At 40.8% G+C, this 60,189-nt stretch overlaps 2 protein-coding genes and 1 long non-coding RNA gene across 4 annotated transcripts; 1 reads left to right on the forward strand and 2 right to left on the reverse strand.

Moving 5' to 3' along the window:
- Nucleotides 1–14,636: 14,636 nt before the first annotated feature.
- Nucleotides 14,637–22,733, reverse strand: LOC144455589 (uncharacterized). The gene is made up of 2 exons (XR_013484302.1): nucleotides 22,651–22,733; nucleotides 14,637–14,811 (listed from the first exon to the last, which is right to left on the reverse strand). It is a non-coding gene; the product is annotated as an uncharacterized LOC144455589 (long non-coding RNA).
- Nucleotides 22,734–28,724: 5,991 nt separating this feature from the next.
- On the reverse strand, nucleotides 28,725–37,042 carry COX4I1 (cytochrome c oxidase subunit 4I1). Of its 2 annotated transcripts, none has more exons than XM_020989235.1 (5): nucleotides 36,935–37,042; nucleotides 35,131–35,204; nucleotides 32,482–32,646; nucleotides 30,203–30,334; nucleotides 28,725–28,993 (listed from the first exon to the last, which is right to left on the reverse strand). In XM_020989235.1, exons 2-5 carry the CDS (start codon nucleotides 35,201–35,203, stop codon nucleotides 28,857–28,859), a joined length of 507 nt encoding a protein of 168 aa, XP_020844894.1. In that variant the 5' UTR covers nucleotide 35,204; nucleotides 36,935–37,042; the 3' UTR covers nucleotides 28,725–28,856. The 2 variants fall into 2 exon arrangements, with proteins under 2 accessions (XP_020844894.1, XP_020844893.1); XM_020989234.1 differs by having other exon boundaries at nucleotides 32,482–32,649.
- Nucleotides 37,043–37,137: 95 nt separating this feature from the next.
- EMC8 (ER membrane protein complex subunit 8) lies at nucleotides 37,138–56,449 on the forward strand. The gene is made up of 5 exons (XM_020989232.2): nucleotides 37,138–37,669; nucleotides 48,035–48,111; nucleotides 50,288–50,357; nucleotides 51,032–51,126; nucleotides 52,434–56,449. The coding sequence occupies exons 1-5, from the start codon at nucleotides 37,439–37,441 to the stop codon at nucleotides 52,591–52,593; spliced, it is 633 nt and encodes a 210-aa protein (XP_020844891.1). The 5' UTR covers nucleotides 37,138–37,438; the 3' UTR covers nucleotides 52,594–56,449.
- The last annotated feature ends 3,740 nt before the right edge of the window (nucleotides 56,450–60,189 follow it).

Here is a 60,189-nt window from a genome sequence, read left to right on the forward strand (position 1 = left end):
GATATGACGTGGCAAATGCTTCTGCAAATGCTTCAGCCTCCTCACTGCCAGCAGCTCTGGCTGCTGAGGACCCAGAAAGTATCATTCTCACCACCGTATTCCTTAGCACCAACAAATGGTTCCATTGATCTTGTTTTTTATCAAAAGAAATGGCATTAAAGAAGATGCATTACCAACTACTCTGCCAATATACCCCAAGGCTCACTGGGCTTTTCCATCCAACTTGCAGTTGAAATGTCCCATGTGTATTGTTTCTCCCATTAAAATTTGAGCTCCAGGAGAAAAGAGGCTGTCTTGAATTTCTGTTGGCATCCACAGAGCGCCACATAGCCCTTTGTACTGTTAGGCTTTAAATAAATGCCTATCGAATGCTTTTTCATTCTTTCTTTTATTGACACTTTTGAGAACTCCTTCCAACAGAAGGCAATTAGCTAATTAACCTACAAACTGCCACATTGACTCTAAATAAATACTAACTGGAAAACATGGAGAAGTCTAGAAGACACCAAAGAGTAGTAGTAGGCAGTGCCCTGGACCAAGGAGTCAGGAGATTTATGTTAAGAGTTGTGCCGGAGCTAGCTCAAACCAGTTCATGAGCAGATTTTAAAATTTTCAGTGTAAGTATTTACAGTTCAGAAATCATCAAGTGCTACAAATCAAGACTTGGTTTATTGTTTTGTTGGTTGTCTAGACTTAAGAAAGTGATAGAAAAAATATTAATAATGCAGATTAAACTTAAAAGTATGTCCTGCATGCTTTTTTTTTCTTGGATAGCCAGTTGTTAAACATTCACCAGCACACAACTGCCTGAGCTCCAAATCCTAACTCTGCCACTAATACTGCGTGACCCTGAGTGAGTAACTTGAAGCAGCTAGGGAATTCAGTAAAAACATCACTGGACCTAGAGTTAGGAAGACCTGAGCTCAAATCTGGCCTCAGATACTACGAGTTGTGTGACCCTGGGCAAGTCACTTAATGTCTACCTCAGTTTCCTCATCAGCAAAACTGAAGCATACCAACAGTGCCCATATCACAAGGTTGTTATAAGGCTCAAATGAGATCAGACACATATACACACACACACACATACACACACACACACATATATATATATACATATATATACACACACACATATACATATATATGTGTATATATATATATATACATATATATACACACACATATACATATATATATGTGTGTGTGTATATATATATAGATATATAGATAGATATAGATATAGATATGGAGTTATTGTTGTTGTTATTGTGTGTGATGGATGTTTGATTAATGCCTGGGGAGAGCCAGATTAAACCTAGTTCTATCATTAGTTGTGTGACCTTAACCAAGTCACTTCCCTTTGCTGCAAAAATGTAGAAAGGGGAAGGGGAAGAGTTGGACCAAACAGTCTCTAGGGCCCTTTCCTGGTTCTCCTTAATGCTAATGCCTACCCTCTGTTGAGTACTTCCAATTTATCATGTACATAGCTTACTTGTATGTAAGACTGGGAGCTCCCTGAAAGCAGGACTGGCCCTTGCCTTTCTTTGTATCTGTATCCCCAGTACTTAGCACAGTGCCTGGTACATGGTAGGCACTTATTATTATGAATACTACTAACCTTCATTATTAATATTATTATTATTGACCGACTGACTGACTCTGATTCCCCAAGTCTCCTAGCAAAGGGGAAGAGACGTGGCCAAATGAACCCATGCTTCCTCAATCCACCCCCACCCCCAGCACCCCTAAATGAACTCATGAGTTAAACCATCGCCTTCATTCCACTGGGTCAAAGTGAGTGCAAACAGGACACGGGAAGCAGGCCTTACTGGCTCTTCTCCACGGTCGGGATCTGGCCAAGAAATGCACAGGTATTCCAGCCCTGGCTAATGTCTCCTTCCCCACAGACAGCCTGCCAAAGTTTCTGCTCCTTCTCAGGTCACAGCTTTGTAATGGAAAAGCCTCAGTGCAGATGGAGCTGCCACTCCTGACATATGGCTCCTTCCAGAGAACAGGTTCTGGGGAACTCGATGTCCCCTGCCCCATATGCTCTTGTGATGTGACAGGAAGAAGAGAATAGAGCCAGAGGTCTGCACACCTGAATCCTTGCGCGGCTCTACCGTGGGAATTACTATGACACAGGGGTTGGTTTCGCTACTGACACTTCCCCATGGATGAGTCCTTACTCTCCCTCTAGACCTTAGTTTTACCACATGCGAAATGATGGTTAGGGATCAGAATCTCTGAGGGGTCCCTTCTGACACCCTGTGCTTTCAGGTCCCTTTGAGCTCTGACACTCTGCTTTCTAAGAGCCCTTCCAGGCTTCACCTTCTGCATTTTAAGGTCCTGTCCAGCTCTTCAATTATGTGTTGTAAGATTCCTTCAGGCTTTAACATTCTAGGTTCCAAGTTCTCTTGCAGCTCTAACATTCTTTACTCTAAGGTCCCTTCCAGTTCTGATATTCTGTGTTCTAAGAACCTTTCAACTTGGACATTCTATGTTCCAGAGTCTCTTCTAGCTCTAACATTCTTTGCCCTAAGGTCCCTTTCAGCTCTGACATTATATGTTCTAGAGTCTCTTCCAGCTCTAATGTTCTTTGCCCTAAGGTTCCTTTCAGCTCTGACATTCTATGTTCTAGAGTCTCTTCCAGCTCTAATGTTCTTTACCCTAAGGTTCCTTCCAACTCTACTGATCTCTACTCCTAAGATCCCTTCTAGCTTCTGACATTCTGTGTTCTAGGGGGATAATAATACTTTCACTATCTGTATCATAGAGTTATTGGGAGAAAAATATTTTTTAAAAGATAAAGTCTATGTACATGTAAGATTTGAAAGCTTTCTTGGTTTAGACCTAGGTTTTCATAGGTGCAGGAAATCCCTGGTGAGCAAACTCTCTCTACCAATCCAGTCTGGCAACTTTTCTTCAATTTAGTCATTGAACTTGAGGTCATCAGGTGGCCTAGAGTACAGAGCACTCATCTTGGAGTCAGGAAGACCTCAATTCACTCACTTAGCCGTGCGACTTTGGGCAAGTCATTTAAGCCCTGTGATCTCAATTTCCCCATCTTTAAAATAGGGAGAATACCTCCTACCTCACAAGCTTGTTGGGAAGACCAAAGAAGAGGACATACATAGAATGTTTAGCAAACCTTAAAGTGCCATATACACACTATAGCTATTCTTATTAGAATAAAGTCTAGGAGCACAGAGATGTTAAGTGACTTGCCTAGAGACTCTCAGCCTGTAGGCACAAGAGGTAGGACTTTGGTGTCAGGTCTTCCTGACTCCAAGGCCCACTGCCTTTCCATTATTCCATGCTGCTACTCACCATCATTATCATTTATTGGAATCCAGAGTTATTGCTTCAAATCCAGGCCTCTCCATCTACTAGCTCTGTTGCTATGGGCCAGTCCTTTCCTGGGCTACTAGACAATAGGTTCTAGAATTCTAAAGCAAAGTAGAGGTTACTTAGTCTAACCTCTACACTTTAGAGATAAGGAAGGTGAGAGTGAGAGCAGGGTGTGACAACTCAAGGTCACATAGATAGGAAGTAGCAAAATCAAGCTTTGGACTCAGGTCTTCTGAGACCACCAAACTAAGAGATCTTCATCTTTCTTAGCCTTAGTTTCACTGCAGCCCTAAAGGCAGATTCTCAGGTGCTATGACAAGCTGTCAGAGAAGACATTCGGGTGGCAGCTGGATCCTTCAGCACTCCTCAAATCCTCATCTAGTTAGTGAGATTGGCAGAGGAAAGATCACTGAATCTGGTACAGAAGTCCTAGGTTCAAATCCTTCTCTGCCACTTTCTACCTATGTGACCTTCATCAGGCCATTTCCTACTCTCTGGACCTCAGTTTCCTCCGTCGTAGAAATGAAAGTATTGGTTTATCTGATCCCTAATGTCTCTCCCAGAACTCGTTCCTTTGACTCCTCTGTTTGGATGGCTAGGTCCTGCTCCTTCCTTTCCCACAAGGCCAGCTGTCCCCCAAAGGATGGATGACTGTAGCGTCCATGAGAATGGTGCCTTGTGGTTCCCCTGGCCCCAATCTGGACTTGGTGTAAGATTGCTCAACCCACTCTGTGTTTTTCCTGTTCCTCTTTCCCTGCCAGGATGCCTGCTCTCTGTAACCCTCCTTAAGATAAATATGGCTCACCATATGTCTGAAGCCTCCGGCTGCCTGTGCAGCTGCCACTCTCAGCTTCCCTCCCTCACCCAGCCAAGGAGCTGTGTTTCCAAGACTCTGATCTTCTTCCCGCTCCAGGGTTGGTGCTAAATCAGCCTGGGAAGAAAATGCTTCCTTTCACTTTTCTGCTTTGGGAAGATTCCACCCCCTGTCTCTAAAGATTGAGTCATAAAGGTTCAAACCCAACAAGGCAAAGGCAATAGAGATAATGCTTTAAGAAACCTTAAAGCAGAGAAAGTACAAACATAAAAACAAAGATCAGAAGTAGAATTTCTTAGGGAAAGTATATGTCTATATATTATGTATGTACATACATATATGTATATCTATATATCTATATATAAATAAATCCACATTTAATTATAGCCTGGGGGAAGGTACAAAAAAGAACAAAGTAAAAAGTGCAAAGCAGAGAACAAAAGAAAACTAACAAGGAAGCAAAGAAAAGATGGACAGCTCTCAATGCATAGCATTTATTACAGAGGCTTTCTTGAAATGGAAATTTATTGCTGTATATTTTGAATCCTCTCATTCTGCTGTGCACATGACAAGCTTTTTTTTTCCTTTTCTTATCTGGTATTTAAGTTTTAGTATTTAAGTTTATAATGTTTCTTTTTCTTTTATTGTATATTTAAGTTTTAGTAATTTTTTAAAAAGCAAAAAGAATATTAAGAAAAAAAAAAAGAAAGAAAGAAACCCTAAAGCAAAGCACTTAGAGGAAGGAACTTATTTGATTTCCACAAGAACCTTCTGAAAAAGACAGGGTAAGTATGATTAGCCCCATTTCACAGAAAAAGAAGGTTGAAGCTCAGTGAAAACAGCACAACCAGTAAGCAGCAGACCCAAAATTCAATTCCAGGTTTCCATGCTGCCTTTCCAACAGACATATATTACCTTTGGGATTTTAGATCCCTTGTTTTGACAGGTGCTAACACTCTGAGCCTTCTCTTCTACCTTGGTGGTGGTGTTTTTTCAGTTGTGTCCAACTCTCTGCGACCCCATTTGAGATTTTCTTGCCAAAGATCCTGGAGGGTGTTGCCATTTCCTTCTCCAGCTCATTTTACAGATGAGGAAACTGAGGCAAACAGGGTTAAGTGTCTGAGGCCAGATTTGAACTCAAGTGTTCCAAACCCTTCGCTCTGTTCACTGTGCCACCTAGCCACCCCTTCTACCTCTGTGAAATGAAGGCTCTTAACAGCACCTACCTCAAAGGCTTGTTACAAAGCTCCAATGAGACATTTGTGAAGCGCTTAGCACAGTGTCTGGCAAACAATAGGTGCTATATAAATGCTTGTTTCCTTCCTTTGTGAAATAGGCAAAGGAAGAAAGAGAGAAGCAAAAAAACCAAAAAGTTATGTATGGGTCAAGTTTTTGTAAATTGAAACCGATTTTAAAAGGAATTTTAGGAATGGCCAACAAGGGAATTTGTTTTGCTTATCTATGCATATTTGTTACAGTTTTTTTTTCCTTTTGGGGGGTGATAGGGCAAGAGGGAGAGAAAATAAGCACTAGTTAATTACAAAAAAAAATTTAATTTCAACGAAGGAGTCTGAAAATAACTTTTTTTGTAAAGGGTGCCAGGTAGCAAGCTCTAATGAAAACAGTTAATAAGATTCAAAGAGACTGGGGTTTTAGTCCTAGCTCTGCCTATAGTTTATTGTTTGACCTTGGGGAAGTCACTTATCTTCTCTGAGTCTCAGTTTCCTCTTCTGTACAATGGAGGAGTCGGGCTAGATGACTCCCAGAGTCCTTCTAAAGATCTATAGATTTCTAGCATTTTAAATATTTCAATCACCTCCATTTCCAAGCACATCTCTTCCCATGCTCTACCCGGTAAGCCTTCCCTTTCGATAGAGTAAAAAAGAAAGAAAAAACAAAAAGGCAGATCAACAACACTAACCAACAATGGACTAAGCCTGACAGTATATTCAGTGTTCCATACCCATTGTTTCCTATCCTGGAGGAGGAGGAGGAGGAGGAGAATGGGAAGCAGAAGAAGGAGCAAAAGAAGAAAGAGGAGGAAAAGAAGAAGGAAAATGACAATAGCAACAATGATAACATTTTCTCAACGCTTCTCTGGGCCAACCTTTGTCATTATAATTACACAGCACTCAATTTCATTTTTTTTGTTCTTTCCATTTCCATTGTCATAGTCAATGTGAATACCACTTTCTTAGCTCTGTTTACTTAACTACATCAGTTCATATGAGTCCTCCGGTGCTTCTCTGAATTCTTGCTACAGACACTGCTTAAGAAGGAATAGAAGGTAGTGGAAAGAACATGATGGAATATTAGTCAGGGGACCTGAGCCAGTTCTGCTTAGATTGTATGACCTCTAAATTGTATGACCGCAGACAGATCATTTCATCACTCTGGGTTCAGATTCACCTATAAAATGAAGGAAATAACATTTTCACTGTCTACTCCACACTTATTTTGAGGAAACAACTTTATAAACAGAGGTAAGGGTGTGCCAGAGCAACTGCCTTGAAAGAATCAATTATTATATTTTCAGTGGACACACTAACATCTCAGAAATTGGCAACAGGTACAAATCAGGACTTGGTTTATTGATGGTCTAGACTTATGAAAGTGCTAATAATGAAGACTAAAAATACAAGTTTGCATGTGTATATTCTCCCACCCAAAGACTGAGCCTGGTTGTTAAACATTTACCAGCATACGCTTGTATTGTTCTATAAACACTGCTTGAGCTTAGTGGGAATTCAGTAGAAAATTCAAAGAATAAAGTCATCACCAGACCGGAGGCCTGGTGACGATGATGATAATGATGATGATGATGATGATGATGATGATGAAGAAAATAATAACAACAATAATAACTGACATAACCCTTCAAGTTTGCAAAGTGCATTACATCCATTGTTAGGTATTATTGAAGCTAGTTTTCAACATATCAAATTAACTTCCAAGTGCAGCACACCTCATAAGGAATAGCACATATAAAGAATTTAGAGAAACATGGGAAGATTGGTATGAAATGATACAAAATGGAGAAAGCAGAACCAAAAAAACCCAATATACACAGTGAGTATGATATAAATAAACTTAACATTGTGAGGCAACAGACCTACCCAATTATGACAATCCCATTTGGAATTAAAGAAAAGACAGGGAGCAGAAGATCTAGAAGCAATGTGCTGAAAAGAGATACCGATATCTCATCTTTAGGGCTCTAGATCCTCAATAGAATCATCTCTCCTTGAAACAAGACTCCAGACCAAAGGAGGGAGGTGAAGAGGAGGTGGGCGGCAGTTTTGGCAAACTTCCTAGAATAGAGCAGATGTCTGGTGCCAAGTAGACGGAGACCATTCCCCTTCACCTTCTGAATACAACTTCAAGGTGGATGAGAGAGTTTGTCAGTGTAAGGGCTTATTAATAACAAGAAAATAAATGGGAAGATGCCCCTAGTCTATTAATTAGAATGACAGAATCATGGTATCAAAGTTAAAAGACAACTCAGAAGGTATCTAATCTAAGCCGCCTGAATGGCATACAGTAGGCACTTAATAAATACTTGGGCAGCTAGGGAGTGCTGTGGATAGAGCATCAGTCTTGGAATCAGGTAAACTCATCTTCCTGAGTTCAAATCCAGCTTTGCACACTTACTAGCTGTGTGACCTTGGGTAAGTCACTTAATTTGCCTCAGTTTCTTCACATGTCAAAGGAGCTGGAGAAGGAAATGGCAAACCACTCCAGTATTTCTGCCAAGAAAACCCCAAAACGGGGTCACAAAGAGTCAGGCATGACTGAAACAACTGAACAACAATAAATACTAACTTGGCCAATGAGAAGACATGGATAGATTGCTAACCCCACTCAATTTCATTTTTTTTGTTCTTTCCATTTCCATTGTCATGGTCAATGTGAATACCACTTTCTTAGCTCTGTTTACTTAACTACATCAGTTCATAAGAGTCTGCCGGTGCTTCTCTGAATTCTTGCTACAGACACTGCTTAAGATGGAATAGAAGGTAGTGGAAAGAACATGATGGAATATTAGTACCCAGTTACAAGATCATGAGTCCTTTGAAGTATCCAGCTCTCTGCTCACATACATGTAGCATGTCTTATCAACTAGACTATGAGATCCTGAAGAGCAGAGGCCGTACATATTCATATTCTCCTTAGCTCAGTACATAGTGGTTGATGAGGAAGTATTTGTTGACTAAACATCAGAACCACAGAGCCTGCGTGACAGCCCTCTTTTGAACTGCCCTGAAGAACATGGAAAGTTTAGATACTGAGAGTTCTGAAACACCCTGGCTTATTGGGAAGAGCTCAGTGTGGGGGAAATACTGATGGTCTCAGTTTTCTTTCTCCTGAGTAGCCTTGGTCTGGAAGAGCAGTAAAGGGGCTAGTGCCCAACATTAAGCACTTTCTCCTGAAAGGCAAGGATCTGGTGCCTTTCTTCACACGTGGATGGAAGCTTAATTTACTGCTTTTCCAGAATTCAGTTATCTTGTTCTAACTTCCAGAGTGGTCTGAATAATAATAGCTAGCATTTATAGAGTACTTTACAAACATCTCACTTAATCCTCACAACAGCCCTGGGAGGTAAGTATTATTATCATAATCCTCATTTTCCACATGAATAAACTGAGGCACAGAGGCTAAGTTATTTATCTGAGCTCAGTTTCACACCACTAATAAGGGTTTGAGGACGGATTTAAATGCAGATCTTCCTGACTCCAGGTCCAGTGCTCTATGCACTGTGCCTCTTTGCTATTTGAGTAAGAAGGGAAAGATCAGGCAAAGTATGATTCCCCAAAGAGACTTTATTTTCTCCTACCTCCTTGGTATTGGCTTAGGAGGGTTGGTGGGGGAAAAGCACCATGGTGTCATGGTAACAGCGTGGAGCAGCTAGGTGGCACCATGCTAGTTAGGATGCTAAACCTGGAGTCAGGATGATTCAACTTCCTGAGTTCAAATATGGCCTCAGATATTAGCTGTGTGAGCCTGGGCAAGTCACTTCACCCTATTTTCCTCAGTATCCTCATCTATGAAATGAATTGGAGAAGGAAATGGCAAACCACTCCAGTATTTTTGCCAAGAAAATCCCAAATGGAGTCATGAAGAGTTGGAAACAACTAGAAAAAAAAATGACTGAAAAGGAGCACTACCTATAAAGTCAGGAGACCTGAGTTCAAGTCCCTGCTCTGCCACTAATTCCATGACCTTAGGGGAGATATCTCCCCTCTTAGCCAGTTTTAACTTCTCTGTGCCTCAGTTTCCTCTTCTATAAAATAGAATCAATAATGCCTTCAGTACTTCCCTTACAACAATTTACAAGAGTTACTGGGGGAACTAAATAAATTAATGCATGCACTTTGTAATCTTAAAAGAGCTACAATCATCACCCCTTATATTTGTGCACAACTTTCACTTTCCAGTTTACTAAGCATTTCCTCTTATCTCATTTAATCTGGACAATGAGGCTAAGAGAGAGGCAGGGCAGGGGTCATAATCCTATCATTGCAGTTTACAGACGCGAAGCCTGAGGCTCAGAGAGACTTACCCAAGGTCATCCAGCCAGTGAAATGTTCTTTTCGAGAAACTGTGATAAATAATGCATGAAGTCCCTCCCAGCTCTGACTCAGCTCCTGTCCTGGCTTCCTTCACATTCCACCTAAAATCCCTCCTTCTATAAGAAGGTTCTCCCAATTCTCCTTCATTCTAGTGCTGATTATCTCCAATCAATAAATGTTTGTTGGCTGGCTGGCCGGCTTCAGTCTTTGAACATATCTAAAAACAATTTATAAATAATTAAGTGATCACTGATATTATTATTCCTAGTTAATAATAGTGTAGCAGTGATTCATAACAATGAAGTTTGCACAAAAAACTACTTAATGGAGCGTTAAGCAGTAAGTAATTGTAAAGAATAGTAAGAATTTTCTATACTGATGAAATCCCTATCTCTGAAGTGAGTTCCCATTTGTAGAGGGGATAAACCTTTATCTCCCTTAGAGCTTATGCATGAGCTTGCTCTGTAGATATTCTGAAAAGGAGAGGGAAGGGAATGGAGTTGGTTCTGCCTTTACTGATCCATTTCTTCTTCCGAATCTTAGGTGAAGGTGATGACAGAGTCCCTTCATTTCTCTGCCTGGAGTTCCTGATGAGGAGGCTCCCAAGATATCTGAACATGGCATGAGGCTTTGCTGCCATCTAGTGGCCTGATGAAATACGACATGCCAGCTCTTCGCAATTGAAGCCCTGTGCCAATTTTCTCAGGCTCTCCTTTCACTAGGCAAAGGTGCTAATCAAATGTTAGCCAGCCGCTTGGGTTCATGCTGAATATTATCCAATTGTTGAATACTAACGAAAAGAAAAGAAAAGAGGGGAGGAGAGGAGGGGAGAGGAGGAGAGGGGGGGAGGGAGGAGAGGAGGGGAGGGGAGGGGAGGGGGGGGAGGGGAGGGAGGGAGGGGAGGGAGGGGGGGGAGGGAAGGGAAGGGAAGGGAAGGAAGGGAAGGGAAGGGAAGGGAAGGGAAGGAAGGAAGGGAAGGGAAGGGAAGAGAAGGGAAGAGAAGAGAAGAGAAGAGAAAGAAGAGAAGAAGAGAGAGAAGAGAAGAGAAGAGAGAGAAAGAAAGAAGAGAAGAGAAGAGAAGAGAAGAGAAGAGAAGAGAAGAGAAGAGAAGAGAAAAGAAAAGAAAAGAAAAGAAAAGAAAAGAAAAGAAAAGAAAAGAAAAGAAAAGAAAAGAAAACCTTCTCTCCTTCAGGTGCAAAACCTTTAAATTAAGTCATATAACCCGGTTCTAGCCCTAATTCTGATACAAACTACAGTGTAACAAGTCCATTCTCTTCACCTGCCCTTGGTTTCTTCCCCTATAAACTGAACTAGATGATCTCTAAATCCCCTTCCACAACGCAGCTAGGCAGCTCAGAAGATAAAGGACTGTGCCAAAGTTAGGAAGACCTGAGTTCAAATTTGACCTCAGACACTTACTAGTTGTATAACCATGGACAAATCGCTTAACCCCAATTGCCAAAAAGAAAAAAAAATAGTTTTAGCCTTAAGAAATTAGCAATTTGGGGGTAGCTAGGTGGCACAGTGGAGTACTGGCTCTAGATTCAGGAGTACCTGAGTTCAAATTCAGCCTCAGACACATAACACTTACTAGCTGTGTGACCCTAGGCAAGTCACTTAACCCCATTGCCTAGCCATAAAATAAAATAAAAAATTTAAAAAGAGAAAATAAATTAGCAATTTGGGGGAGTATGAGGAAGAGGAAGGGGAGGTGGAGAAGAGGGGCAGGGGAAAGAGCCTTCCTGGCTGATAGCTCAGAAGATAATCCTGAAGTCTTCTTAGAGTCTCAGAGCTCAGGTCTTCCTGACTCTGATGCTTTTTCCACTACAACAAGCTGCCTATAGAAGGTTCTAAATATGAATCACCTACAATTTTTGAGTTATGGGAGAAAATTCACTAAACTGTGAATACCCTTTCATGGAAGGTCATGGAAGGAAAAAGATAATTCAATAAGCATCCACCAGGTGCCAGACATTATGCTAAATGCATTAAAAATATTATCTCCTTTGATCCTCACAAAAACCCTGGGAGATAGATGCTATTATTATCCCTCTTTTACAGATGAGGAAACTGAGGCAATCAGAGGTTAAGTGACTTGCCCTGAATTACAGAGCTAGTAAACGAGGTCAAATTGGAGATCAGATCTTCCTGAATCCAGTCCCAGCACTCTATCCACTGACCCCATGTAGCTACCATAAATGTGGGGTGCACAGATCCCATGAGATAAAGCAATCCCTATCCAGGGTCATAGGTAAAGAGCTGGATGGAATCTTTGTTAACTGAGATTGTGTGTGTGTGTGTGTGTGTGTGTGTGTGTGTGTGTGTGTGTGTGTGTGTGTGTGTGTGTGTGCGTGTGTGTGTGTGTGTGTGTGTGTGTGTGTGTGTGCGTGTGTGTGTGTGTGAAAGCATTGCAGATAATCTAGTTCTGAGTGCCCTCTAGTGGCATTCCAAATGAGCGCTGTAAAACTTGAGGATTATCCTCAGTCAGGAAGGCTCTCTCTCCTGCCTCTTCTCTCCTCCCCACTGGCTAATTTCTCAAGTCTGAAACTGTAATCTTATAGATTGGAATTGTTACAACTTGAAAATAAGAATGCAACGAGAAGGGAATCTAGACAAGTGAATTCGATTCCCCCAGTCTTTGTCAGGTCGGTACATAGAACGTTAGATCAGAAAAGAACCTTATTTTCCTTATCTACGTAGTAAGATTCTTCCCTCTCTCCCTGTGGAGTATGTCCAAACGCTATCCTGGTTCCAAGCAACCACATACAAGCTTGAGGGCTCTACTGTAGGTTGTGATGATGGGAAATCCCCTGGTTGGCTGCTGATCTGAAACTCAATGGACATACAAAAAGAATGACCTGTCTGCCCCTCCACTTCTCTCTTCTTTTCTATCCTCTAAGCATCAAGGACTATTCTGACCTGCATTCAAAGAGTCTGGCAGGGTAAAGCTGGGAGCTTTATCTTCTCCCTCGCTCCATGTGGCCATGAACACATGTCCTGCCTAGGTAAACCTATGCCCGGAATAGGGCCACCTCTATTTTCTGTTAGCATTTCCTTAGGTGACTTTGTGGGTTTTGAAAGGTCTGGAAGCCTGCAGTTGCAGCAGCAGCAGCATCCCCACCAGCTGACATTAGCAGTGACATTCACCCAGGCATCACTGGCTGACAGCAGGAGAAGCATCTGCATTGGAGAAAATAACCATCAAAAAAAAATGGACTGATCTGGTTTGTCTGCTTAACTGGCAGGTTTACACCAGTGAAGTATTCAGATAGTGAAAGGGATATTTGGAAAAGGCCTTGCAAACTGATTTATGCCCCAACAAGGCTTAAATATCCCCCTCCCAGCTCATTATACTAATAGTTATAAGTCATTACAGAATTCCATTCTAATCATTCTGTTGCTGTATGCCATGATTCTTTTTATGGTTATCATTACTTTCTTTGCAGTAATAAATGACCTGTCCTCTGCCCAATTGATACTGTACCTTGAACAAATACTCTTTAACCATTCTCCCTTTGGGGAAAGTTCTAGACTAGAGTCAAAAAGTAAGCTTGTCTCTGGGATGCTTTGGTGAGGTTTTAATGTGCCAATGAATGTGAGAAAGGGGAGCCAGAACCTGCTAATTAATGGTAGACTCTCCTAACAATCCAGTCTAGGACCATATGACTACGTACAAAAATGGGACTAGTGAGGTACTCCTGACTCTGTGGGTTCCTCTAAGCTATAAAATGAAAGAGCTAATCTAGAGGGACTCTGAAGCCAAGAGAAGGGAAGTGATTTACCCAAGGTCATGCAGGTTGCCTAGAGTCAGGACAGCTGCCCCTTCCCTGTGCATTGTTAGCCCTTCCTCTCCCACCAGACTCCCCAGACATTACTTTGTGTTTCTTAGTATATATGTTGTATTCCTAACCCTAAATCTATACATCATCCCCTTTTCCCCTCCTTTTACTACCTATCTCTCCAATATAAGATCCTTGAGATTAAAGGCTGTTTTCATTTGTGTTTTTCTATCCCCAGGACCTAGCACAGTGCCTGGAACGTAACAGATACATTATAAAATGAGACAGTTTTTTAAAGTTCTGGACTTAGAGTCAGAAAGTCTTGGATTCAAATTCTATTTCTGACACTTATTAGTTGTGTGACCCTAAGCAAGTCATTTAACTACTCTGAGTCTGTTTTCTCATCTGTAAAATGAAGGGACTGGAGTACGTGGCCCCTAAGGTCCCTTCTACTCCTAAATCTATGATTTCCTAATTAGAATGTAATTCATCATTGTTTAGACATTTCCATTAGTCAAATGCATTCTAGGTTCATCTTGATTCTTATATGTGCAATTCAAAATTTCTACTCAGTTGGGGTCTTTTTTTATCTAGAATGCTTGAAAGTATTCCATTTTATTAAATACCCATTTTTCCCTCTGCAGAATTATATTGTCTCCTATGGGGTGTTATTCTGGTTCTGCGCCTTTATCTTTTGCCTTTTTGAATATCATAGGATTTTCTCTATATTAGTCACTTCAAGGTTTTGTTCTAACTGTATACAGTATTTTTTTTTCCCCTTTGATCTAGAAGCTCTGGATTTTGGCTATGACATTCCTGGAAATTTTTATTTTTTTCTTTTGATTGGTATATTCTTTCTGTTTTTACTTTGCCCTCTCATTCTAATAGATTCAGATATTTTATTTATTATTTCTAGAAATGTGGTATCCATATTTTTGTTTGTTCATGATTTTCAGGGAGTCTTATGATTATTAAACTATCTCTCTTTTACCTGTTTTCCAGCATCTTACATTTTCTTCTATTATTACTATAACCATAGTTAGCATTTATACAGGACTTAGAAGTTTACAAAGCACTTTATAACATTTTGATGACTATAATTTATCAATTTAATTTGCTTCATTTGCAATCCTGTAATACTTTATTTTAGACATTTAAAAGCATTATTCTGAGAAAGGGTATAGAGACTTCACCCAGACTTCCAAAGAGGTCCATGACACAAAAATGGTTAGGCACCCCTGGTCTGGATCAAAACTTCACATCATATGTCACAATAAGCTCCACATAGAGACAGGACCTAGATAAAAAAGGTCACATCATTAATTAGAGGAACTGGGAAGGGGGCATCTTTTACACATACGGACAGGGGAAAACGTATTGACCAAACAAAGGATGGAGAGAATCATAGGGCATAAAATGGACAGTGTTTATTACAAAATGTGAAAAGAAGTGGCATAAGCAAAATTGAAAAGGAAACAATTAACAGCGGGAAAAAATCTTTGCAAGTTTCTCTAATAAAGGTTTGATATAGAACTGATATAAATAAGTAAAACCAAGAGTCATTCCTCAATAGATAAATGGTCAAAGGATATGAACAGGCAGTTCTCAAAAGAAAGGCAAACTGTCAACAACCATATGAAAAAATACTCCAAATCATTAATAATAAAAGAAATGTAAATTAAACATCTCTAAAGCTCCATTTCACACCCAGATTAGCAAAGATGACAAAAAAGGAAAATGATCATTGTTGAAGGGGATGTAAGAAATCAGGTAGAGTTGTGAATTGGTACAGCAATTCTGTTGTGTTTTTTTGTTTGTTTTTGCTTTTAGGCAATTGGGGTTAAGTGACTTGCCCAGGGTCACACAGCTAGTAAGTGTCAAGTGTTTGGTCTGAGGCCAGATTTGAACTCAGGTCCCCCTGACTTCAGGGCCAGTGCTCTACCTGCTGAGCCACTTAGCTGCCCCATTAGTACAGCAATTCTGAAAGCAACTTGAAGCTATACCTATTAAGTCACCAAACAAAGCATACCTTTAGTCCAGTCAATACTAACCCTATACCCCAATGCGATGAAAGAGTTTAGAAAAGACCTATCTGCATAAAAAAATTCACTGCATTGCCTTTTGCCATAACCAAGAACTGGAAACTATAGAGGTGCCCATCGGTTGAGAAAACGGTTGAACAAATTATGGTACATAAATAACTTACAGTATTTTAAAAGAAAAATGACTTTGAAAGATTTAAGAATGCTAATCAGTGCAATGAACTGCCATATTTCTAAAGCAGTGGTGTCAGTCAGACTCAAATAGAAATGGTGGCCACTAATCTGTACATAAGGATCCCTACAGGCTTCATATTTTCTTAGCTTTCTTAGCTTTGAAATACATTATCTATGTTATATTGCATTCTTATTTATTTTGTTAAATATTTCCCAATTTAAAATTTCCCAGGTTTTTTAGGCATATCAGGGTCACATGCAGCCCACTGGCTATGTTTGACACCTCTGCTCTAGAGGAACTAAGATGAAGAATGCTTATCACCTCTTGACAGAGAAGTGATGGACTATAGGTGTAAAATAAGGCATACATTTTCAGATTTAGCCAACCTATGAATTTTGTTGCAGGTAGGTAGTATGGTGGATGGAGTGCTGTGCCTGAAATCAGGAAGACTCATCTTCCTAAGTTCAAACCTGGCCTCAGACACTTACTAACTATTTGACCCTGGTCAAGTCACTTCACCCTGTTTGCCTCAGTTTCCTCATCTGTAAAATGAGCTGAAGAAGGAAATGGCAAACCATTCCAGTATCTTTGCCAAGAAAACCCCAAGTGGGGTCACAATGAGTTGGACACAACTAAAACAGAAATGAACAACTCCGCAAAAAAATGTGACAAGTACATGGTGCTGGGAGAGAGGAGGGATAGTAATAGTGATGCAAAAAAAAAGTAAGGAACACAATGAAACATTTCTTTTTAATGCTCAGAAGAGAATAGAAGGAGGTTCAGAAGGAAACACAGATAAGAGAGACAGCTTTGGGACTAACATCTAGGATTTGGTATATACTGTTTTTACCTGTCTAAAACATAGATTTGCAGTTTTATGTATTGTCTTTTTCCATACTTCTTTGTCAGTGGAAATATTTGTGTTCGTCAAATGCAGAATAATTTTTCTTTAACAAACCAATTTTCTTTTTTTAGGCAATCAGGGCTAAGTGACTTGCCCAGGGTCACATAGCTAGTAAATGTCTGAGGCCAGATTTAAACCCAGGTCCTCCTGACTACAGGGCCGGTGCTCTATCCACTTCACCACCTAGCCACCCCTAACAATTTTTTTAAAAGAAAAACTTTGGAGACTGAGTACAGAAAAAAAAAATGAGCATGTAGATTCTTCCCTGGAAACAAAGGGCAGCTCACCTTATAAGGGTGTTCTCCCTCTGCAGCTTAACTGCTTCTCTCCTCCCACTCTTACCTCTAGCCCCTTCTCTCCAGGAATTAATCCCCTTCTCTCTAGCCCCTCCTATGCTAGAAAGAGTCAGAACTTCAGGTTAAGAGGCCTGGGTTCTAGCTCTGGCTCTGCCACTAACTTTCTGCTTTATCTTTAATCCATCTCTTCCTCTCTATATACCTCAAATATAGCATGGGAGAGCAGACTACAGACCTTGGCATCAAATCTGAATCCAGGTCCCAGCTGGAATTATCTATTTAACCCTGGGGAAGTCACACCAACCCTCTGTCCTGTTTCCTTAGCTATAAAAAAGGAGAGAATGATATTTCCATTTCCTTCATAGGCTTTTATAAGGAATGCTACTTATAAACCTTAAAATAATCTAGAAATATGGGGCAGCTAGGTGGCACAGTGGGGGCAGCACTGGCCTTGAAGTCCAGAGGACCTGAGTTCAAATCTGAACTTAGACCAAATACCAAACACTTACTAGCTGTATGACCGTGGGCAAGTCACTTAACCCCAATTGCCTAAAAAAAAAATAATAATAATCTAGAAGTATGAGTTGTTACAATTCAGTTTACCTGTTAAGTAGTTTAAAATTATTAATCACATTTTAAATAAATGTTTGTTGAGTGACTGATTGATTGATTGGGAAAGACACCGTGTATTAAAGTCTCTCAGCAGACCTGGGCTGTGCTCATCTCACCAGAATGTCAGAGAATATGTGGACCTCACACCCACACCACCATTTTGTATACAGATGAGACTAAACTTTGAAATGAGGACTATAGAAAAAGGGGGAACTCTAGATACCCCTAAATCATTGGTTATTAATAATCATTTCAGATGCCTCATGTCCCTATATCCCCTTTTGAGAATCTTCACGTCCTGTTAAAGATACACAGGATCACAGAGCCAAAAGCAACCTTAAAGATCATTAGTCCAGCCCCTTCATTTTACAGATGGAGAAATAGGCCCAGTTGGGAAATGTGATTTGCCCAAGATCACAAGGCTGTTGAGTAGCAGGGCCAGGCTTTCAACTAAGGTCCTCTTTCTATTACACCTGCCTCACCTTAACTAAAGTTCTTCTTTGCCAAAATAAATGAGTTTGTATTTGCATATTGACTCGCCACAAGAACACGTAAACTTAATTGTGTCCCAAAGAACAATAGACTTCCTTAAAAGGAAGAAATTAGAATATTAGGCCCTCCTTTTACAGATGAGGAAAAGACAGCCCAAAGATGGGCTTTTTAAAGGTCTCACAAGCAGTAAGTGAAAGAACCTAAGTTTGAACTGCTCAGCTCTTTACCATTATACCACCCTATCCTACGAGACAGCCCATTATACCTCACTGTTCTGGCTGTGGAACATTCTCTGGGAAATTCTAACCTCACTGGAAAAACACCATCATGCCAACAGCTCACTGGCACTACTGACATCGCTTAGGTTTCTAGCCAACTGATATAACATATCTGAAACCTGGTTGGTTTTAGAATCATGCCACTTTACATAAATGATCTTCCCCAAACAGAAACTGATTATGTTTTCTGAAAAGTAAATTAAACAAATATGAGGACAAAACCAATAACCTATCAAGGTCATACATAAATCATTGATTTGGAGAGGAGGGCCCTGAGAGGTTATCTAGTCCAATCCTCTTATTTTATGGAGGAGAAACTGAGGCCCACAATACTAACGAGACTTACTCCAGGTCAGAGAAGAAAATGGTTATGCAAGTGTTGAGGTTTAGGGGCGCTAGAACCCCAAAATCACAACATATGGTTCCTGTCCAAAAGAATTCAACCCAAGCCTTCTTTCAGGCAAAGATAGAACATCCTCCATGTTGGGCAGACTCTTAAGGAGTCTGAACATTAGTGAGCTATTGGCTACATCGTAAGAATTTGAGCAGTGGCTAGATTATAAAAATCTGAGTACCTTAATGGAGACAGGATGGACCTTATATACAGAAACTGGGAGGGATCTAGGAGTGGCCAAGTAATCTGAGGGGACTGTGAGGCAATAGAACTGGGACCTGGACCACATGGCCAAGGGAGAATGGAGCCTTGATAGGATTAAGGGTGGGAAGGTAAGACAATGGAGGGCTAGGCTAGGTTAAGGGTAATGGAGAATTGGGAGATTGGGCACAATGAAAGGCCAGTTGATGGGATTATAGCCTCAGGGGACTGCCAGAGATTTGGCCATGTAGGAAAGTCCAGGGTTTTTCCTTTTTGGGGTCTAGATCTCATCCTCATCACAAGGACTGGAAACCTGGTAATATGGCTCTAAATCAAGCGTTCTTTCATCAGTAGCACAGGACTTGGAGTCAGAAATTGTTGCAGACCACACCATTCCAATACTGTCCATGGGGTTTTCCTGGCAAAGACAGAGGGGTGGTTTGCCATTTCCTTCTCCAGGGTATTGAGGTAAACAGAAGTGAAGCAACTTGCCCAGGGTTACACAGATAGTGAGTGTTTGAGGCCCTATTGGAACTCCAGTCTTCCTGACCCCAGGCCCAGCATTCTATCCGCTAAGCCCTCTAACTACCCCTGGAGTCAGAAAGACCTGAGTTCAAATCTTGCCTCAGACATTTACTAGCTTGGGCAAGTCAATTAACCTTTCTCATCTTCAGGTTCCTGAGCTACAAATGAGTAGTGGGATTCAATGGCCTTTAAGGTCCCTTTATTTGGAGATTTGGAAGGCTCCTAAGCAGCCATCTATGCCAATCCATAACTATAAAGGGCCTGCTCCACTATAACTTAGCTGACAAGTGGGCATCTAGTCTCTGCTAGGTTCTAGGGAATCCACACCCCCCCCTCAAAGGAAGCCCCGTTCACTTTGGAATAGCACTTATTGTTAGGAAGGTTTTTTTTAAGTCAAATCTAAATGTGACTTCTATCCCCTCAACCTGATTTTACCCTCTAAAGCGTTTTTTTTTCTTACCCTGTAAGAAGTGGTTCCCATTTGGTGATTTATGAGCCCTTTGCAAGTTTGTGACAATAATCCAAAAGATTTGCACTAAAAATTCTTCACTGGCACCTTAAGTAGTAAATAATTACTCGATGATGTCACAATATATTTTTCCCTCTGTGACAATAAGCATATGTGTATGTAAAGTATTGTAGGTTTGTTTTTGCAGGGATTTGAAGCCATCATGCACATGCACATAATGATCTTGGTGTTCTTGTAGTGATAACATCAAACTCTGCATCTAACTAAACACAACATGTTCTTGGAGTTTCTCAATCTGTCATCAAATTGTTTCCATACTCTCATAATGGGTCTGCATTCAAGCACAAACCAGTTCCCAATGGATGGTCACATATACGTACATAACTTCATTTGAATTCTGTTCTGTTGTTCAGTTGCTTTCAGTGACATCTCGCTCTTTGTTGGGGTTTTCTTGGCATAGATACTGGAGTGGTTTGCCATTTCCTTCTTCAGCTCATTTTACAGATGAGGAAACTGGGGCAAAAAGGGTAAAGTAACTTGCCCAGGGTCACACAGATAGTAAGTGTCTGAGGCCAAATTGGAACTCAGGAAGAAGAATCTTCTATTCACTCCATTGACTATGCCACCTAGCTGCTCTGTAGGAGGGAGTTAGAGAAATTATAGAAGCAATTTAGGAAAAAAGGGAAAGAGTAATAGTAATTTTTTAAAAAGCATCAATGGAACATTTTTGAAAAAATTCACAGGAGAGCAGAAGGAAGTTCAGAAGGGGATAAGTAGGGTAGTTAAAATCACCAATTGAATTGAATTCTGTATATAATTTTATATTTTTCTTTGTTTAAATTTCACTTCCCCCTCTTAGATGCAAAGGGGGGTTAGGTCTAGAGGTTCCCAAGTTCAGCTCATACCAAGCCAGATTCCCCTTTCTCCTAGGGCCATGAGGCCCCATATAGAGCTCAGGCTATGTGAAACTGCCTACCCACTCCCTGCCAATGCCCCCTTCCTCTTTTCCTCTCCTTCCCCCTTTTGCTGGGAGGAATCCAGAACCCCTTCTCTGTTCAGACCCTTAGACCCAATGCCACCTTCCTAATGATGTTGGACTGCTCCTGTGGGGAAGATAACCCAATAAATTCTAAGAAGTCTGAGGCCTTGCCATGTGTCTCTCCTATACATGTCTTTTCAAATAAGGATGTGCACTCCTTGACAGCAGGAACTATGTTCTATTTGTATCCATACCACTCAATAAATGCTTTACCATTCATTTATAAAGAAATCCTCATGCCTGTTATTTGCTAAGTCCATAAGTTGCTATGCACTGCACCTTTCGTAATGTGCATACCCTTCCTCACCTTCCCCTTTTAGAAATCCTCAGTTTTCTCAAAAATTCAGCTCAAATATAAGACCTTTCCTTAATTTCATCCAGCTACTAGTAACCCCCGCCAAAAAAAAAAAATCATGCTGTATTTCTTCTGCATATGCTTATATCCATACATGTCGTATCCTAAGAGGTACAGTGGATAAGAGAGGTAGGCCTGGAGTCAAGAAGATGTGAGTTCAGGGGCAGCTAGATTAATAGAGCTCTGGCTTAGAGTCAGGTGGACCTGAGTTCAAATCCAGCCTCAGACATTTAACACGCAGTAGCTGTATGATCCTGGGCAAGTCACTTAACCCCAATTGCCTCACCGAAAAAAGAAAAAGAAAAGATGTGAGTTCAAATTTAGCCTCAGACACTTGCTGTGTGACCCTGGGCAAGTCATTCAACCTCTGTCTGCCTCAGTTTCCTCAATTACAAAATGGGCAATAATAGCACCTACTTTTCAGGGTTGTTTTGAAGCTCAAAAGAAGAGAATATGTGTAAAACGCTGAGCACATTAGTGCTCATAGTACATAGTAGGTGCTTAATAATTGCTTGTTTCCTTCCCTTTCTCTCTCCCTCAATACAACATAAACTCCATAACCCTAGGAACTAGCATAACACCTGGCACATGGTAGAAACTTAAGAAATGGCTGGATCCCACCTCTAAAAAATACACAGGTCATGCACAAGGCCAGAATCTTTTCCCTTTTTGTCTCAATTATTCTACGTCTAGTACTTGTGCCTTTCAATAATAGTTATTCAACAAATGTTGGTTTAAATAGACCTAGAATTTGAATCCAGACCCCCCTACTCCAGATCCCCCACCCTTTCTTTAAACCAAACTGCTTCAATAATAAGATTTGGAGTCAGAAGAGCTGAGATCAAGTCAAGAGAATTGACTCTACCCCTTATTTTAGCTACATGACTTTGGTCAGGTCACTCTCTATGCCTCGGTGTTTTCACATGTAAACTTAGAGGACTGAACTAAATCATCCCTAGGGTCCTTTCTAGTGCTGATGGTCTCTGATTCCATACCTACCATTAGATCTCTCAATCCAATTAGAAGCTTCAATTCTCTCATCTATTAAATGTGCAGATCACTTGACTATACCTTCAGAGTCTTGTCATAAGGCTCAAAACAAAGTCAAGCTCTTGCCAAACTATAGTGTCATATAAAGGTGATTATGTCTACTTTTCCTCAATTTCACTCCTGGCAGCAAATACTAATTTTCATCAGTGGACACAAGAGAACATCTCACCTTCCATACATGGCACAGAAATGTTACAAATGTCTTTAAATAATAAATGTTCAGCACACTGTATTTTAAAGCGTAGCTACTAGAATATTAATGCCTCCCCTCTACATATCTCAGCCACCCAGCACCCTTGATTACCTGGAATGGAGACAGGATTCAGGAAACAGAAAGAGAAGCCATCTGTTTGATAGCTCAAAGTCCATGTACTTTACTTCCTCTTCACATCCTAATTTACCAAAAATTCAATCAAGGTCAGTCATCTGGTTTCTTGGGCCAACGAAAATTAGGAGTAAATCAGAATGGGCTGCTATAAGCAAGCATAATACAAATACACTAAAAACACAGGGAATTGACAGCTGACAGTGAGGCATGAGCTATAAAAACTATAAAAAAGGCAAGAATTTAAAAAAAAATTGGGGAGCAGTCAATGTAGGAACAAATAGCTCTACACACCTCAACAGGCCTTCAGGGCATCACTATATTCTAATAGCACAGTCCAATAAGTTAATTTTCATAATCAGCCACTGCATGACAACAGTACAAGTCAGTAAGTTAATTTTCATAATGAGAACCTTTGGTCATTTAGTTAATTCAAAAGCACTAAATAGAACCTAAAGATAGGGAAGAATAAAACTTTCCATCTGAAAGGATTAAAATAAATTAACTGGTAGTACTCAAAGAATCATAGGGTTTAGAATTGAAAATGACTTTAAAGATGATCTAATTCAACTCCTTCCTTATATAGACAAGGAAACTGAGGCCTAGAGAAGTAATAGATGCCCAGCCTCACCAAGGGAATGAGTAGCAGAGCTGAGATTCAAAACCAAGTCTTCGAATTCCAAATCCAGGAAGTCTGGGACTCACTAACACTGTCCTCGGTTCAGAAGGAAATTCAGCAATTAAGAGTTACAAAGAGCTCATTTAAAAATACATCTTAAAGGGGCAGCTAGGTGGTGTAGTGGATTGAGCACTAGCCTTGGAGTCAGGAGGACCTGAGTTCAAATTCGGCCTCAGACATGTAACACTAGCCGTGTGACGTGTCTGAGACAGGATTTGAACTGACCCTGGGCAAGTCACTTAACCCCGTTGCCTAGACCAAAAAAAAAAAAAATCTTAAAGCCTAAAATTTCCATTAAGTAATCTGTAATGCAAACCAGGGAGTTTTATAACAGATCACTACATCAGTACCAAAGGATACAGTAATACCCTCCCCAAGCATAATGACTCAGTTTAAAAGTAGACATCAAGTCTGGTTACTGCCACAGGCAAAAATCCACAGCAGTAAAGGACTTAAGAAGAGTAACAGCCATTTTGAGTGGACAAATGGCCCCCCAGTTACAAAGGATTGGTAACACTTGTACAGGTTTCTCTTTTGCGGCCAGGCTTTCTCCAGATCCTGTCCTTCTACACACACACACACACACACACACACACACACACACACACATTTGTGTTAGTTAGAATATGGTAGTTTTCCCAAACAGTGGGGACCACCTGGTCTCTCTCTGTCCATGCATCCAGGGAGAGCTCAATGCATCAGTCACCATTTTCAAGCCCACCACCTGCATAAATCCAGCCACTTTTATTAGTGAAAATAAAGTTCAAATCAAAGTCAACTAAACAAGACAAATGCAGACTAAGACGGCAAATCAGGAATGTGCAAAGGAGGTCAAATGTGTGTGAGATGAGGCAGTGGCATCTCACATTCAATCTGCCTGGGCCAACGGCAGCAAATGGCACCAATGTCAGTCACCATGGCCTCAAGACAGAAGAATTGTGTCACTGTATTGCTTGTTGCATTTGAACACAATGTGTAAACTCAAAGTTAAACAATCTGTGTGTGGAAATCAAACATTACTGTTAATTAAAAGTTAGCCATTACAATTCTGGAGGTCATTCATTTTGGGCAAGTACAATATGCTGATTTTCAAGACATCCAAAATTGAAATAAGAAGGTGTCATTTGAAATTTGCAATAATTTAATATAAATTTATCTTAAATTTATTGCCTAACAATAGCTTGAATGTTTAATATTATCTAGTATAGTTATGGGGCAGCTAGGTGAAACAGCAGAGAGTGAGGGGACTGGAGTCAGGGAGAACTGAGTTCAAATCTGGACCCAAAAACTTACTAGCTAGCTGTGTGACCCTGGGCAAGTCACTTAACTGCCTCAGTTTCCCCATCTCCAAAATGACTTGGAAAAGAAAATCGTCAAACTACTCCAGTGTCTTTGCCAAATAGGGTCATAAAGAGTTGGACACATCTGAAACAATTGAACAACAAAGTATAGTTATAATCATTTGAAAGTTTCAACAAATTTCTCAAATATTTTATTTTCTCTACTAATTAATGAGGACTTAAGTGTTCCTTCACAATAAATATTTTATTGGTCTGAATGAAGTCTACTGCTGCAAGTAAAACTAGTATAAGCAAAGGCAAGAGATTAGCAGAAACACAAAATTTAAAAGTCCAGTCAAAAAAATATCCCCTATACTATCGGGATCCACGAACAGTACTAATGGAGAAAAACCACTGTTCACTCTATACAAATGCTTTAGCTACAGTGCATGAAATCAATCGACTGAAATATCTTGAAAGTCAACATGCAAAATACATTGCCAAGAGGATTTTTCCAGAACTAGATGCTTTTAATAAGTAAAAATAAACTTCTTCAAAAACTCTGTGACTTCAAAAAGGATCATTTGCATCATATAAGGTTACTGATGGAATTTGCTAAGCTTGATAGAAGCTCTGACATAACCCACAGCTATTGCCATGATGAAAACAATGCTTGGCAAATCGTATGCAAAGTAGCTTTCAAGGATGCCACTTGAATGTGATACTGTGGAAATGAAACCTTTGTAAATCAACCAAGAAACTGAAACCTTTCTAATTTGTTCTGCAAGTGGATGCAGAAATATGAAAGTGATCATTGGATTACAGATGCTGAAAATGATGTTAGGGAAGATTTGTGCCTCTGTAGGCCTATTTCTAATACCACATCAAATGTTCCATGCGGGTGTTCTGTTTTAATGAAAATTCCGTAATGTGTGAGAATTCAATCAGACTTTCTACTATCCAATCCAGGTCAGGGTCTAACAAGGATCTGAATACTATTTTTAAAATGTGGCCTGTTTGTCACTATCCTCACTGACCCCAAGTTTCTACAAGAAAACATCTAAAAAGGATAAGTAGTTAGGGTAATTCAAGGGATAGCCCCCTCTTTTGGGTTTCAAACCTGTGAAACCAAGGTCACATTCATATGCCCCATCAGGATGATACCTACATTGCACATACGAAACATCTCATTTTTATTTGAAAGCTTGTCCATAACTGGAATTGACTTGAGTAAATGAGCTTGCATCTGCATTCTTCACTGTTTATTTCTAAATTTTCCTCCTCCCAATCCAAACCTCTGTCTCATCCCAGGGGTAACTACTGTTTTCACGGTAATTATCATAGAAATGAAATCAGGTCGGAAGAGACCTCAGAGGTTAGAGTGCAACTCCTTCATTTTATGGATGGGAAAATGGAAGGCCAGAGAATTGATGTCATTGGGTTCTCTGACCTCCGATCCAGGGCTCTCCTCACTGCACCACACAGCCTCTTCACTATAACATCAACTTTCTCAAAGAGTCCAGGTACGTTGTAAAAATACAGGAAGATGTTGAGGAGGAAAAAGGAGCCCCCTCTGTGGTTCTGACATATTACTTGTTTCACAATCACATCTATCAAAAAATACAAGCGGAGATAGTGTTTCAACTTGGTACATGTCCAGCAATGCTATTACTATATTATAAAATTTAATGTACATTTTTCTCAAACAAGTATACTATGTAACTGAAGTTAAGCTTCTTACACAATTCTTTCCTATTTTTTCTATATTGAAATGTTTGTTGGTGACTGTTAGGTTCACAATAAAAAAAGAACTGATTTTAAAAAGAAGCAATCAACTTCATTTATTTTGAAAAGTTCATTTAAAGAAAACTACTGCAAAATTGTGAGAGGTTACAGCATAGGTCTCTCATATCATAGCAAAATATGATGCCTTTCTCATAGCAAAGTACTTCAAACAATAAGCTGAAAAAAGAAATTGCCCAATTTTTTAGTAATAATAAAGATGAAAAATTCACTTTGTAACAATTTTCTACTGAAATTTGCTTCCTTAGGGGAGATTTTTAAGAGAGCAAGCTGCTTAAATTCATACTCTTGATCCAGAAAGGTGACATTTTCTAAGTTAAAGCTTTGGATGACAAATTTACAAAGTAATATTTGTATGTTTCTCAATTAGCTGCCCTGCAAACATCGAATTTGGAGACTATTGCATTAAAAGCGGAGAACTGAATTAAGAAACAATTTTCTTTCCACTTCATGTTCATGATCCCACCTCAAACAGCAACAAACTAACCAAAACTCTCAAAACCCTTTGCCCCAATGCAACCAAGATTAGAAGGAAAGTAGAAAATTGGGAAAGAATTTTTACAACCAATGTCTCTGATAAGGGCCTCATTTCTAAAATAGAGAATTAAGTCAAATTTATAATACAAGGTATTTCGCAATTGATAAATGGCCAAAGGATATAAACAAGTTCTCAGATGAAATTAAAGCCATCTATAGTCATATGAAAAAATGCTCTAAATCACTATTGATTAGAGCAATGCAAATCAAAACAACTGTGAGGTATCACATCACACCTATCAGACTGGCCAAGATGACAAAACAGGAAAATGATAAATGTCGGGGAAGATGTGGGAAAATTGGAACACTAATGCATTGTTGGTGGAGTTGTGAAATGATCCAACCACTTTGCAGAGCAATTTGGAACTATGTCCAAAAGGCTACAAAAATGTGCATAGCCTTTGATTCAGCAATAGCACTTCTAGGGCTGTATCCCAGAGATTATACAAATGGGAAAAGGACCCACCCACACAAAAATTTTCATAGCAGCTCTTTTTGTGGTGGTGAAGAATTGGAAATTGAGAGGATGCTCATCAATTGGGGAATGGCTGAACAAGTTGTGGTAAATGAATGTAATGGAATACTATTGTGCTATAAGAAATGAATAGGCAGACTTCAGAAAAACCTGGAAAGACTTGTATGGTCTGATGCTGTGAAGTGAGCAGAACCAGGAGAACGTTGTACACAGTTAACAGCCACGTTGTGTGATGACTAATATTGATAAACTTAACCCTTCTCAGCAATATAAGGATCTAAGTCATCTCCAAAGGCCTCATGATGGAAAATGCTATTCACATCCAAACGAAGAACTATGGACTTTGAATGCAGGTCGAAGCATACCATTTGGCTTCTTTCTTCTACTGTTGTGTTTTGTTCCCTCTTTCTGGTGGTTCCTCCTATTGGTTCTAATTCTTCCTTACAACATGACTAATGTGAAAATATGTTTAATAGGAATGTATATGCATAGCCTATATCAGCTTGTGTACCACCTTGGGGAGGGAGGCACGGAGGGAGAGAAAAATTTAAAACTCAAAAGTTTATGGAAGTGGTTGTTGATAAAAGAAAACCTTTGCCAATTTTTTAAATGACGAGAGCTTACTATTGAGGTAAGATGGTAAGAGTTCAATTGGGTAGGGCTGTTTGCTACTATTCAATACTGACTTCCCTTATTCATTCAAATCTCACACACAAAAAAAAGGTTGGGGAAAAGGAGAATTTGTTTTGGGTTGCCATAATCGAACTGCAAGGAGTAAATCCAGAGATTCAGTGAAGTTAGCCTGACGCATCAAACTAGGCCTCAAACATAATTCTAGATTTGACCTCACCATTAATAAATCATACGACCCAAGGCGCCTTAAGCCACTTGCCCTCTTTTGGGACTTCTTCCTCATTTATTTTTGCAGTTAGACTGGATGACTTCAAAGAACCTTTCTAACTCTGACAGTTTATGTTCTATCACTTTAAATGAATTATTTTCTGCAAAAAAAAAAAATAGGTATCTTCTAATAAATTGGATATGCATACAAAATGAAGTTATTTTTGAGGTTTTGGTTCCAGATTAAAACATTTCATTTAAAAAAAAAGTCTATTGTTAAAAATACTTCAAATTAACATTTAATTATATAAACATTTACTATTTATTTAGCTTAGCAAGCTTTAAAGTTTTTGCATTTGATTTTTCTATTTACTAAAGATACATACACGGTGTTTAAATGGACAGGGTATCAGCTATTTTCAAATGATCAAACCACATCTTCAAGTAAGTCAGCTGTTTATTTTCACTGTTAATGTTTTACACAGAACGTTCCAGTAAATATGCTGAGGGTTGCACATACATGAAGCAACAAGAGGCTCAAATAAACAGGAGGCATGATCCCCAATTTCTTCTATTTCTTCCACTCTTTCTTGTCATAGTCCCACTTAGCAGAGAACCCCTGGACGGGATTAACCTTCATGTCCAGCATTCTCTGGGTCTGCATGGACACCCACTCTTCAGAAAAGGTTTGTGGGAGAGGACCATAAACTGTAAATTAAAGAGAATTTTTATCAGAAAAGTCTGACTTCGCTTTTCCATTCTGACAATAGAAACAGGGTTTGAGACAGAATCTTTTGATAATGAATTTAAATTACTATTCCCACAGGGCAATATGCAGCCAGTACTCAGAGTATCCTGTCACTTAAGTGGCATTTCACTCACCCACACTGGCTTTGTCTACTAAAGACATGGACAGATAGGTTGGGTTTACTTTTACTTTTGATTCTCATTTCCATTAAAAACTTTGCAATGAGAGAGCTGCAGAGTGGGAAAAAAAAAAAGAAGAAATTAAAGAGCATCGATCTCTCCAGAGGCTCAAAGGAGTGATACACTAATATAGAAAAGTAAATCACATATAACTAACTATTAGAAATTGTATCAGACTTGTAGTAACTCAAGCCCAGCCATGAAAGAGCAAAGTTAGCACTGGCAGTAACACATACAGCCTACTCAGCATAGTGCAGAGAGAAAGGAATTTGTTAGGAGAGTTCCAATTTGGTCCAAAAAGAGGGTCTCACTCTTTAGGGAACCCAGTATTCAACTGCACAGAGGACACTCTCTAGAAGACAGTGAGAATTTACACAGCGCACTTTGCAAATACTTAAAAGTACTTTATAAATGTCACCTAGATTTCAGGAGTATTTATCCTATCCTAGGCAAAAGGATCATTTACCACCTCAGATTCCCTATCAACAAAGTAACTTCTTAAGCAGAAACAGCAACAGCAGCAGCAGCAGCACCAGCACAGTAAAATGGAAAAAATAGTCAATCTGAATTCAGGAGACCGAAATTCAAGTCCCAGCTCTGCCACTTACTTATATAAAGCTCAGATTCCTCTTCCATAAAATGGGTATGATACCTGGTCTATCTACCAGGAGAGGTTGTGAAGAAAAAAATGTGATAAAGTATATGCAAGTGCTTTATATAACTGCAAAGTGCCACATACATGGAAGCTATTAGATTTTCCTGCAGCTAAGAATTAGTTTCCATCTCTAAGAATATTCTAGGGCCTTGGTGTCAACCTTGAGGGAGGACCCCTCTGGCCACATATTGACTTAGAAAACCACAAACTAATATTACCCATGTCGTATGTCTGTTTTTTTTAAACACCTCCTGATTACAATTTAGGCAGCGAGTGTGACACCTCTGCTCTACACCAGCGCTGCCCAGAAGAGAGCTTCTCCTCTCCTTACTCACCATAGTGCTTGTTCCAGATGACAATTAAACCGCTAAAGCCAATGAAGAACATTGCGGCCCCAATCACAGTCTTCCATTCATTTGAGGACTGGTTCATTTTAGCAAAGGTCTCATTGAATTTGATATGATACACTAAAGAGAAAGAAAAGTAGTTTTTTAAAGACTCTAGGACTCCATTAAAAAACAAGTGGATTTATTTTTAAATTATAGACGTAGGCCCAGAATCAAATACAAGAACAGGCTGCACTACATTTTGGCAACAGTGAGCCGCATCCAATGCCTCCAGCCCTGCTCTGCCGCCAAAGCTCATCTCTTAAACACCAAATTCCCGCAGGTCCTGCATGTGATGCTTGTGCATCCTCCTAGACACCACAATCAATGACAAATCACAAGTGCTTGTACAGCCCACGAGTCCATCCCATGTTCTTCGGGCACATGTTTTTTCCCGGCGTGCTCACTTATTCTTTATGTCCCCTCCGCGAACAGCAGGGCCAGAGTCCGAATACACAGTAGTGGCAGCCGAATCCCTGTACCCAGAAGGGACCAGGGCTCGATCTATATGACTGGGGGACATGACACACATGAAGGTCTGTCTGTGAGTTCCAGCTCTCATATTTATCTGTTTTATGACCCAAGGCTCAGATTCTTCATTTGTCAAATGGTATATTACTTATATAACAGATCTCACAAGGTTTCTGAAGCTAGCACTCTATCTACTAAAGCACTATCAAAAGGGGGCTGCTACAATCATTCTCCACCAAGTCCAACTTCAATATCGCTTTCTGGTAAAGAAGTGAGTCAGGGTTTTCAAAGGTTATGCCAACAGAGTATAACCTGTCATAGCTCATTTCAAGCTGAGGACCAGCTCAGCTTAACTTAAGAGAGACTCATCACCAGGCTACCTACAGAGTGAATTTTTCAGCAATAAGAACTCAAATACACCTTCTACCAAGTCTTAGAAGGGTTTTGATATGCTTTATGAAGGGTATACTCTCACCAATGAAAAAAATGCATCCTCAAAGTCTAATATTTGCAAAATTTTGCTTGTATAATGAGAATAGGTGACCAATTAATTCTCAGGCCTATAAAATTAGTAACAAACAGGGGCGGGGAGAGGGGTAGAAGACAGAGTCCCTCATTCTGGGAAAAAAATGGTAGAACACATCAAACTAGCAGCTATGGCTAAAATGATTTATACTTCCTTACAATACTTAAACTAAAAAAGTGTGCCCTCCAGCATAGAAAAGGTGAAAGGGCAGCAAGTTTCCACATTAAGAAATTATGGAGAAAGGTTCACTTAAAGCTAATCCATCCAGGCCACAAGGCTTTAAGAACTTTAAAAAAAGCATTAAATCATCTCAACTACTTCTCCCTCATCCCTTTATAATCAATCTTTAATTATCCATACTGAGGAGAATGGTGATATATTTTGGAGGTCTCTGAAATGCACTTCTGCATTACCACATGGGTTAGCATTTCTCACACTGTGCTTATCTAAAATACAAAGAACTGATCCACACCTAGTAGGAACTAGACATTACCTGAATTCCCAGAACAGTGGGAGGAGTAGAATAAGGATAGGGATGATGAGGGATCATCAGTGTCTCTTCCTAGGTACTGCAGAGAGCTTCTTTCTCTATAAACCTGCCGCACATCCTACCTTTCCTAGGGCAAGTTGATATATTACTTTGGTTTATAAGGTCATTCACAAAGAAGGAAGCTCCTTCTATTCTGGTGATATGCCAGAAATGGCACTATGAAGACCACGAAGCAGTTAAGAGACTAGAGGTGTTAATGCAAAATGATAAAAGTAACAACAGCCAAAATGAGATGACCATCGTGCTCAAAGTCCTCCTTAATCTAGCATATTACACCCCACCCCCACCCCAGTCTTCTTATGCCCCACAGAACTCTCTGATCCAAGGACACTGGCCAGCCTCCTGGCTGCTCCTCAAACAAGACACTCCATTTCATGACTCAGAGCATTTTCTCTGGCTGTCCCCCACACCTGTTCTCTCTGCTCATCTCTACCTTCTGGCTTCTGTCAAGTTAACTTTCTACAGGAAGCTTTTCCCTATCCCTCTTAATTCTAGTGCTTTCCCTCTGCCGACTACTTCCTGTTTACCCTCTACATAGATTGTCTGTACACATTTGTTTGCTCACTGTCTCCCCAGTCAGATTATGAACTCCCTGAGGACGGGGACTGTATCTCCAGTGCTTAAGGCGGCTGGCACAGAGAAGGGGCTTAATAAATGTTTATTGACTGATTAAATACCCACACTGGACTTTCTCTTCAGAAGACAATTTACTCCATGGTTGCTTTTCCTTCTCTTTTAAGGCCTTCTGGCTGGAAGAAAGGGTCCTGACATGAGCCACATCCGGGAGGGGATAATCACGACGATCAACATAACCTGGAAGACTATAATCTTCAGTCTTCACAACACCTGCTTATTATAATAGAGGCAGGAGAAAGGGGAAAAAATAAGTAAAGGAAATCTAACTAGAAAACACCATACATATTAGAATAAAACTAATATGAAGTGAAGATATTTCAGTCACTGAAGTATGTTTCCATTCAATCTTTCCCACATTCCTTTGACTATTTTGAGACACTCCTTAATTTAGAAGAGGATTGTGTTTGAAATGTATACTTACAAGTTAGTTGTGTGAATTCATCATATATTACACATATTTGCTGCTCAGTCATGTCTGACTCTTTGTGACCCCATTTGGGGTTTTCTTGGCAAAGATACCGGAGTAGCTTGCCATTTCCTTCTCCAGCTTATTTTACATATGAGGAAACTAAGGCAAAAAGCATGAAGTGACTTGCCCAGGGTCACACAGCTAGTAAGTGTCTGAGGCCAGATTTGAACTCAGGTCTTCTGGCCTCCAGGCCCAGAGCTGTATCCACTGGCCAAGTAGCTGCCCTATTTCCTACATAAACTGTAGCAAAATTTTCAGGCTAACTCACAAAAGCTTATCTGACTCACAATGGAGTTGGATTATAATGCTATGCCCTATAAGCAGGAGTTTATCAGGGAGATAGGTAGTAGAAAGAATATCAAATCTGGCACCGGTCATTGTTTGTTCTTCTTTCTGGAAGAGGGCCAATGACAACGGCAGGGTGATGTCTTGACTTGCAAGTGAATTGGATTTAAGTGAGGCAGGGCTGTGCAAAGTCATCAGCCCCACTCTCTCCTCCAGAGTCATCAAAGTCCAGTGACAAGACACAGGTCAGGACAGCTGGAGATGGCCCCAGATGCAGTGGGAGACAGTGGCTTTTTTAAGCTTAGTCAGTTCATCGGAGGTGAGCCTATTCAGTGATTAAACACTAGGCAAGAAGTGAGGCAAAAGACAGCCTAGTTTGCCTTCTCAAAAAAATCAATCTGGGAGGGGTTTCTGGCCAGAAGAGAAACAACTACTATTTACACTCACCTCCACCAAAATCCAAACAATTACCAAGTGTGGCTAAGGCCGAGACCTATTCTTGGCCAATTAGTGAAAGCCAGAGTAACTTGGGTTTAAAGGGCTTGGACCCTAAATGACAGCCAGAGGCTCTCCAGCAGACTTTCTTTACATTCATCAAAACCACCCTTAGCTCAAGCAGCTGGCTTACACCAGGACTAGACAGCTCCCATGGTCACTTTCCCAGCTTCAAGCCCAATGATCCTCTTGTAGTGAAGCCTCCTATTTAAGCTCCACTGTGAGTGGTGCAGTTTACAGCTTCAATGGCTTCACTGGTGGGACAGGCTAGGTCCACCCCATCCAACAGAGTGCTTGCTGCGTGCTCCCTACCTGCTTATTTCACTCCCCTGTTAAACAAACTGCACTGGTTCTCAGTTATTTCTAGGGTCAAATACAAACTCCTGTTTGGAATCTCTCACACAAAGGAGACAGTTTCAGAAAAACCTGGGAAGACCTGTATGAACTGAACCAGGGGAACAGTCTACACAGTAACAACACTATTGTAAATATATTCAACTTTGAAAGACTTAGTAACTTTGATCAATCCAATGACCCAATACAATTCCGAAGAACTCAGGATGAAACATGCTATCCACCTCCAAATAGAGAATGGATGGACACTGAATACAGAATAAAACACACTTTTTCTTTCTTTCTTTTTGAGGATGGGGTGGGGTGGAGAGGGAGAACATAGTTAAAGGAGAAAATGAATTTGCATGACTACACATATTTGTAATAGTTTATGCTTTTTTTGCCTTCTCATTGGTGGAGAAGGGAAGAGGGAAGGGAGAAAACTTAGAACTAGAAAAAAAAAAGAGGGAAAATTTTTAAAAAATCAAATCTCCCCTACGTAATAAATTTAAAACTAAAAATAAAACTTACAAGTGTTGTATTAGACACTACTTCCCTTCATTCACTCTTCAATCCAGCAAAACTGGCCTCCTTTCTATTGCTCACATAAAACAACATATCTCCTGTCACATACCTCAAATGAACTTGCTCCTCCTTTCCTCCAACTCAAAATCCCTTGTTTCCCAGTCAATTCAGCTCAAGTGCCACCCCTTACTTGAATCCTTTTTCCTAATTCCTTCAACTGTTAGTGCCTCCTCTCCAAATTACTTTGCATTTGTTTTATAACAACTAATAAGTATATATGTAGTCTTCCCCAACAGCAACCTTTTGGAGAGCAGGCACATTTAAATTTTTGTATCCCTAACACCTACTAACAATCTGAATAAAAGCTTCCTCATTGATTTTAGAGCAATCTCAGGCTTCCCAAAAATAGACTTTCTGTGGAGGCCCATCTGATTTAAGATGCACAGGACCTGAAGAGAGGCTGAAGGGCAGGGACCTGGGAGAACAAGAGAGTAGATGCTGAATTCACATTAAGGACCAATGGTTACCTCACAACATTTTCCTGAAATTTATGCAAAGAGTTCAAAAAGAAAGATAAATGAACATACCATGTGATCGAACACATGCAGAGGTGGAAATAGCCCGTCTGCCAACAAGGCCAAACACCCTGGTAGCCAACATTCTGTTAAAAAAAAAAACGCAAAATTTCTGTTCCAAATTAAGTTGAAACCATTTGCTTATTAGTAACTATACCACTCTTCTTCCTCACATATTTTGGGAGGGACAATGCCATTTCCCTATGTTCACTTTCATCAATAATGCTACATCAAGTTGATAACCAAGGAGTACAGAAATAAATATTTTGGGAGATTAGATCTCTAAGTGTAAGGCAGCATAAAAATACTGGAAGTAATAAAAAGGCTATGGTAGTCACATTCTTGATTGAGAAAGTGTGAAAATAAATTCAAACAGTTGAAATGTACTTCCTATGAGATGACCTGGAATAGTGGAAGATCTGAATCTGGAGTCAAAAGACCTAGCTAGGTTTGGACCTTACCTTTACTCCTAAATACTTAAACATCCTTGGGCAAGTCATTTTACTCTGGCTGGGCAGAAGTTTCCACATCTGTAAAATGAGGGGTTGGGCTAGATGACATCTATGGTCGCCCTGAAGCTATAAATCCTATTATCTCTAAATTATTAAACAAAGCAAAAATGATCCAATAGTTAAAGCAAGCTAAAAGTCTAGGATCATAAAATTCAGTTCTTAAAAAAAAAATCTTTGAATCCCTCCAGTAAGACTTCCTCATTTTACAGACCAGCAAACTGAAGCCCAGACGTGAAGTTATTTGACCAAGGTCACAAATCTAACCACCTAGTCAGGATTTGACCCAGCCCCTCCAATTTACTAGACAACTGTCAGCACCCCATCCTCCCTTTGTTACAGGCTGTAGCCTCAGTACCAAGATCACACCTGGAAGAGTTTCCTATTTGGATGAAGTAACAGGGTTCTGAGGTCTCCCCTCCTCCCCCCCTTCACTCTCTATCTAGAACCAAGCAGCCTAACACAGGAAAGATGGGGGGGCGGGGCGGGGGACACCCACAGATTTGGGGATGGGGAGAGCAGGAAGGAAGATGAAGAAATAACAGGCCTACGGCAGTTAAGAGGCTGCAAACAGCTTTTCCTAGAGGTAAAGGGTCTGCCCCAAAAACAAATGAGAAGAGAGCTACAGTAGTGACTTGCCCATGGGCACATAGGAGTGACATAAAGGTCTGACTAGCACACAGAATTACAATGAGATTATCAGCAGTAGCCCTCAATCTGCGGAATCCACCTCTTCTCATTCGACAAGGGAGGAAACCAAGACCCAAAGAGGGTCAATGATTTGCCCAAGGTCACTCACTCCTACATCGCGCAGGGCAATGTCGGGACTCGAACCTGGACCCTGGGCTCCTCCGCTACAAATTCAATGTCCTTCTGCTTTGGGTCCCAAGGCCCCTCCCGCCCCCGCCCCCCCCCCCCGTGTGGGAGGCGAGAAGAACAAAATCAGTTCCGACCGACGCTGGGCCTCCCCCCGCCCAAGGTCACTCGGGTGACGAGCGGCGAGCGGACACCCGAGCTCCCGGCGGGCGGACACCCGAGCTCCCGGACACCCGAGCTCGGCCTCGGCTCCTTTGGCGGGCCTCGGCCTCGCTCCACACCCGGGCCCCGGCCTCAAGGTTATCGCCGGGCCCAGGCCGTGCCGCCTCCCCGGGGCCTGGTCCCCGCCGGCTAGCCGGTGCTCAATGTCACCCTGGGCCAGGAGGGGTCTGGGGCGTCCCGGCCCCCGGGGCTGCCGCGCCCCGCGGCCGGATGCGGCGGAGAGCCCCGGAGAGCAGCAGGGCCCGCCCGAGCCGCCGCCGCAGCCTCACCTGCCCCTGCCGCCGCCGCCGCCGCCTCTCCCTGCCGCCCTCCACACTGCGGCAGCCCGACACCGGAAGAGGGAGGCCGAGACGCCGCGCGGGCTCTAGGGATACTGGAGGACCCGGGCGCGCGAGGCCCCGCCCACCGCCCTACCTGACGGCGTGTAGGCCGGAGCGGGAGCTCGCCGTCGTGAAGAGCCGCCGTGGAGCAGCTTTACGACAGGCGCCGCTTTGCGGCAGGCCCCCTGAGAGGTGCCAGGCGGTTGTTAGGCCTCCGGGGCGGGCTGCGGGCACTGGGCGCTTCTCGACACCCGGACGGCAGCCGACGGTTCGCGGTCCGGCCGAGCCCGGCAGACGAGAGGAGGCGGTGGGACGCCTCGGGGCCGGGCCGCGGAACCCGTCCGTCTATGCTGAGGGGCCGCGGGGCCGGAGCGGAGCGACGCCGTGGGGGCCGAGCCGCGCCGCGCCTCGGAGGCTGCCCGGCTGCCGTCGTCGCGGGCCTCGGGCCTCACCATGCCCGGCGTGAAGCTGACCACCCAGGCCTACTGCAAGATGGTGCTGCACGGGGCCAAGTACCCCCACTGCGCCGTCAACGGGCTCCTGGTGGCCGAGAAGCAGAAGCCCCGCAAGGAGCAGCCGTCGCACGGCGGCCCGAACCCGCACCAGACCCTCTTCGTGGACTGCATCCCTCTCTTCCACGGCACCCTGGCGCTGGCCCCCATGCTGGAGGTGGCCCTCACCTTGGTAAGAGGCGGCGGGGGGCCGGGGGCTCCCCCGGGGATGGGGGGGGAACGCAGCCCACCAGGCCACCCCGGGCTTGCAACGGCTTCCCGAGAGCCGGAAGAGCGGAGAGCCTCCGGTAACGCCGGAGACTCGAACGAGCCTTTTAATAGTCGATCTCATGGTGCTTTTAAAAGAGAAATCTCATTAAGCTGTCCAAATAGCGGCGGATTGGGGCTGGAGGCTGAGCTGGCTTCGGTGAGGAGCCCCAGCATTTATTAATAACGCTGCAATTTGCGTGTTATAATGATTATCAAGCAATTACTGCGTGCCGGGCACCGGCGCTAAAGGTCGGCGCCTCCTTGCCAGGTTGGGGTCTTAACCCCAAGGAGCTGAGTAACGAGGCCAGAGGGCGGCGGATCCAGGACTCGAACCTGGCTCTTCCCCACCGGCCACTTCATATGGTAACAAGAACGATAAACGACGAGGCCAAAGAGGGGCTCCTTGCAGGGAAGCACGGGAGAAGCCAGAAAGTCTTTGGAACTAACCGGGGATCTGTTCGTCTGGTTCGAACTGGCTTTCCAGGTGAAATGACTTGCTTAGGGCACTATGCCTAGTAAGCGATAGAGTCCCCCCCCGACTCTCGGTGCAGTGTGGTCTTTCCATCATTTCGCCCTACCCTCTAAGATCCAACACGTTTTGAAAACGAGAACTGTTCGGAAATGATTCCATTTCTGAATGAGTCTCCCCAGGAGGTTGTGAGCTCCCCCTCAGTTAGTAAGGCTGAACGACCATTCATTCTGGATGTTGCATATAGCAATCCGTGCCAGAACGGAGAGGTCTTGGAGCTGTCGCAGGTTTTGCACACCAGGCATTATTTTGTTACCAATTGAACGCCACTAACGTTTAGAGCTTTTATGTGTATTCTACAGGGTTGGTTTTTTTGGTGTTAAAAATAATCATGCTTTGAAAAGGTTAGTATTCCCTAAAGTCTCTGAGATCCCTTCCAACTCTGGCATTCTTTGAAATCAAATGGAGATGGAGAAGTTGGAACTACTTAAAGAATAAATAGAATTTACTATGAACATATTACCTGGTGGGAATTACAGTAAAGTTCACTACTTATCACATGCTATTATAAAAACTAGAATTTCTTTGTCAGGAGGTGGCAAGGATGGTAATTCTTTTAAAAATAAGATTTGTTAGGAAGTAGGTAGGAAAACCAAATTAATTAGGTAAACTGTTGTGTGGGGAAATTGTGGTTTATGCTTTTTGATAATTAGGGCCGCTCTTTAGTGGATTTGGTAACTTATTCATTCATCTGAGGGTGCCTTCCTGATTTCAAATGGTATAAATTGATAATCAAAGATGGCTAAAAAGAATTTCTTACAACTATGGGGTAGAGAAGGCATATTGGTTTCCTACCTTTTCTTTGGAACAGACTACACTTGCTCATTGGAAAATCTATATGTGACTGTAAACCACCCCAGGAGTTGGTTTATGCTTTAAATATTTCATTTTATTATTATCAGTGACTTAAAAGTTTATTTTAATAATTATCAAAACTATCGTGTTGCCAAGAGGCTTATTTGTTAAGGCTGTCCAAAATCCATCATAGATCTCAAGATTTGTTATGTATTATTAGTGCAAGGGTTAGTTCTGATCAGGGCTGGATTTGGAGTCTGACCTGAGGCCAAGCTCTATGTCCCTTACCAGCTCTAGGACTTTGTACAAATTGTCCCTTCTCCCATCCTCAGTTATGCTATTTGTTAGATTCATTCTAGTACGTATTGTTGGAATAGGACTCTTTCAGCTCTTAAATCTGTGATGTGAATTTTCGTATTTGCAATACTTAGAAAAAGGTCACGGATACAAATAAGTTAGAAAGTAATTTTTTTAAAAGCAGTTGGGGTTAAGTGACTTGCCCAGGGTCACACAGCTAGAAAGTGTCAAGTGTTTGGTCTGAGGCTGTATTTGAACTCAGGTCCTCCTGACTTCAGGGCCAGTGTGCTCTATCCACTGCACCACCTAGCTGCCCCAAAGAACACAGAAAGTAATTTTTGAGAGGCAGGATGGCTTAGTGTATACACAGCTGGCCTCTAAGCCTGGAAGACCTGTTTGCTTTGCTTCATTGTGTACATGTCACCAAAGTAATATTTGCTAGCAATATAACAAAAGCTCAGTTGAGTTTCTGAAGCTCATTTGTTTAATGTTAAAGCTGGAAACTTGTCACAAGTTCCCTCCATTTTGCTTATACCCCTCCAAAGAAAATCGGTGGATTTCTCTTAGCCCAGTTATATATCATATCAGAAGAATCCTTAGCAACTTTTTGAGTCTCGTTAAAAGCTTTGAGACCAAGAACAAACAAGTCTTAATTAAGGTGACTTCATATTTTTGAACTGCTGTTGGAGCAAAGTTAAGACATCAGTGCTTTTCTTGAGTGTGTTCTCTAGTATTAAAGAATTACTAATTCTTGAGAATTGGGAATCCTAAGATTTCTAAGTGTAGTCTTGGGCAATCTGCAATAATGGCTAAATCACTGGACTTGGAATTAGAAAGACCTGGATTGGAATCCCACCTTTGCTGGCTCTATGGCCTTGAGCAGGTCACTGACCTCCTGGGGCCCCAGCTTCCTTATCTGTAGAATGAGAGGCCTGGCCCAGGTGACCCCTGAGGGCCCCTCCAGCTCTAGGTCTGTGATCCTACTGGCCTGTTTTTCTCCACAAAAAAATGGTGAGAGGAAATCATGTTTATAAAATATTTTTATAGACATCTTAAATATTTTACTGAAATATAGAGATGGTACTTTTTTTGGTTGTCCTCATTACCATTTTGAAGAAAGCAAATCAACTTGCCAATAATAATGGTAGCTGACATTTTTATGTCATACTTCAAGGTTTGCAAAATGCTGTATATATACACACACTCAGTAACCCTGTGAGATAAATAATCTAGATGTGGTTATCCTTGTTTTCCAGATGAGAACATTGATGCTGAGGACAGTTAAATTACTTGTCTTTCATCACACAGCTGGTACATATATGAAGTAGGATTCTAATTCAGGCCTTTCTGACTCCAAAGGCCCTCATTCCAGTTATTATGCTTCTAGGTCATTTACAGACGTCTAAAGCAAGGTGTATGAGATTTTTAGTGTTCCGAAATGATTTTTCCTGTATTTTCACTTAGCTACAGTAGCATTAACCAGAATATATACTGTGGAAGTTGTAAGAGCAATTTCTTATACGTGCAAGCTTGCGTGCACACTCACGTGCACACACTGTTTCTACTATATATGTGGGTGTTCCCACTTTATCTGATGGTTAAGTTAAGAAAAAAGTAACTTTTTTTTGAGTAAAGCACTTTTACTAAGAAGGAAACATTTTGAATTTTAGCTTAAATGCTGAAATTTTAACCTGAAGACAAATGAAAAACACAGTGGACTAAAACCCTGGAAGTTTATAATTGGACAACAATTTGGCTTTAAACTATAATGCAACAGTGGGAGATGTAATTTTAATGAAACATCTAAATCCATGATAACCTCTACAAATGAAGGATTATTCTCATGGCTTTCTTCTATTTATAGAGTTTAATATTGTAATTATTTTGCTAAATGGAAGAGATTGATTTAATATTGAGCTAACCAGAGGTCATTATTTGAGACTTATTTTTATAAAGCATTTCATTATATTTTTCTAATGCCTTGCATTTTATGTGCTTTTTACTTTCCAAAATGCTTCCACATCTGTGATCTCTATGAGATAGGTAGAGCAGGTGTTATACCCCGGTAACAGAAACCCAATAATATTTGCAGGCAATTTTCTGAGTATGCAAGCCCATGCCACTAAATCTGTCTGTTTCCGCCATTACAATCTGTTCGGATGCCTCTTGGCCTGATTTCAGTGTAGTCCTTACCTTCTTTCAACTCTGCTCCCAAATTTGGCCCCTTAGTCATCTTCCCCTCCCTCTACCTCTTGCCTCAGCCTCTTGCTCCTTTTTTGACCTTCATTCACCTCCAGTATGCCCGACTGAAAAGGTCTACCTTCCTTGAGCCCAACATTTCCTATCCTCTTCTCTTTTCTCCATTTCATTTACTTCAGTGGCCCTTCCCTTCATTCACTTCCAGTATCCTCCACGTGACGGGGACTACGTGCTTTGAGTACTACATCCACTTCCCCTTCCACCTTTTCATTTACCTCAGTGGCCATTTACCACAACCTGTGTCACCTGAGACAAGGCCCTTACTTAGTTTCTCTGGGCTTCATTTTGTTCATCTGTAGAGCGAGGGGGTTGGAGAGATGGCTGGTGAAGTTCAGCTACCAGTTCCAAAATCTATGACCCTGTGATCATGCGTGTCAAATCAGATATCGTAGTATAAACCAGTAAGGTGCTATCAAAAGGTAAATAGAAACTTAATTGACAAGAAGGGAGGATGTTATATTGCCAAGTGATATGGCAGTGGTTTCTGACTTAATTGTATGCAGAAAGGCAATACCTTTAAAAGTATTCTAATGTTTTTCTGGTAACAGGCAAAAGGCTTGAACTGAATATGAGCCAGTGTCCACAGTAAAATAGAAGAGCAATACTTCATCCTCCTAAAATTGAAAGCTAATTTAAGGAAAACCAAAATTTTAGAAGGCACCTGTTTTCAATCTTATGAAGTGAACCTAAAATTTCTCATAACTTCCTATTTGCTTTTCTTTTTTGGTAATCTTTCTTTGATCTCTTTTGCTTATGTATTAGCATCGATGCTGCTCCCCTCTCCCTTGGCATTTTGCAGTAATGTTCAGCAATTTGGCGAAACCCTGCTACAAGTTCATTCTGTCATTGCCGAGGCCAGCTCGGACTAGCCTTCTGCTGCAGGCAGCTATGCCTCCTCTCTTTCACCTCAGACTGACATTTCATTCCCTGTTATAGTCTTTCTTCAATCTCTGTAAAATCTTCTCTAGTCCATATTTTAGTCACCTAAGGAAATGTCTCCCATTTATAACTTTGTTCCAGCAGAACTGACTGCCCTTGTACCATTGTTTCACTTAATGTCCTGTTTTCATGAAACAAATGAACAGTGTTAGGCAGGTTGTATCTATATTAGCATTGTGTTCACTGGGTAAGAAGGAGTTAAAGCAACCAGGTAAATAATGTGGCTCACTCCCCTTGGGTAGGTGCCTTGAGAGAGTGAATACCAAGCAATTCAGGGATCAGACAACTTCTCAATTCTTTTGTCTTGTAATGTAACTGGTTGGCTTTACTCTTAAGGGAGTAGAAGAGCTACTCTGGCTAAGCTCCCACCACTCCTCATTCCCTTGATACCCACTGTGACTTTTCAGAATTATGCAATACATAAGTGCACATCTTCTGTATACTAGCTTTTATTCTTTATCCCCAGCTAATCGTATCTACTTACCAGTCCTATACAGAATGTAAGTACTTTACCTTCTTCAAAACTGACTTCACCAAAAAGCCTTTCTAGGGTAATTCCATGCCTCTCTAATCACAGTTGTAACCTGCTCTTACATTCCATTCCCATCTTCCTTACTTTCCCCTAGCTAACATAATCTGTGCAACTTGTTGATTGTTTGTATGTTTATGCTGTTATGAGGTTATAGGCAGTTGATTATTCATATGTATGTAAATTACAATAAATTTTTATACTCATATGAGATTTCCCCAACCAGCATATTTTTTGACTGCCTTTTCTTACAATCAACTGTCATGTGTTTAGCAAATACAAACTCCTTTTGATGTAAAGATCAAACCCTTATACAACCGAGGGATTTCCAAGCAATGGTCCGTGTGTTGGAGCAATGGTGAATAGAATGAAATTCTCTTGCAGTAGAATCTAATGGAACCTTTAGCATTTGTGGTAGTAGATTTTGAACTTAAGCAAAGTTCATAAATACCATTACAAAGAAGTATTCTATAAAAACAGTTTCTATGTCCTGATATGTGGACTGTGTTCGTGGTCTTTTATTGTATAGAAATATTTTTGTTGCAAATTCAACAAATACTTTGTTGAATACATAGCCATGTAATAGACATTCTATACGTTGAATGTATTAAGCTAATACTTCAGCAATCAGGGTTTCTTCAGTAGTTCCTACCTCTACCAACAGCAATCTTAACCCATCTATACCTTAATAAGTGGTTTTAAGAGAGTTGCTATGGGGAAAATTTTTTTTTGTTATCAACCTGTGGCCAATCTAATGAACCTCTCTAAGCTTAGCTAGGCTGGTTCTTTGGATGGACAATAATAGCTGTGCCTAGGTCTATAGTCATATCCTTTCCAACTTGATAGGACCTATCAGAATCTGCATTCTGCTGTTATAGCCTTTGTTATCCACTTCCATGCTACCATGAAGCATCAAAGTAGAACTTTGGGACAGGTAAGGCATTTGGGAAAAACTAATATGAAATATTTGTCTATTGATTAATCAGTAAACATTTATTAAGTACTCAGTATGTGCCAGGTACTGTGATAAGTGTTAGGGATACAAAGAAAGGCAAAAATAGTCTCTGCCCTCAAGGGGCATACATTCGAATGGGAAAGACAGAGAGTGTGTGTGTGTGTGTGTGTGTGTGTGTGTGTGTGTGTACACTCGCGCATATGTATGAGTTTATCAAGCAATCGGTCAACAAATATTTATTATTCTCCTGCTGTGAGCCCAGTCACTGGGGATACAAGTACAGAGAATAAAGCAATCCCTGCTTGAATTGAGCTTATCTTATAAAGGAGAAGATAGCAAGTTTGTATAAAAAATTTATATAGCCAAAAAAGGGGTTTGTCATACATTAAAAAGTTCAGCATAAATATAAATACATTTAATAAATACACATATCACACAAAGTAGTTAACTGCAATGTATTTTGGGAGGAAAGATGATGGGGTCTCTTATGATTTAAAGCTGAGAAAAGGAATATGATGTCTCAGACTGAGTTCTGAAAACCAATCAGAAAGAATATTGGAAGGAAAACAAAATATTATCTTACATAATAACTCTTCTGATCTTGGAATGCTATTCAAAGTTTTGGTTTCTGAATCTCAAAAATTGAGAGGAAAACAGCTAATATAGGAGAGATGGGGGAGATATATAAAAATTTTTTAAATGACCCTTTAATTTTAGATTAGTAGAATTGTAGCCAAAATGTCCATTATCATGAATGAAATGAACGTGAGAAATAAGATGGACCAACTATGTCACCAACTATGTATGGAACATTTTGCTGGGTATTGAGAATACAAAAATAAGACAATCTTTGCCATCTTAAAATTTATATTCAGCTAGAGGTGTCCAACATGTACCCACAAGTAAATACAAGGTAAGTATGAATATGTAGAGAGCATTAACGACTGAGGGGAAAGAAAAGGCCTCACAGAGAAAATGACACCTGAGCTGAACCTTTAAGGAAAATAGAAGATTCCGAGAAGTGGTTTTAAGAAGAGGGTATATTCTGGGCATGGGAGGCAGAACGTACAGCTGCATAGAAGAGGAAGATGAAATGTTGATTTGAGGGACCAACTAGCAGGCAGTTTGACTGTAGCATAGAAGCCACTGAAGGATCTGAACAAAAAAAAAATGCTTTAAGATTACTTTAGGAGCTATTGTGTTTGCCTTTCTTTGTATCCCCAGTGTTTAGCACAGTTCTTTGTACATAGTATGTGCTTAATAAAGATTTGTTGATTAAGTGGATGGATATGAAACAGCTAGGAAGTCCAGTAGGGCTATTATAATAGTTCCAGGTGAAGGACAGTAAAGGGATGGGAGAGTGCAGGAAGGAGGGAGAGAATTTGGAGTTTAAAAATTTTTAGATGAATGTTAAATTGTTTTAATGTAATTGGGAAATATTTAATGAAATAAATTAAAATGTATTTGAAAACAATTTTAAATAAAAATTTTAAAAAGAAAAACAATAAGGACCTCAATTAGTGTGGTGGCTGTATGAGTAGAGAGAAGGGAATGGTCACAAAATAGGTTGTGGAGTTAAATGTGACAAGATTTGGCAACCGGTTGGTTGGGAGGAGTAAAGGAGCGGGAAGAGTCAGGGATGGCCCCAAGGCTAGCAACCTCAGTAACTACAAGGAGAATGGTACCCTAAACAGAAATTGGGAACTTTGGGAAGAAAGGGGAGGGGGTTCATAGAATCACTGATTGAGAGCTAACAGGGATCTTACAGGTCATCTAGTTCAACTCCCATGGTTTACAGATGAGGAAACTGAGGTCTATAGAGGTTGAGTGAGTTTTGCAAGGTCACATAGAGAATAACTGAGCTTAGATTTGACTCTAGGTATGATTGTTGAGGCTTGGAAGATATATACTTAGGAAAAGTAGGAGGCACTATATTATGGTAGGTAGTAAGCATGTGTCCACTGAGAGTTGAAACAAAGCATGCAGTTAGTGGAACTTTGTTCCATTTCATTCTTTTCCAGGGTCTTGCCTGGTCCATTGCCTCCCCATGATGTGGAGGTGACGCTGACTCATCAAAGATTTTGTACAAGCTCTAGCAAGGCCTACTAAACTAGAAAAGTTTCAGGTACAGACCCATGATAGGCCCTACAGGTCAGATCCAAAGATCCATCCTACCAAAATTCAGAGCCTCTTAACAAACACAATCAGGGGATATTTTCTGTGTAATTTTTATTTATTTATTTATTGAAACCATCTATTAAAGTATGGAGGGGTTGTGATCTGTATTAGAAAGAGTAGGTCAGTGAAGATCGGTGAAAGATCATTGAAATACAGATCTTTTGAAGTAAGAAATTATTTTATGGAGTTCATTAGACTAAGAAATGGTATATAATAAAAAGAGAGCTTTGGAAATTACTTCAAGGAGCTATAATTTTATGAGAATATGGACTACCTCCAAAGCAAATTATAGCCACTGTGAATGTTAAACTTTGCTAGATACTGTGGCCAAAAACAAAACAAAAAGGTTCGTCTACTTTTCGCCATTCTGAGCCTCTCTGAGCTCGGGCAGTCTGATGGTTAGACGACAGACTTACGTATTTGAAGCCTTTCCAGCTTGGCAGGATGGATTTGTTAGAGCTGTTGTTCTGCTGGCATGGTCTTCAATAAGCCAGTTGCCACAAAAAGACATTGAAGTAAAATTCAGTGGAGTGACTTTAGAAATGGTCCAAATAAATTATTAGTTAATACAAATTCATCTAAACTTACTAACGTGAAAAATATAATGAGGATCAAGGAAAACTAGAGTCATTGTGTCCTTAAATCCTGATATCAAGAAGAATGACTGTGGTTTTAACCCAGTATGGCCATTCTTGTACTCATAAGGCTGTGTAGTTTTGGTTTTATTCCTTGTGTGAGGTAGTTAACTTTGTTCTGGGGTCATAAACTAATTATGTTGTATTACATGCAATAAAGGAAACTTGAGAGACTTGTGCAAATCCATCACCATTCACTGAAAAACAGCTCAAAAGACATGTCTTACTAAGGGAAGGCATTTCTTCATATATGAATAATAGTCCTGAATTGAATGCTGTCAGAGTGCTATCTTAGAGAATTTTGCAGTCAAACAGCAATATTCTTCCACTTCCATCTTCCCTCCCCATTTCAACCATTCTAATCAAGCCCCTCTGGGGTGATTCTAGTGATGGAGCCCAAATCAAGATTCAGGAATATGAAGAACTGGGTAAAGGTGATGTTTAAATAACAAAAGCAAAGGTATCAGTTCTGTTTCATCTATAACTCTTGCAGATTCAGAATTTGATTTCTAGCACCATGTTAATTAAAATTTTGCTACAACATAATTTTGGTGTCTGCTGTGGAATGTTATAATGGAATTATACCAATCAAAACTAAATCTATTTTGGTGAGAGAAAAGAATTATGTATTACATTACAACTCCAAATATAAATTAATTTCTTTATCATAGATTCTGCTGTTCCTTTCTGTTAGAGCAGACAAAAAAGGATTGGCTTTATGAGTCTATGTGACTGTTCCCACCTTACCACATTCCTAAATGGCCTCTTAACTTCTTTGGAATTAGGACTTTGTCTCTTATTTCATTTCCAACTCCCCATAACTGTACTACACTGAAGTTCAATAAACTTTGATATGGCACCTAATGCTAGAAGAGGCTGTAATTCATTCTCTTCTCTAGCCCCGCCTCTTTTGTCTATCATTAGGTCCTCTGCTGGGGGAGAGACAAGCACTATCGTGCTCCACCCTTGACCACCCACATGGTAGAAAGCAAGCTAAGTCCTTTCTGGTGGATGGAAATTAATTCTACCTTTATTTACTTCTGTTGATCAGAACAACAAGACTTAAGCCAAGGCTGGAAGAGAGGGAGTAGCCAAAGATTATTTGTGATTTTGAGGTATGTTTCCAGAAAAATCATTGATATTTTTCTGATTTTTTTTTATTCCTCTTTCAGATTGATTCATGGTGCAAAGATAATAGCTATGTGATTGCTGGTTATTATCAAGCTAATGAACGTGTAAAGGATGCCAGGTATGTCATTGCAAAATCTCTGTTACCCACTTTGTAATCTGCCAGAAAACGTCATTAAACATATCATCTCTGGCGGAAGGACTAGTTCTTGATTTTTTTTTTTTGGTAGAACCAGGATGTGGAATCTGTATCAAAGATTTCTCCTTTAATCCAGCCATTTTTGCAAGACTAATACAATTGAATTCTCAGTTATTTACTTTAATGTTGATCACACAGACAATTCAAAAAGGAATTCTAAAATAATTTATGTTTGACTTTGGAATCCATATTTGTGTTGGATTTTAGCATGAGCGTACCTCGTGATTAGGAAATTCATATCAGTGAACATACTACCACAAACTTGTCCTGGAAGTGCAGGAAATCTCTCCTACTTCACCTCTTGTCTATTCCCTGTTCTAAGCAAGGTACACCTTGGATCTGAACCTGTTGGAAATTTGTGGATTTTTTTATCCTACTGCTTTGTAAGGTCACGCCTAGTTGTTTTCTCTTAACTTGGCATGAAAGGCAAAGTCAAGAACTTTACCCTACACCATTGCTAATGAACTTTGAGTATCTGGCAATATGGATAAAGTTACGTGTCAGGCTCTTGGATTGAATAGAACTAACTTTTTTTCTAAATTAATATTTGTTTAATTCACATTTTCCCTGGGAAGATAAGAGATAATGACATGCTGTGATTTCAAAGGTCTGGAAGTGAAACACCCTACACACATGATTAAGATGGGTTTATTAATTAGCTTCATTAATTAGCTTTTTTGTGATTAGATCCCACCAACAATTTGTCCATGAGCTTTTCATTTATAAAAAACCAACTGACCATATGGAAAAGCACTTAAAACTTTATATATTTTTATTCTAAATGTTTCCTTGAAATAGGTGATGTAAGAAGGCAAAATAATCCAAGAAATTATATTTTAAAACATTTTCTCCTATTAAAAGGTATTTGCTACTCTTGACCACCCCAACCACTTAAAAACTGTTTAAACTACTCCTTTGTTTCCATGGAAACTGTGTCTGGACTTTCGGCTGATCTTTGTGACTGTTTCTTCACAGACTCCTTAGACACTTATTCTTTCTCCATTTCTAGTCAAAAGTCTTTTACCTGCTTTTTTTACCCACTCTCAACCTTTATTCCCTCCTATATAGTTCATCTCATGCACTATTTAACAACTACTACTAATACTCATAATAATAATAATCACTAGTGTTTATATAGTGCTTTAAGATTTGCAAAGCACTTTATAAATATTAACTCATTTTACCCTCACAACAACCCTAGGAGGTAGGGCCGTTAGTCCCATTTTATAGATGAGGAAACTGGTCACCCAGCTCATGAGTAACTCAGGCTGAATTTGAAACTAGGTTGTCTTGAGCTTGGAGGCAGCTAGGTGGCTCAGTGGGTAGAGCAGTTGGGCCTAGAGTCAGGAAAGACCTAAGTTCACATTCAGCCTCAAACACCTACTAGCTTTGTGACCCTGGACAAGTCACTTTCCTTCTGTTTGCCTTAATCCACTGGAGAAAGAAAAGGCAAACCACTCCAGTATCCTTGCCAAGAAAACCCCGCAGACAGTATTGGCGTGCTGTGGTCAGACACAACTGAAGAACAACAGCTTTGTGAATTTAGCTCTAGAACTCTATCCACTGCCCCAGTGAGCTGCTTTGATGACTTTAAAATATATACGTCAAATGGGATCTCTCACCTCCCTTCCAGGTCCGTAGGTCCATTTTTCTAGGAGTGCACTGCGCATATAAAGTGCTTAGTAGATGTTTGTTGAATGAATGAGTTTACATATTATCATCACCCCTGGCAGGTGTCTCAGCAGCATCTAAAAGCTAACATGAAAATTGGAGACACACACACACACCCCATTTTTTTTTAGCTCCTTTCACAGTTTCCCTACGGTTTGAATTCCCTCAGCCTTGAAACCCTGGAATTGTTTGGGACTGCTGTCTGCCTGTTTCTTTCCTCGGTCCTGCTGGCTCTACTGTAGCATTGTCTCTCAAGTTCGACTTCTCCTTTCCATTTCCACGCATGCAGTCAATACTCACAGAAACAGCTTTCCCTTTCCAAAAAGTGGCAGCAGGTGAATACGATATTTACAATCTGGCCCAGGTCAGTCACTTCTTAACAGCCATGACACAAATGAACTAGAAAAGCTTTGTTGTTCTTCTACAGTCCGAACCAGGTTGCTGAGAAGGTAGCTTCCAGGATTGCAGAGGGCTTCAGTGACACCGCGCTCATCATGGTATCGTACATTTTACTGTCTTTCTTCCACCAGACTTATGGGGTTCCTATCAAACAGTGCTTTTGGCTGACATCTAGCATTGTCATGTGGCACGGGGTCCTGTTTATACTGAAGGCAGTTCGAATCTTTTTTTTTCACCCCCTGATTTTTTGGCTGTACCTCTACCTCCGCCCTTTAAGTGTATCACCGAAAGAAACGTAAGATAATATATAGACAGAAAAATCTTTGAAATGAGAGCAGGCAGTACAGTGTGTTGTCCAAGAGAGGCGAAAGAAGCAATGACTTGGAGGAACTTGCGGCAAGGCTAAATTTCATCAAGAGCCCTTTCTGCAGTTCTGATTCCAAAGGACAATTGTTGGTTTATTGGACAGTCACGGAGAATAACATTGTTACAAAAGACCTCGTGTGGAAAAATATCTTCTCTTACGTAAATATTCTCTGCAAATATACTATTTATCTTGGGAAGGATTACATTGCATGCTTATAAATCAGATACTCAGCATCAGCACCTTTTAGGGGGAACATTTTTGCCTTTGGACCTTGTTTATATACTGGTGCCATCAAAGTTAAAAAGCGATACCAGAAGTCTCAATGAAAGGTCACAGCTCTTTTTAGAATTACACAGTTTGTTTTGAATGTGTGCTCACACTAGTTTTTTTATTCTTATGCCTTAGGTAGACAACACGAAGTTTACAATGGAGTGCATAGAACCTACGATTCATGTGTATGAACATCATGAAAACAAATGGCGGTGCAGAGATCCCCACTAGTGAGTTCCTCATGCTATCTTATTAATGAATTATTTTTAAACTGTTCACTATGATTCAGGATGTTTTCCACTCTGCTCATATAAATTTCAAGGTGTCCTAATTCCCAGAACAAGAAAAATGTCTTAACTCAGGGCATGACTCTTTAGGATATTTAATTTAATATCCTCTTTTGCCAAAAAAAAAAGTGTAGTGGAAAGAGCCGATGGTAAGTGTCCAAAGACCTGGGGTCGAGTCCCAGTTATGACACTGACACAGACCAACCACATGACTTGGGCAGTCGCTTCATGTGTCGGATCATCCCAGTCTGTAAAATGCAGGTGATCATCGCGCTGCCTGCCTCCCAGAGTTGTTTCCTAGAAGGCGCTTTGTAAACCTGGAAGCATTACATAAATGTGAGTTGTTACTACACAGGTGTGTCTTCTATACTATACTCCCACACCCCCAAACTTACCCCAAAGAGCCTTTCCCCACATCATCATCCTGTTTCCATTTATAGTCTTCTAACATGAATCATACAAAAATAGTGTTTATATCTTTATCCTTCTCATTTCAACACTTCTGATTGGCCCGTTTTGCTCACTGCCATCAATTGGATTTTTTCTTTCTTGTATTTTGTTGGGCAGTTTCTTTTTCAGTGATCATCTAAATTGGAGGTATCAGGGGCAGCTAGGTGGTGCCGTAAATAGAGCTACGGCCTTGGAGTCAGGAGGACCTGAGTTCAAATGTGACCTCAGACACATGACACTAGCTTTGTGACCTTGGGCAAGTCACTTAACCTTGACTACCTCACCAAAAAAAAAAAAGTTGAAGGTATCAGATATGCAGCCCAGAACTCTCCCAAGTGTAGCCCAAATCAGATTAAAACGTAATTGGGAAATATGTAACAAAATATAGTAAAATACAGATAATGTTAATATGTGTTTTTCTAAGTCACTTTGCACCCTCAGGGCTGCCTCCGTATCATCTAGCAGCCCCTGTTTCCATTAGACTTTGACACTACCATTCTTAAATCAACATTTTCAGATTCTGACTTAAAAGCTCATTCTTCAGATACTATATGTACTAGCTCAGTTCCCTGATCTTTAGCTTTTCAGAGCGAGGATTTAACTTTCTGCAACCATATGACTAAGAAACATCTTCACGTATGTGCATTCGACCTCTAGGTTCTCCATATCAGTCATTGCCATCTGCTTTTCATATCGTTTTGCTTATGGCTGTTTTTCTCCATCCCCTTTAATTGAAAGATGCAATGAAGTTTATTTTCATTTTGAAAAGACTATTAATTCCAAATTGTTTGATGTTGTAGTGATTATTGTGAAGACTGGCCGGAAGCCCAGAGGATCTCGGCATCTCTCTTGGACAGCAGGTCCTATGAAACCCTTGTGGATTTTGATAACCACCTGGACGACATCCGAAATGATTGGACAAATCCAGAGATCAATAAAGCTGTTCTACACCTATGTTAGGGAGGGATTCCACTGACTGATTTATGGGCATTTCCACTACACTGAAGAGGAAAACAGAAATATTTTTAAATGTAAATAGAATAATATCTCATACCTTGTGTGGAGAAGCAACAGTTTTAAGAAATGGCATGTGGTGGCTCAAAGCGGCAGTGTCTAAGTGGCCATCTTTTTAAAGCAAAGATCTCTAGAGGAGATGCAAGCTATGGAGTCTAGCTGTCCCTGTGGATTCTTTCCCAGCTGTATGTTGCTCTGACCTTCAAAATCAAAGCTATTTCTGCTTGTCCAAGATTGTTCCTATTAAACGATTTTAACTAACCTTTTATAATCTTGAGAGAATACTTTTTAAGACTTATGGACTATCTTTCTGAAAACAACAAATCTTTATCCTTTAACGAGTGTTTGGGGAGTTTTATTTCTGAGTCCATACTGTAAATACAGTCGTAGGACCAGGTTTAAAAATCTACAGTGGACGCCTTGGTACCAAACCAGCTACCCCAGACAGCTACTTGTGCAAGTAGGCATCTCTGTTAGAGCAGCAGAGTTTGTTTGGGGTTATTAGACTGTACCACTTAAAGCAATATTGTGCTCGAAAAGCCTAAGTGGGAAGAAAACTGCTGCTGTCTCAGCAGCATTTATGGTGGAGGGCAGAACCAAGGGCTGTGTCGCAAGAGCTCTTCTTAGAGCCCACACAGCACCGTAGTCTCGGCCAACCAGAAGGCTCTGAAGGCCGGCAGTAGAGGGAGGGGAAATGGGATTGTGCTAGGATTCGATGCACATGCAGTCTCAGCTCTTTGGAAAACAGGAGTCATTCCTAGTTGTTGACTCACTTGCATGATCATCCAAATAGTTCTAAAAGATATCTGCAAAAACATTGCCATTGCTTTTGTATTTAGAGCAAAAACTCTTCCGTTCATAAAGCTGAACAAGAGAAGGAATGTATCTTTTTTATCGGTACCTTTGGCGGTTTCTAACAAAAGGGATGGGAAACTTTATAGCACCGTTGCATTTGTTGTTCCTTTTTCTATTAATTATTTTGTACAGTGTTCAGTGTACTGTACCTTTCCTACTGTCTCTTTCCTCTTGCTACATTGAGAAAACTTGTAACAATTGGCTGAACCTTAACGATCTTGAAAAGGGTTCACTTTCTAGCATTCGGTATTTTACTCTAACCAGTAAAAATCATTTATTTGGACCATCATATTCAAGAAGTATGCTTTAGTCCTTGACCTCATGGGGTTATAGATTAGACCGGGAGAGGACCTTAGGAATCTGCTAGTCTAAATCCTCATTTTTGCAAATGAGGAACCTGAGGCCTAGGAAGGTTAAGCTACTTGCCAAGGGTCACACGGGTAGTAAGTGGCAAACCCAGCTCCTTGGAGACCAAATCCGGTGGTCTTTCTGTGCACCATGCTTTTGCAGATGATGATTCCCCCTTCTCTTCCCTTTCCTCAGCCTCACAGCTTTTTTATTCCACAAACATTGTCTTTCTATATAGTGCATTGTGGTTACAAAGCCTTCTGCATGCATTATCTTCTTTGAGACTCAGAACCAGCTGTGAGGTCGGCTGAGCAGTTGGCATGACCCTCAATTTGTAAATGAAGAAACAGGCTCTCAAAGAGGTTGTGTGATTTATTTACCCAAGCTCACACAAAGTTATTAAGTGTAGCAAGGTTGGGACTCAAACCTGATCTCTTGACTCCTTGTCCGGTGTTCTTTCCATTACACAGTGCTACCTCTCTAAAGCCATGAAATAAACGTATTTCATGTGGGGAACAAAAGTGTCTGGACGCAAATAAAGAAAAGTTATATCAGTGCATTTATGCTCCTATGCACTCACGTGCCAAGAATACCACAGGTGGGGTATGTTAGATGACTCTGTTCCTAGCAGAATTGTTTGTTTCAAAAAGAAAAGAAAAATCACCATGGAAAATTTGTTTTCTGGGGGGCTAGAATAGCAGTTTGTGCTACAGGTCAAGACTAAAACAAATTGACAGACCTGTCTGTTTTGACCATTTTTGTTTTTACATGAGATTTGTTTTGAAGGCATGTAGATAAAAGTTAATGTGATACGTATTTTAATCTTTTTTTCATGAGGGTCAATATGTTAAAAGATAAACAGAAACAAATTACAACTACACAAAGAAGCAAAAACAATAAAAGTTTGACTTTTATGCTTGTGATTGCCCTACAAAGTCAAAAAAGTTAAACACTAAAGAGTTGGAAAGTTTATAGTAATACCACTACTACTCCTGAATGGTATAGGGAAAAGAAACACAACTTTCTTGGAACATGAAAAATTGCCTTGTAGCGATTAGCAGTGTCCAAGAATGCAATAAACATCTGCAAGGTGGTATCACCATAGGTGTTCCATCAGAGAGCAATTGATCTTGTGAAAGATAATGTAGACAGGAACCTGGAAGGGAGGAATGGCAGTAGATGAGGAGACAGGTGTGGTCTAAGGGAAGGAGCTCCAGGTTGGGACTCCAAAGCCCCAGGACTGCTCTTAGCTAACCTTGTGATCCAGGGCGAGACTCTTCTGATATCCTGGCCTTGGTTTTGCACATCTGTCGTAGCCAGTCTTGGACTAGATGGCCTGACGTCTCTTCCATCTCTACCACTCAGATTTTGTGAGGCCTCTGAGAATCCCATCCAGCCCAGATCCTGTGATTTTCCTGACAAATAACATTAGTTCTATTCAGAATAGAGCTGTACACATCTACATTTGGGAAGTCCCTGGTTTTATTCTTTGTAAAATTATTTCTACTTATTCTGTCTTTCTTTTAAGCCTGCCTCAGCTTTTTCCTTTTGCATAATTAACTTTGATTTGACTTATAGCTTACTTTTCAAATAGATTAATAGTATTGTGAAAAACTGTCTCCAAATGCAATTTCTAAATTTATTACCTAGACTTTTTTGCATTGCTCTTTAAAAAGCAACTTAATTGGCTTTTGAAAATAACAATCCCTCTTATTTGGGCTCCTGAAGTCATAATCTTATATGGCATCAGAATTGTTACTATGGTGGCTCTTTGTGACATGGGGTAAAGAAAATGAGAAAAATGGCAGTCACATGGATCGCTGGGTGGATAAACAGACCCTCAGATGTTATTCATGATTATAGAAAAGAGAGTTGGCTTTAAAACTAGATTTCCAGTTCACTAATTGACATTTCTTGAGGTTCTCTATTAGATCTTAATCCCTTTTAAGCACTGCAAAACATTTCAGTAAAAACAAAACTGGCAGAAAATGCTGCCTGTGTTACTCCAATGTGTTACTGCCAAATGCTCGATGTGTTATATGTTTGTGATTTGTTGCCTGAACCTAACCTCATTTCCGTACCCTTTCAGAAGCCAAAGGATGACTTTTTTAATCCTCAAGATTTTGACTTGTTCCTCCTTCAAACCTTGATCATTACTTTGAAATATATGTGAAATGTAGTCAAGCATTATTTCTTGGAAATAGAGGTTGAGTGTTGTGAAATTCTTGTTCCGAAAAACTACGTGGTAAAAAGAAAATTCCGGGAGGGGTGCCTTTTCATTACGCACACAATAAAATCGTGCACTAGGTAACATCAGACTTACCAGTGAAATGAAATGTGGAGCTACCAAGTCACATCGCCATTTGCTCGTCGGCATTTGGCATTGTCTTTAGCTACATTCCTTCAGAAGTTAAAGGGGACTGTTTTAAGCTGAGCCATGAACGGTCATTGGGAAATGCCTGCATTACTTTGCAAGAAACCTTGGACTTGGACTTTTGTTAACATCTTGTAAATCAAAAATGTGCTCCTCTGTACAGTAAAGTACACTACTATTTAACAACACGACACTGTGCAAAAATAAATAACTTTGTTCCCTTGATGAATCTGAATGTAATTACATTTTTAAAGCATCGGCTCCACATGGGAGGTGCTGAGGGGGAAGCCGAGATATAGTGCCTGCTCTCAAGAATCTTACAGTTAACTTGGGGAGTGAGTAGGGGACACTGGATTTAAAATCCGAGGACCAAGACTCAAGTCTCAGCTCTGCTGTTTATTGCCTATGTGACCTTGGGCAGCTCACTTCCCATTTCTATTCCTCATTTGGACCATTCACCTCCAAGGTCCCTTCCAATTCTAAATCTATGGTTTTATCCCTGAGAGGTGGAGAAGGTGGGTCTTGGGCTGGCCTTAAGAGATGTTGGAGAGGAGGGAAGGGAATTGTGGGAAGCAAGAGCATGGGGGCAGAAGTAGACAGGAGGCAGTGAGTAGACAGACCTGCCCAACTGAGTCAAGAGACTCAGTAGAGAGTAGCAGAAGAAAAGGGTGCAGGGCTCATTTGGGTCCTGATCAATCCTGTGCCCTTGCTGCAGTTTCGTTCACCTTTCCCACTCACCACCCTGGTCTCCCTGGCCGTTGCTGACCTACTTGACCACCTTCCCCTTTGTAGGAGCTGTGATGAGCTGGTTACCACTGGCGCTTTAACCGTGGGGTCAACTGTGAATGGGTAGGGGTGGGGTGAAGTCTGCAGCAGCAGCCCTCATTTATACAAGTTGTGAGGATCAAAGAAGATCATATTTGTAAAGCGCTTAGCTCAGTGCCTGTCGCTAGAGTGGCTCTCAGTTTACAGATGAGGAAACTGAGGCCCTATGAGAGGAAGTGATTTGCCCAAAGTGATAGTACAAAAACCAAGCGAGACCAGGGGTGAGCTAGAGTTCCCTCCTCAATCCAGCCTGCGTCCCGGCGTTGTGCACTGTGTGTGCGCAGTTTGGGTTGGGTCACAGGCTTTTTGTCCTCTGAATATAAAATGGGGGTGAAAGTTCTGGCCCAACTTAGAGATAAGGTAGAGAAAGAAACATATTCAAGGACATTTTCAAGTATGTTGTTACAACATCTTAGTTGTGTCGAACTTTTTGTGACCCCAGTTGAGGTTTTCTTGGCAAAGAAACTGGAGTGGTTTGCTATTTCCTTCTCCAGCTCATTTGGCAGATGAGGAAACTGAGGCAAAAAGGTGAAGTGACTTGCCCAGGGTCACACAGCTAGTAAGTGTCTGAAGCTAGATTTGAACTGCCCAGCACTGTCCATAGCATCACCTAGTTGCCCCATATTTTCAAGTATATGACATTAAATGAGGTAAACTAGCCAGAATGTGGATTGAGGACCTCTGGCTAGATCCAGAGTTCTTTCCACTGCCACAAACAAAATTAAGACCTGCACATTTTCAATCCCTAAATCCCTGTCACCAAATCTTATGCTAGTGAAATGCTCGAGGGTGAAATAAGTGGAGCTGAATCAAACTTGCTTCTTTAACAGATTCTAAGCCAGAATTCATGGATCTGCTTCCAAGACCTAACATTTACTGTCTGTGTGACCTCCGGCCATATCAGTTAGTCAACAAACATTTATTAAACACCATGTGCCTGCCATACGCTGTGCTAAGCACTGAGCATACAAAGAAAAGCAAAAATACTCTGCCTGCATTCAAGGGGTTCACATTCTAATAGGACTACACAAGTGAAAACTGGTCACATGAGATCTATATACAGTGCGAATGAAGGTAGTCTCTGAGGAGGTTCCATGGTGAAGGGAGAGCATTCCAAGCGTGGGAGAGAGCCAGTGAAAAGAAACAGAGCCTAGAGTTGTCATGTCATGTTGGAAGAACAGCAGGGCCACTAATAGGTATCACTGGGTTAGAGAGTGCTTGTAGAGGAGTAGAGTGTAAGAAGACAGGAAAATAGGAAGGGGCCAGGTCCTAACAGGCTCTGAGTGACAAAAGGATTTTGTTATAGTTGGTCCTCTAGGCAATAAGGAGCCATAGATTAATGAGTTGGGGGGGGGGGGCAACACAGACCTGCACTTTAAGAAAATCCCTTTGGTAGTCAAAGGAATGGTGAACCAGAGTGAGGAGAGATGAGACAGACCCCAACCAGCAGGTTATTGCAGTAGTCCAGATAGGTGATGAGGGCCATGTGAGTGGACAGATGGAAACACCCATGAGGGATGTTATGAGGGTACCAACAGTAAGACTTGGCAACAGCTGGGATAGGTGGAGTGAGTGCAAGTGAGGAATCAAAGATGGCACCAGGCTGGTGAACCTGAGTGAGAAGATGGCGGTAGCGCCCTCTACATTAATGAGGAAAGTTGGGAAGAGAGGAGGGCTTGGGGGGGAAAGATAACGAGTTCTGTTTTGGACGTGTAGAAAGGAGTCCAAAAGGTACTTGGTGATGCAAGACTGAAGGTTAGGGCTGCATAGATAAGTGCAGATCATCAGCTTAGGGATGAGAATTGAATCCCAGGGAGCTGATGAGACCACCAAGTGAGATAGTGAAATGGGAGATTAGAAGGCCCAGGACCAGAGCCAAGGAGACACCTACAGTTAATGGGTGTGATGTGACTGAAGAACCTGCAAAGGAGACTGAAAAGGATGACTCCAATAGGAGGAGAACCTGGAAAGAGCCAAGTCACAGAAATCTAGAGAGGAGAGAGGATCCAGGAGGAGAAGGTTATCGACAATGACAGAGGCTCACTGGGAACTCAAGAGACAGGCAGCTTCCGTGGAATGTTGAGGTCAGAAGCCAGACTGCAGAGGGTTTCAAAGAGGGTGAGAGGAGAGGAAGTAGGGATACTGAACGCAAATGGCTTTCCCAAGGAGTTTAGCTGGGAAGGAAGGAAGGAAGGGAGTAAAATGGGAAGGAAAGGAAGGAAGGAGGGAGAGAGAAAGAAGAGAGGGAAAAAAGGAGGAAGAAAGGAAGGAAGGTGTATTAAGCATTTACTATGTGCTAAGCACTTGACAGATATCTCATCTGAGCCTCACAACCTGGGAAGTAGGTACTATTATTATCCCCATTTTTCAATTGAGGAAACTAAGGCAGATAAGGTGATGGTAATGGAAATGCTGGGATCAAATGAGAGTTTTTAAGATGAGGGAGACATGGGCATGTTTGCAGGCAGCCGGGAAAGAACATAGGGAGATTCAAGATGAGAGGATAGGATATGCCAACATGCTAGAGAAGGAAGATGGAGTGGATCCAATGTGCAGGGGGGTGGGGTTCCTTGACAGACATGGTCACCTCTTTATGTGAGACATGATAAAGGAGGGTGTCTGATGGGAGATGAAGAGAGAAGAAGAGGAACCTCTCTGCAAATGGCCTCAGTTTTTTTTCTGAGTGTGAGGCAAAGTCCTTACCCCTTTTTTGCCTGTTTTTTTTTATCAGTAAAATGAGAGGAAGGAGAAAAGCAACAAGAATCTATTAAGCACCTATGATGTACCTTGCCCTGTAAGTGCTTTACAAGTGTTATTTCAATAATACTTGAGATAAATTTAGCTAACCCAATAGAAGGCTGGTATTTTCCAACTCTAAAATTCCATGATTCTAACAATCACTTATTTAGCATGTAGGGCAGATACAAAGATAAATCAAATATGGTTCCTACCTCCTTGAATCACCCAATTCATTCGATAATAGCTTTGATAGTAATAGCATGTGTTTACACTCCTCCATCAGGTTTACCAAGTTTACTTTGTTCACAAACCTACACGGTAGACAATGAGCAAATTAGCCCCCTTACAGCTGAGGTAACTGAGAAAAGTTAAGTAAGTTTTCCCAGGGGAAACACAACTAA

The sequence above is a fragment of the Phascolarctos cinereus genome, unplaced genomic scaffold (assembly GCF_003287225.1).
Source record: "Phascolarctos cinereus isolate Bilbo 61053 unplaced genomic scaffold, phaCin_HiC Scaffold_2;HRSCAF=192, whole genome shotgun sequence".
Classification (NCBI taxonomy): domain Eukaryota; kingdom Metazoa; phylum Chordata; class Mammalia; order Diprotodontia; family Phascolarctidae; genus Phascolarctos; species Phascolarctos cinereus.

Excerpts from the sequence above, each read along its gene's own strand:
- COX4I1 (XM_020989234.1), bottom strand. The coding sequence starts at position 35,203 with ATGTTGGCTACCAGGGTGTTTGGCCTTGTTGGCAGACGGGCTATTTCC. Across the intron at positions 32,650-35,130 it reads TGCATGTGTTCGATCACATG|CAGGTGTTGTGAAGACTGAA; the intron begins GTATGTTCATTT and ends TATTATAATAAG. Across the intron at positions 28,994-30,202 it reads CATCTGGAACAAGCACTATG|TTTATGGTCCTCTCCCACAA; the intron begins GTGAGTAAGGAG and ends TTTAATTTACAG.
- EMC8 (XM_020989232.2), top strand. The coding sequence starts at position 37,439 with ATGCCCGGCGTGAAGCTGACCACCCAGGCCTACTGCAAGATGGTGCTG. Across the intron at positions 37,670-48,034 it reads TGGAGGTGGCCCTCACCTTG|ATTGATTCATGGTGCAAAGA; the intron begins GTAAGAGGCGGC and ends TTCCTCTTTCAG. Across the intron at positions 50,358-51,031 it reads GTGACACCGCGCTCATCATG|GTAGACAACACGAAGTTTAC; the intron begins GTATCGTACATT and ends CTTATGCCTTAG.